This window comes from Phyllobates terribilis, unplaced genomic scaffold, assembly GCF_046119375.1.
Source record: "Phyllobates terribilis strain yellow unplaced genomic scaffold, ASM4611937v1 Scaffold_7__3_contigs__length_470593459, whole genome shotgun sequence".
In the NCBI taxonomy this organism is placed as follows: Eukaryota; Metazoa; Chordata; class Amphibia; order Anura; family Dendrobatidae; genus Phyllobates; species Phyllobates terribilis.
In genome coordinates this window covers 218,720,327-218,792,415 of record NW_027362767.1, presented here as the reverse complement: position 1 = coordinate 218,792,415, position 72,089 = coordinate 218,720,327, and the positions used below count along the sequence as shown (strand labels likewise).

The window sequence follows — 72,089 nt, the reverse complement described above, 5'->3', positions numbered from 1 at the left end:
TGTCAGGGCTCTTTATATCACTGTAAGCAATTGCAGACACCTGTGCTAATTAGTTTGGCAGGTGTGTCCAATGAAAGGCAAGACTACTTGAGAAGGCTGTCCCACATTATTAAGCAGCCTACATTTTCTGCCAAAATGGGAAAGAAAAAGGATGTGTCAGCTGCTGAGAAGCAACAAATTGTGGAGTGTTTAGGTCAAGGCATGACTACAATCAACATTGCCAAGACACTTCATCCTGATCATCGCACAATCAAGAAGTATGTAGCTGATTCACAGTACACATGTGTGCGTGCTGATAAGGGAAAATTGAGGACTCTTTCCTACAGGCAATTACGTCAGAGCAGCGGCAAAAAAGCCTTGTCATAGCAGCAGACAAGTTTTTGAAGCTGCTGGTGCCTCCAACGTCCCCCGAACAACAAGATGCAGGGTCCTTCAGAGGTTTGCAGCTGTGAGTAAGCCATCCTGTCGACCTCCTCTATCCACTGTACACAAGCAGAAACGGCTCCAGTGGGCTAAACAATACATGAAGACTGACTTCAAAACTGTTCTGTTCACCGATGAGTGCCGTGCAAAGCCCGATGGTCCAGATGGATGGAGTGGAGGATGGCTGGTTGATGGACACCCCATGCAAACACGGCTACGGCGCCAACAAGGAGGAGGTGGAGTAATGTTTTGGGCTGGAATTATGGGGAGAGAGATTGTCGGCCCCTTTAGGATCCCTGAAGGGGTAAAGATGAACTCCATAATGTGTGTGGAGTTTCTCAAACAGCACTTCCTGCCATGGTTCAAGAAGAAGAACCGGGATGCGAACGGCGGAAGTGAGCACACAGCGACCGTGCTCTCTGCAGAAGGCCATCTAGTCCGGGATAGTGGGCTAAAAATTGCTGGACAACCAGGTTCAACACGTGAGCCATACAAGGCACGTGTGTGACATTGCCCCGGCGAAGGACCGCACCCAGGTTTGCAGCATTGTCGCACACGGCCTTCCCTGGTTTCAGGTCCAGTGGAGACAACCATTCATGAAACGGGTTCTCCAGAGCTGACCACAACTCCTCAGCTGTGTGACTCACATTTCCCAGACATTTCAAAGTAAAAACCGCCTGATGACGTTGAGCCCTGCTGCCAGCATAGTAAGGAGGTGTGCAGGATCCTTTCTGCGCAGTTAGAAAGCTTGTGGCATGACCAGACAGGCTTTGGGTGCAGGTGGAGGACCGAGAGGAGGTTGAGGAGGCAGAAGCAGTGGAGGAACTTCGAGATAAAGAGGATTGACGCACAACTCGTGGGGACGGCAAGACTTGGACAGCAGCCCCTTGTCCTGCTGTCACCATAGTTACCCAGTGCCCAGTCAGCGACATGTAACGCCCCTGTCCATGCCTACTCGTCCAAGTGTCTGTGGTGAAATGCACCCTGTCACACACAGAGTTTCTCAAAGTAGCGGTGATGTTGTGTGCGACATGCTGGTGGAGCGCAGGCACACCTTTCTTTGAGAAGTAGTGCCGACTGGGCATCTGGTACTGGGGCACTGCAACGGACATAAGGTCTCGAAAATCCTCTGTGTCCACCAAGCGGAAAGGCAGCATTTCTGTAGCCAAGAGCTTGCAGATGATGAAATTCAACCTCTTAGCTTTGTCATGGCTAGGAGGAAATGGTCTTTTACTTGTCCACATCTGAGGGACCGAGGGCTGGCTGCTGTGCTTAGACGGGGTTGAGAAGGGTGTCCCCGGCAAACTGCCGGTCTGTGAGGAAGATGCAGGCGGACATGTTAGTTTGCCTTGATCCAAAGGTGATCCAAAGGTGGTGCTATCAATGTTGGACAGCGCTGAACACCAGCTGGTGTTTCCACCTCCAAAGAAAATGATGACCTGCCAATCACGCTGGCTGTTGCGGGTAAAGAGGTGGCAGGTCTGCGTCGCAAAACAGGTGTGACTGCTGTCCCCCCAGTCACAGAGGATGAAGAGTCCGCGGATGCACAAGATGTGGCAGATGGTGGCTGGCCCGGCCGGCTAGGCCATATTGTAGCACAGTGAGCTTCCCATTGCAACTTATGCTTCATATCCATGTGCGGTTCATGCATGAAGTACTCAAACTATGTATTTTTTGGCCTCTACTTAGCTTTTGCTGACAAATGTTACAGATAACACGAGTTGGGTCATCTTTATCGATCTGAAAAAATGCCCAGGCTATGCAAGGCTTAGCACCCAAGCGACCTGAAGAGCCACCACGACTTGTGGTGAGAGGCAGAGTTGTGTTTGAGGATGTAGTTGTTGACGTGCTTCCAGTACTACGTCTCTGTCCAGGAAGGGGCAACCTGACCTCGTCGTCACTCGCATCCTCCTCCACCTCCTCTGCTGACCTTATCTCTTGGCTGACTGTGGGTTGACAGTAAGTGGGATCTCCAACCTCATCATCATCACCCTGTGTGTTATCACACCCGTCGTCCTCAGAGCCAACCTCTTCCTGCCCTGACAAAAAACTAAAGTTGTCGCTCCAATCAGGTATTTGAGTCTCATCATCGTCTTCCTCATTGTCTCCACCAACAAGAGTTACAGTTTGGGAACGAGGGTCTACATTATGGTCAGAACCTTCTGCGTCTGGTCCTGGATCCGACTCATAAAGATTCTGGGCATCAGTGCAGATCATTTCCTCGTCTGGATTCACAGAAGCTCTGGAGCCGACCTCTGATTCCCAGGCTATAGTATGAGTAAACAGCTCTGCAGACTCAACCATTTGTTCTACCCCATACTCAGACGGGCAGCTGGAGACTTGGGAGCTGTGAGGAAGCAAGTGCGATTGGGGTGACACCTCTGAGGACTGGAGTATTTGTGATGTTGAAGTTGAGGTGGAGGAGAGCCCACTTAAAGGAGCACATGATATTCGTTGAAGCACCTGCTGTTTTTGTGCCTCATCTGGAATTTGTAGAGATTGACGTGGCCGTAAGAAAGGGAACTTATCACATTGTCCGCTAAAAGAAGTAGACATCTTAGTTTGGCTGGAAGATGGTCTTTCTTCTGCAGATGTTACTGTTGCTTTAACACCTACCCCACGGACACAACCTTTTTTCCCCTTCCCAACACGCCTATTCCCCTTTCCACCAGCAGCAGGCCTTTTTCTACTCATTTTGGTGGTTAACTAATTGACAACTCTGGAGTTGTTTGCACAAAAAACAATGGATGGGAACCGAGCAGAGCTGAGTGGCCAAACTGTGGTATTAGCCCAAAAGTATTGGCTGGGTTAGATGCAGAAAAAAATTATATTGAATTTGCAACCTGATGGAGGTTAGTATAGATGGACTAATAGAACAAGTCCCACACACTGCTACAAGCCAAAATATTTTTTCAGAGCTAGATGCAGAAAAAAATTATATTGAATTTGCAACCTGATGGAGGTCAGTATAGATGGACTAATAGAACAAGTCCCACACACTGCTACAAGCCAAAATATTTTTTCAGAGCTAGATGCAGAAAAAAATTATATTCAATTTGCAACCTTATGGAGGTCAGTATAGATGGACTAATAGAATGATGCTATGACCAAAAGGTTTTACTTCACTAGGTGCAGTAAAAAAATTTGTATTCTATACACAGGTGGTGTAGCTTGCAACACAGATAGGCTACTCCACTGACTAATACACTCTGCAATAGGCCAAAAAGGATTTGCTTTGCTAGATTTAGCCAAATGCTGTGAAAAAAACTTGCACAGCACTGGCACAGACCTGCCTGGCAAAAACTGATAGGAACTGATGTAACCTAGTCCTCAAAAGAACTGCAATCACAACTATTCCCTACTCCCAAGCTATCTGTAGATTTGTGCGAAAATTGGCTTGAAATTAACAAAGTATAGGGCACACAGCAACAGCGGTGCCGTCTGACACGCAGCGGCAGCAGTGAGAAAATGGTGGCGACGGGGAAAATGGCTTGGTCTTATAGGGCAAGGACATGTGACATACACTGCCAATGACACATGCCCTTGGTTGTGTGAAAAAAAGCAGTTCGCTCCGTGTGTGCGCTGCTGATAGGCTGACAGATTGCACCTCCCCACTGTAAATGCGGGAAAGAGAAAAAAAAATGGAGATCTTCATTATTTCTGCAGAGATCCATCCCCTGCCCCTCCCCCCGCCCCACTGTACACTCAAACTGCGTATTAACATTAATTTTCAGCATTACTGAGAAAAAATCCAGTTATGATTTTGGTGCACGAACAGTTATCGAACATAACCTCGAACAGCCAAATTTTTTTCAAATTGTTCGTGTTCGTCGAACGGCTCGAACACCGCCCAAAACAGCTCGAATTTGAGATTGGCGAACAGTTTGAGTCGAACAACGCTCATCTCTATTTATGACCCCCACAACAATGCTGGTGTGTCAGTTTGAATTCTTTAAAAAAGTGCCAAAAATGACAAAGGTGGGGGGGCTTATCGATTTTGGCAAAATGAAATTTTTGGGGGAATTCAAACTGACACTCCATCATTGTTGTGGGGGTCATAACTAAGGGGCACAGCAAGTTTGAGGGTGATCTGACCAAAGGAGGCGGAGCTATGCCCCCCCAAAGTGGGCACCCCTGCCCCACTCGTCAATGGGGCGGACTGGCCCACTTTGGCATTTAATAGCTCTGCCCCCTATAAGCCGATTCACCCCAAATTTGGTACACTTGTGGCAAACCACTGTGTCCTTCTACCCCTAATTTTGTGGACAGATTGGACCAGTAGAACCGGAGCAGCTGGTTCTGGCCCGACCCAGCCAGCAGATAACAGCTGTGACGTAACAAAAATTAGCATAGACCCTACCCGTGGTACCCTACCACCCAAGCCCAACTCTGGGGTCAATTGGACCAGGGGTCATGGAGAAAAAAAAAAAAAAATCGCAAAGTCGCCTCATTTCCCCATTCAAGTCAATGGGGAGGGGTGCCCACTTTAGGGGGTCATAGCTCCGCCCCCTTTGGTCAGATCACCCTAAAAGTTGCTGTGCCTCTTAGTTATGACCCCCCCAAACAATGCTGGTGTGTCAGTTCGAATTCTTTAAAAAAGTGCCAAAAATGACATAAGGGGAGGGGGCTTATCGATTTTGGCAAAAATGAAAGACAAGACATTGTGGACAATTGTAGCTTCAGCTTTGTGGAACCAGTTTGAGGAAGACCCTTGACTGTTCCCAGTGCACAAGGTGGGAGAACATGACTGGCCGCACAGAGCCCTGACCTCAACCCCATCCAACTATAAAGGAGATTGCCCCCTCTGAATGATCCCTCTCCTGTTCTTCTCAGGTGATTGGTCAGTGGGGATCACCTGCCTGTGTCCGCCTGTCAGATGAACCCTCATCAGCTGATGAACCCCGGTGACCTCACTTACGGCACCGCTGCTGTGTGAGAACTTTCCAGCAGTGTTCCGGTCTCAGTCACAGGGGCGGAGCCGGCGCAGGTTCGGTCCCAGCTCAGTCTATATAGAGCGGCAGCTGTAACCGCGCCCCCGGCCTTGACTGACAGCCCTAATGCAGAGCCAGTGTCAGTCAGTGCAGAGACGCAGTTATAGCCGGCGCTCTGTATACTCAGAGCAGTGACTGAACCCGCACCAGCACCAACCCCGTGACTAATCCAGCACACTGCGGGGAGAATAAAGTCCCTTCTATCCCCGCAGCATTCGGGTAAGTGGGTGCACCGGGCAGATTAATAACGTCATTAACCTGCAAATTACCAACATATCTGCAGGTTAATGGCATTTTTCGGGTGACAGGTTTCCTTTAAGCTGACTGCAGCATCTAAGCCATTATACACAAGGAGGGAGGTTTTTTTTGTTTGTTTTTTTCGGAATTACTTAATTGAAATTTTATATTTTACAATTCAGAAGAATTTCCCCCAATCTCCAACATTGTTCACAATCAAACAAGGAGCCGCCACATATCCATTGATAATAATTGTATTTTATTGTACTGAACTTCATTTTAGCGTAACAAATAATATTGTATTCAAAAAATGCCCAATTAAAGGGGTATTCCCATCTCCATGATCCAATTCCTGTATATCATAGATGTAATCATAACGATATTACCAAATACCTCCAATTAGAAATGTAGCATAGTTCTTCTGATTTGCTATGTCGCTTGCCCCCTGTGCAGGGCATTGCAGTAGCTTAGGTATTCATAGTGACAGTTAGTAAGCTGTTGGTGGTAGCCCTGCACATGGGGTAAACAACATAACAAATCAGAAGAACTATACTATATTTCTAATTGGAGATATTTATTAATATTATTATTACACCTGCTACATACTGGGATGGAATCTTGGGAATACCTCTTTAAGTCTAAAAGGAGAATAACGTTTATTCTTAGGTGGTCGAGTAAAAGTAATATTTTCAGTGAGCGCTGTGTGTGGCAATATCATTTTTAGGGAGCACAATGTGTGGCAATACTTTTTACAGGGGGGGACACAATGTGTGAGTTTCATTTCTAATGGGCACAGTGTGCAGCAGTATTATTGTCACACAGTGTGTCAAGCTATTATTAATAAGTGGCACAGTTTATAGCAATAGCATTTACAGGGGCACAGTGTAAAGCTGTATACTGCACAGTGTTTGGCAGCATTAATTTCAGAGAGCACATTGTGTGGCACTATTATTTTTAGGGATCACTGTGTGGCGGTATTATTTTCAGAAGGCACTGTGTGTGGCGGTATTATTTTCAGAAGGCACTGTGTTGTGGCGGTATTATTTTCAGAAGGCACTGTGTGTGGCAGTATTATTTTCAGAAGGCACTGTGTGTGGCAATATTATTTTCAGAAGGCACTGTGTGTGGCGGTATTATTTTCAGAAGGCACAGTGTGTGGCGGTATTATTTTCAGAAGGCACAGTGTGTGGCGGTATTATTTTCAGAAGGCACTGTGTGTGGCAGTATTATTTTCAGAAGGCACTGTGTGTGGCAGTATTATTTTCAGAAGGCACTGTGTGTGGCAGTATTATTTTCAGAAGGCACTGTGTGTGGCAGTATTATTTTCAGAAGGCACTGTGTGTGGCAATATTATTTTCAGAAGGCACTGTGTGTGGCAATATTATTTTCAGAAGGCACAGTGTGTGGTGTTATTATTTGTAGTGAGAACAGTAGGTGCAGTATTTTCAAGGGGCGCAGTGTGTGGCAGTATAATGTTCAGTGAGCATAGTGAGTGGCAATATAATTTTCAGGGAGCACAGTTTGTTGCATTATATTTTTAGGGGAACACTGCATGGCAGTATTATTTTTTTTTGAGGGAGGCACAATGTGTGGTAGTGTTATTTTTTTAGGGGGAAAAGTGTGGGGCAGTGTTATAATTGGGTGGCACAATGAAAATTTTGACCGCACATACTGTATAAGATGAGGATCTGCTGCGTAAGAGAAGATCTAAAGATTTCTGGGTGCAAAACATAAGTGAAAGAAGGTCTGGACCAAACCGAGAGAGAAGAAAAGACAATCGGCCATGACGGCACATGGGTCACTGAATGTCTGAGTTTTCTACCTATTCTCAGTTCTCTATTACTTATGAGGTCTGCAGGAATCCAGCCTGGTGAACAACAACTCTCAGCATGCCCTTACCACTGTTTAGGCCGTAATCTCACATGTGTCCTATTTCTATAGCTCACGTTAACCTTACTCGATAATTTTTACATTTGACTATTAGAGTAGAAATAATTTTTTGAAGTCTACTACACCGCAATGTTCTTCTCACTGGGTAGGGAACCTTTTGATAAGAATTTGATAAAATCAGGGTTTTATCAGCAGGAGATTATCACTACAGGACTAGGTGTCTGGTGCCTCCTGGTCCAATCCCACCCCCAGCACAGATTAGCAGCTCTCTGTTAATGGACAGTGTACACAGAAAGCAGCCAATTAGTGGTGTGGGTGGGGTTATACACAGAAAGCAGCCAATTAGTGGTGTGGGCGGGGTTATACACAGAAAGCAGCCAATTAGTGGTGTGGGCGGGGTTATACACAGAAAGCCGCCAATCAGTGGTGTGGGCAGGGTTATACACAGCTCAGCATTCTGAGCTCTGCTATATCTACATCACAGAAAACGGATTGTATCAAAATTACAGCAAGCAGCCAAGCAAGTGACACATCGCCGGAATCAGGGTCTCTGCCCCTACATCATGCTATTCTCAGATTACATAACAAAAACCTGCTGACAGATTCCCATTAAATCCATCCAAAAATGTTGAATATTTGGTGCGTAGCTTTACATGTTCAGATTTAATATCCGCACCTCAAGTCAATTTACGAGAATATATTGCACTTATTTTTTTATTTTTTTAAGCAGCGCACGGATGAGATTTGAGACTGTAAAACGCTGCAGATTTTTTTTTTACCAGCAAAAGAATATCTAGAGTGAAATCCTTGGCAAATCTGCAAGAAAATATGTGTAAGCACAAGCAGAAATGTTTAGTAGAGTCTTTTTACTAAATCTCATCCACACAATGCTCCAAACAAATCAAGTTCATAAATGCTGCAGATTTTCACTATGGATTTAACCATTTGTAATGCAAAATCAATGATAAATCCACATGTAGATTACATGGATTTTTCCAATGATTTGTTTTCTTTGTATTTCTTACTTCTCGTGTACATAACCTAAGGGGAAGCTCGGGAAGCAAGCAATGCTCCCAAAGGATGCCGTCTATAAGGTTTATATCTGGGGGGAGCACAGTAATATAAACTATACGAGAAAGCAGGAGATTGTGAATTATTTGCATAATAATGTCTTTATTATAGAAGAGGCAAATCTACAAATGAATAGACGTTATCCAGTATATACGGCAGATCCTATAAAGCATTGGACCATTGGTGATATCATTGGTTGGTTGTGGGACCAGTTGTAAAAGCTGTCAGATACCTAATCCTACAACCTAGAAGCCAGCTGCCTCCACATCATGGTGTTGTGGGCTCATCCGTTGATATGGATTCTCTAAGCCACAGATCAGGGTGAACAGCACTGACCAAAGGTGATGGCACAGCGGGCAGGACTTGTTGGATGGCACATAAAACAAGGAAAAGGACAGCAGGCAGAAAGGTGGAGCCGGCAACGCCAGAAGACACAGAGATAGGAGTGAGATACATACACAAACTGAAGATGTATAGTCTCTTAATGAGTTGAAGCAGCGTTTGTAGGGTGATCAAGTCCAGAAAACAGTTTGTTATGTGTGGCGCCCCTGCTATGCATTGGTGCCACAGAACCCAGAAGGGTGCATGGATGGACTTCTCCACAAGAGGCCCTCACACATTCACACACCTCCACCCTACCACCTCAGACCAGCAGAGGTAGCCCGTTAGGGATATATATAGGGAGCGTGGAGCCAGGCAGCTCAGTTTTGTTTTCAGTTCAGTGTTCAGAGAGAAAGGAACACGGCTCAGAGTGAGCAGAGAGTGTGCCGACGCTCAGAGAGCGGTGAAGACGCAGCACGCCAGCTGCCAAGTAGTGAGGGCCCCGAGTGTGGTCGACGGTGAGGAGAAAAGGAGAGTGGAGCTAAGGGGGCAGAGGAGCATAGTAAGCTCACCCTGTTATACAAACCGGACACCGGGTCCGAGCCTACAGGGACCCTTTACACACAGTAGGGATAACCGGAATCCCAGGAGGACTACAAGTCCCTGGCAAACCTGAAGCTAGACACCTATGTGGCGCCCCTGAGGGTTCAGTCGCCACAGGGGTACTGCACCTCAGCTTGAGGTGAGGTATCTCCTCTTCCAGGTAAGGATGGAGCGTTTCTCAGGACCCCACTTTACCACTCAACACTACACCACTCCTGTCCTGTAGGGGGCCTAAATGCACCAGGTGCTCCCCCGGCCCGGGATTAAGGAGGTGGGGGGAACCAAAGATAGGGGGAACCATGTAGTGGGTGAGGGTGGAGAACACACTTTTAGGAAGCACTTATTGATTCATATTTAATCTACGGCCATCTTAGGTTCAAGGTCTTTGATTGAGGGTCTTCTGTCAGGGTCCAGCAAGAGGCTGTAGCTGGCTGAAGATTCGCGGTCCTCGTACTCTGGCCTTGAGATGAGGAGCGGGTCAGAGTTAACCACTGTCTCTACCCGGTCAGGGTCCTGTCCTAAGAAGGCCTTGGAGGGGAGCAGAGGAGATAGGCTTCACAGGCAAAAGGATCCCAGGGGGATACGGACGGAGAGGAGTTGCCACGTGTATCTCTCACACTGCGTTTATCCAGTGGGACCCGGCCTTACACCAAGTTCATACCACACACAGTCAGGAGAAGACTCAGTGGGAGAACTTGCAAAGAAGAGGAACACACACCAGCGGGGTCTCGACAGGTGCTCCTGATCTACCTGGGAAGTGCTGAACCCCCTTCCCGGTGGCCGCAGTGTGCCGTGTGTAGCAGAGAGAAGCTTTGCGGCTGAAAGTTCATCTAAAGAGAGTAAAGACCCGGATGACTTCATTCACCGCCTCCGCTTGTTTATTCCTGCGCAGCACTGCACCCACCATCCCTTCTCACACTGTCCTGAGGCCTGCTCCGCCTGTGGGGAGCCGTCCCACCCTAGCTGCCCCTAACACCGGCCTCAGTGGACTGTTGCAGCACTGGTGTCCTTCACCAGAAACCACAGGTGGCGTAGTCGAACAACCACTCATCCAAAAAGCCCATTATTTTCATGTGACCGCCCTGGGCACGGAATGGGTCCAGGCCACGACTGAATCCCCCGCAACACCTACACTGACCCGGCTCCGAGTAACCCCACCGCTCAGGGCGAGGCGTCACACCTACAGGACCAGGAACCACGAAGGCCTCGACGTCCAGGGAAAGTGGTTACCAACCAGAGGTCCTACTTCTGAGCAACAGGTGAAGTAAAAGCAGGACACATAGTCTAGGCTCAGTTGCAGGCTGGCCAGGAACATACACAGAGACAGACACGGATCAGGAGGCCCTATACCCGCTCACTGGGGTGAAGTCCAAAAGTGCACCCTTCACCTGGAGCACCCTGGACCGTACCTAACAACAGCACCAGTGAAGGTAATGAAGCAAATCCCCTGTCTCTGTCCGTTACTTCTGCTGCGCCATCGCTCCCCCTGCACCACAATGCCCAGCGCAACCTGCATCGTTTTCACTGCCCTGAGGCCTGCTCCACCTGTGGGGAGAATTTCCATCTCAAGCTGCCCTAACACCTGCCTCAGAGGACTGTCGCAACGCTGGTGATTCTCACCAGACACCACAGGTGGCGACACAACAAATCCCCTATAAATATCCCCTTTTTGCACTGACCGCCCTGGGTCACGGACCGGGCCAGCCACCGTGATCTTCCCCAAAAGCAGCCATAAGGCCCGGCTGCCGAGTACCCCACGGCCCAGGGGGCGAGTCATATGCTTACAGCACAAAAAGGGGTTAATCAGCAAATAAATGGATAGTCGCTGGCAACGGAGACAAACAGGGACACTTGGTTATATAGAAGATACACTGGAGCGTTAGGAGAGTAAGTTTGTTATACTTACAGCAGGCGAAGGGTGAATTGCAGGAAATAAATGCAGATTGTAGAAACTGGAGCTTGATGAGAAGATTTGGTTTTAACTCTAAAGCACAAGGTAACTGAGCACAAAGCATATTTAATACTAAGACACATGTGTGTCAGTGTCGACCTCAACACCTTCACAACATGTACAGTTACGTCATATGCCATGTCCCTGACTTTGATTTTGGCTCTCACGCTGAGCCTGCATCTTTCCCGGCGGATGATGGCGGCGATTTTCAGCCATCATCTGCCTCCAACAGCCCTGGGTGAATCATATATCCATCCGCGGCTGTTATCCTTTTAAATGCTGCTCTCAGTTACTGACAGTGGAATTTGTCACACGCCGGGAGGGGGAAGCGTCATTCCACGCGCCCATCGGCGCCTCCGTGACGTGATCCTAGGTAGCCGATGGGTTGCTAAGACAGCTAGGGTCTGCTGAAGACCCCTGCGCTTGTCATGGCGATTCTCCTGTAAAAGCCAGATCGTGATTATAGGTATACATAGCAGAGCTGATGCCCTGCTATGTATAGTACAAGCGATCAGATGATCACAGCTTCAAGTCCTGTAAGAGGGCTATTAAATGCAGTAAACAGTGAAAAAAAGTTTTAAAAAAAATAAAGACACAAAAATTCATAATCATCCCCATTTTGCCTCATTAAAAATAAAACAATTAAAAAAATGAAAATTCACATATTTAATATCAGGGCATTTGTAAAAGTCCAATCAAAATATGAAATAAATACATTTGATTGGTAAACAGGGTATTGAGAAAAAAGATCGAAATGCCAGAATTCCTTGTTTTTGGCTGCCTCAACATTGCAATAAAATACAATAAGAGGCGATCAAAACATTGACCCAAAATGGTATGGGTACAAACATCAGCTCAGGGTGCAAAAAATAAGCCCTCACCCAGCCCAATATAGCTACAATTGAAAACGTTATGGATCTTGGAAAATGGCGACACAAGCAAAAATGTATTTATTTATTTTCAAATTTTACATTTTTTTTCACCACTTAAATAATAATAATAAACAAAACTATACATGTTTAATATCTGTGTAATCACACAGACCTGGAGAATCATATTGCCAGGTCAACTTTACCATATAGTGAACATGGTAAAATAAAAAAACAAAACAATTGTGGAATAAAAACTATGGTTCTTGGAAGAAGGGGAGAAAAATCATAATCAGAGAACTCTGCGGCATCATAATCACAGAACTCTGCGGCATCATAATCACAGAACTCTGCGGCATCATAATCACAGAACTCTGCGGCATCATAATCACAGAACACAGAAGGAGCAATGTTCCACCATTTGTCGTTGATTGGTTAGAGACGTCGGACGTGTTCTTGGAGCTGTCCAGCATCTCAGCGATTTCAATAGGATATTTCTTCGTTGAAGATTTCTCAAGCATCTGACAACCTGTTCTCGGCTGAAGCAGATTGTCACCACTATGGAGCAGCAGATCGTTGTAGTGAAGTGGAAGACTGGTCACGAGCGGCTGAGCGCCCGGCAGATGGCCATCGGTATTACGCTCCTGTTCGCTGTAACAACGACCGTTGGATCCTGTTTACCGACTCTTCCTGCCTTCTGGAATCTTGTTGGCTTCATCATGATTGGACAGATTTACTTCACTTACTTTCTAATATGTCTACTTATAGCATACACGAAAGATCCAAAGAAGTATAGAACTATGAACTTCTCTCCGAGAGGATGGCTGTACCACACCTGGGCTCAGAATGCACGACGCAGGGTGGCAGAAGTCAGACATGATGTTTCTGTGTATTTCGCCACTGCAGTTGTGTCAGCCGCAGTCCTGACTGTAGCATCTTATGTGGTTATAGCTGCCATCGACTATAGGTACGCTACGTCCATGAAGAACCTGGTCGGACACTGGTTATGCTACCACCTGTATCTTATGTACCGACTATATGCTGCCTTCCACCGTACAGGGAGGCAGAAAATACATCATAAGCTTCGTTAATAGACTTACTGGATATATTGTTAATAAACTTATATATTGTTAATAAACTTATAATTTCTCATAATCTGCTTTAGTTTATTTGTCTCAAAAATATGATTAATGTAACAAAATAATCTCATTATGGGGAGAATTTATTAAAGAGGCTGTCCAGTCTAAAATGAGTGACTACAGACTTGTGAATCCTCCCAGTGCACACACTGTGCTGTAACCGCGCCCCTGAACCTGACTGACAGCCCCAATGCAGAGGCCGGCCGCCTGTCAGTCAGGGCCGGAGGAGCGGCTACTGAACCGGCGCCATCCTCGTGTCTGAAACCGAGCGATGCTAGGGAGAAAAAAGCTAATTTTCTTCCCGAAGCGTTCAGCAGGTTAATAACGCTATTAGCCTGCAGATTAACCCCATATCTGCAGGTTAATAGCATTTTTTTCTGGTGACAGGTTCCCTTTAAGGGCACGTCAATGCATTAATATGGGTTATAGTTGATCCTGTGTATGGTCCAAGGGGGTGCTGCCGTAAAGCACAGCTCTAAATGCTGTTCTGATCAAATCCCAGCCAATATGGCTACCTCATATTCCTGGAAAGAGAAAAGAAAAACATGGACTGGAAAAAATAAAATATATATCTGGCTTTACTTCATAAGATATCATATGCGATATGTAACTTTTAAAGAAATGATGGTATTGCAGCAGATACCAAGCAAATGTGGGCACAATACCACATGCCAGCCCAACAACATTGGTGCAGTTTATGGGAATTAAAAAGCAGATGATTTTCCTAAAATGTCTTTTCCATGCAGTGGAGACAGTGGCCTCCCACCGATCACTAGTCTGAAGGGAGACCTTGAAAGCAAAAGCACTTTACAGTTAAAATGATTAATTTTCTTTGCAATTCCCTTATAATTTCCATTTGTTAGAATAACTTCCTGGCTAAATGAAAATCTATTATCACTAGTGATGAGCGAGCACTAAAATACTCGGGTGCTCGATGCTCGGGTCGAGCAGATTGGAATACTCGGGTGCTCGGTCCAAGTAATGAGCCCAATGTAAGTCTATGGGAAACTCGAGCATTTATCCCGAGCCCCCTATCCCCCTGCGGTCTGCAGAGGCCTAAAAATTGCCCAAATCGATGGGAACAGTTCTCATATCACATGGGAACAGCATGGTGAAGACCGCTGGAAGCATTTCTGACTCCCAGGTCACTGCTGTCAGCAACGTGGTCAGAGTATTTCGCCACTTTTACGGACTCACAATAAAACATACAAAAACGAAACCAAAATGGATTTTCCCAGGAAATATGTTAAGGAACATCCTTTCCAGGGTAATGACTTGTATATAAGGCAAAATAAATAACCAAAACCAAAACTGCTCCTCCACACCTTGGGCTATGTTCACATGTTGCGTTTTTGATGCGTTTTTGCACTTTTGCATTGCTTTCAACCAAGACAAATGCATTCACTGGGAAATATCATTTTAACATTTTACAACCTTAGTTGGCCATGTGATGTGTGAGACATCATCAGACACATCCTGTTTCATTTATGAAGGAGGGACTCTGAAAGTCACAAACACTAATTTTACAGCCTTACTATTCTTAAAGGGCCAGCAGTCGGCTATTCTTTGTTGTTCCCATTATTAAAGAGTGGGTCTCCTATACTGTTATAGCATATCCAGTGACTGCAAGGGCTGCCAAAAATTTGGACGCACCCCAATACCCCTTTGAAGAGACATAGAGGAGGGTCTCAGTAAAAAAAATGTTACCATTATAAAGGAGCGGGTCTCCTATAGTGGTAATACCCATGCAGTGACTGCAAGGGCTGCCAAAATTTGGGAAAAACCCCAATAACAATTTAAAGACACATAGAGGTGGGCCATAGTAAAGACATGATCCCATTAGAAAGGAGAGGGTCTGCTATACAGTTACAGTGTTCCCATTATTAGGAAGTGTGTCTCCCATACTGTTTGCCTATGACATGAATGCAACGGCTGCCAAAAATTTAGAGGAACTCCAATGTCCCTTGCAAAAGACGTAGATATGGTGATATGGTAGATATGGTGTTGGAGGGTGAGGATGAGGAGAAGGAGGAGGACAAAAGCAAATAGACAAAATCAGGAAGTGTATACCCATATCTGGGTGTGAAGAGAGAGGTGCATGGGAATAGAGTTAGACCTCCCAAAAAAAGACACTGGATTTGAGTTTATGTTACGCTGCTATTATTCGGTGGTGTTGAGAAGTCTGACCCAATCTAGCCCTTGTTCATTTTTATAAGAGTCAGCTTGTCAGCATTTTCTGTTGACAGGCAGATGCACCTGTCGGTTATAATTCCACCAGTGGCAATAAAAACCCACTGTGACAAAACGCTAATGGCAGGACAGGCCAGGACCTCCAAGGCGTAGAGAGCCAGTTCATGCCACGTGTCCAGATGGATATCCAATAATTATAAGACACAGAGGAATCACGGAGGACGTTGGTATGGTCGGCAAGGTAGCTGCCATCAAGTTGAGGCAAGCATTCGCGAAATTTGTGAATTTAGTACTGTGGCCTGTGGGGCGTTGGCTGCATATTTGCGATTGCGTTCCAAGGACTGGGACAGGGACAACTGAACGCTGCGCTGGGACAAGGACGTCAACGTGCTTGCTAATGGTGCTAGTTGAAAGTGTGCAACGACACGTGCTGGGCTGGAAGCATCTTGACATGTGCCATGGTCAGGAGATTGACGTGCGCGCACATCAGCGGAAGAAGCAGTGGTGTCACCCGCAGACACTGTTTCTGGAACCTGGCGTTGCGCCCACTTAGTCGCTTGCTTTGCTGCCATGTGCCTGATCTTGCTGGTGGGCGATCGTCAGGCTGCTAGTTTTGCTACCCGTGCTGATGTTGGCCTGGCAGGTGGTGCAAATGGCCTTTTTGGGGTTATCTGTAGAGTCTTTAAAAGACAACCAGATTCGGGTAGACGTATCCGTTGTACTGGCAACCTCTGATGTGTTGGCATTGCTTCTTCCTGCCTGTCGTGGTTCTACGCCTCCCTTCCCCTGTGTGCCTCTGTCCCCACTCTGTATGTCCCCCTGCCAAGTTGGGCCAGTTACTATATCATCCACCACCTCGTCTTCCACCTCCGCACCCTGGTCCTCCTCCTGACTTTCTGGCAATTGTGTCTCATCATCATCCACCTCTAGTGACAGCAATTGCACTTTCCCACCGTTGCCTTCATATGACCTTGGCTTTTCAAATATTTGGGCATCGCTACAAGAGCTCTCCTCTTGACTCGCTTGAAGCTGGCCGGGCGAGAGGCATGAATCTACAAATGGAAAAGTGAACAGCTCTTCGGAGTGTCCAAGTGTGGGATAAGTTGTCTCCGGACACTCGGCATGGTGGGAGGGAGGATGATCAGGGTGAGGAATATACAAGCCAGACTCACGGCTACTGAGACTTGACCGTGTGGAAGACAGGGAGGTGGTGGTGGTGGTGGCAAAGTGACTGGAAGCATTATCTGTTATCCAAGCAACAACCTTTCGACACTGCTCTGGGTTTAATAGTGTTGTGCTGCGGTCCCCTAGTAATTTGGACAGGAAGGTCGAGCAACAAGATGTGGGTTTTTGTTGTGGCACAATTTCAGCTTGCCCACTGCCACATCCTCTGCCTCTGCATGCACCATCACCATCATCATCACGTCCACTTCCCCGTCCCTTGCCACGCACCTTGCCCATTTTAAATGGAGGACAATATTTTCCACGTTCATGAGAAATGGCTGATTTTGGAATGCAGTTATATGTGATACGTCTGACAGAGAACTATGGTTTTAAATAGCAGGCCTGTAATTTACTAATATTATTCTTCACAGACACCTAGTGTAAATAGCTTGACCGACACACTGCAACGAAATGAAAGGCAAAAATGGCTGATTTTGGAACACTGCTATATGTGATATGTCTGACAGAGAACCACGGTTTTAAATAGCAGGCCTGAAATTTACTAATATTATTCTTCACAGAGACCTAGTGTGTCTTCAGGTTGTGTGTGGTACTACAGACCAGCTTTAGGGCTCATTCACACCTACAATTTTCATCTAGAAGCACCATCTGTGATTGTCACGGATCGCACTCGTACATGTGATCTATGGGGCCATTCCTGGGATTTTTTGCAGACCGATTAGTGGAAAATCACAGAGACTTGTCCGATTTTGATCCAAGGGTCGGATCAGAATCGACAATACAAGTCTTTGGATCCATGAATTTTACTAAAAAAAACATGTAAAACATATTACCCTCCTTGGATCTAATGCCGACTCTTTTCCACAGTCAGTTTGTATGTAACGTCATGTTGACAGTGCTGCAGCCAATCACTGAGCCCACTGACTTGTACCATCTAAATGGGAAGAGCCGCTGAGATCAGTGATAGTGACAACAGCGCTGCAGACAAACAAGAGGTCTAGGCTAAAGACAAAGAGATGGCCCTGGAGGGTAATTTATACTTTTTTTTAACTACTGCTGCTTATGGCATAACGTTTTATTGATGGGGACAATTCATTAAAAGGATTTGTCCCTATATATTTATTTCACTAGTGTGTATGTTAAAAATAAAAATCAGCCAGTACTCAACCTCCACAGCGCTGTGTCTCCACCACTGCTCTGATGATTGTGTACATGTGGCGCCCCTGAGGGTTCAGTCGCCACAGAGGTACTGCACCTCTCCCAGAGGTGTGGTGTCTCCTTCTCTCAGGTAAGGATGGAGTACAGCCCGGGACCCCAACACCTGCACTCAATACTACACTACTCCAGGCTGGCTGGAAGGGCATTATGCACTTCTTCTGCTGCCCCGTCCCTGGCTGGAGTGGGGGGAACCAAAAGTGAGGGGGAACCAAGTAGTGGGTGTGGGTGGAGGACACAGGAGAGGGGAGTACTTAAAGAATATATATATAAAAAGAGAAGCCATCTTAGAAAGGAGTCAGTCAGTGGATTCAGTGAGAGAGAAGAAGAGAGGAGCAGAGTCTCCTAAGGAGCTCTGCTCCAGAGTGGGGCCTATTAAGAGAGGCCCAAGAGTGAGGAGTCACGGAGGAAGGCTCCAGGAACTGAGGGGATCCCAGGGGGTACGGTGAGTGCAGGACGGCACCCGTACGCCCGAATCTGCCAAGTGTCAGAGGGATCAGGCCGCAAGAAGGGAACCGGTCCCTGGACCAGCCGTGTTACTTCAAGTCTCGGCTGGAAAACCGGAGGCTTCTGCACTTTCAGGGTGCAGTCGCCACCTTCGCACCTAAGCCGCTGAAAAGGGCACCAAGTCAGGTCCGGGAACTTCAAGTTGCCCAGAGGGATCTCAAGGTACCCGATCGGGACTTTGTGTGGCAAGGCGCAGGGCAGGAGGGAGAGACCCAGCGCTGGAAGTCGGCTAAGGAAGGAACATACAGAAAGGGGGTCCCGTTAAGTGCTTCTGATATACTTGAGGGAGTGCTGAACCCCTGCCTGGTAAACGCAGTGCGACGTGGGAGATGGTCACCTGTACAGTGCCACCTGAAGAACCTAAAGAACTGTGAGTAAACTCGGATGACTGCACCCCACTGTTTCTGTCAGTTATTTCTACCACGCTGTCGCTCCTGCACTACAACACCCAGCATCACCATCTGCACCTACACTGCCCTGGAGCTGTGCTCTGCCTGTGGAGAGCCACACCATCCCTGCTGCCCTAACATCTGCTCCAGAGGTCTGCAGCAGCGCTGGTACTTATTACTGGGAACCACAGGTGGGCTCACGAGGCAAAACTGTTATTCATCCCTTCAAGTAACAAGCCCCTTTTAAAGAGTGACCCCAGGGTACGGGCCTGGATGTGCAAAAAAAAAAGTAAAATAAAAAAAATGCTTTAAAATATAATTTTTTTTTCTCATTTCCCTTTTTTTAGCAGTTCTGTATTCAGGTACATCACCATACCTTCTTAAGGCTCGGTATAGCAGTCTCCTTCAGCAGACTTTTTTCTCGTCAGCAGCTGTTCTCTTCTGGTTGCTGTGGACATCTGCTAGTGCCTGAAAAATATACATAGGGCAGGTAAGTTCCCCTATACACAGACCAGGACACCGTGCCGCCCTACATGACAACTTCAGACCACTTTAGTTTACTTTTAGAACTTTGATAAACTTGTAAAAATGTCAGCAATTTGTAAACAATCCACATACAAGACACTGAACTTTTACAAGGCCTAATTTGTTTGCAAAACTTAAAGGGGTCTGTGACAACAAAGCTTATAATCTTAATCAGCCAGACGTTTAGATTTGTTAATCCACGAGAAATACACTATTATCTTTGCGTTGACTTGAAAATGTATGTATGGCTTTAACCAAAGAGACAGATTCTACATGATTCCGGCCTAAGGGTATATAGCCTGACTGGAAAGATACGGATCTGCTCCATTGACCATCAGAGAACCCAAGGATACATTTGGGGGGACCAGGTTGGGACAATGAGGTCACCTGGCCCTATGGATATGTTGTTTGGGGTTGCCAGGTGGGACCTTCTGGTCACCTGGAACTCATGGAGACAATCAGAGAAGCCAGATTGGGACCTTCCGGTCAGCTGGGACCCATGGAGACAATCGGAGAAGCCAGATTGGGACCAGCCGGTCAGCCGGGACCCATGGAACCTCTTTGAGAGGTGAGGGAGGCACTCTCGGGTCTCCTGGCCTTGCACCTTGATGGACTGCTAGCTTCCTAAGCTTGCCACTACCTTCTCTCTGTGGGGGCCTGCCAGAAGCAGGGGGTCACTGGAAGTCCCAAAGTTGCAGCTGTTCTATCCCATGCGGGCGGAGAAGGAAGGGTGAGACTGTGTAATGTTGTACCATCTTGGTTATTTGCTGGGACTGTTCTATGTGTTTATTGTCCACTTTATAGTTCACTAAAGTATTGCCACGCTGTTTTACCCTCACCCTGTGTAGTCTGAGCAGTGTTACGCCCATGGAAGACCCCGGGTCTTCACAGGGTCACTGCAATAAAACACTCGCTGCTTATAAAACTCCACCTACACTATGCACATGATCCCAAAGTTAATACCGATATACTTTTTGCTAGGTCGCCAACCTGCACACTTCTAATAGCTTCTATGGTACTACAATTACAAATAGTGCAAAGAAAACAAAGAAAACACACACAAAAAAATAAAACACTGAATCAATAATTTAAAGCTTATTCTAACATTTTATTTCCGAGACACTTATTGATAAAGCATTCAAAAATAATCATCTATCTGAGGTATGGATTTTTTTAAATGCATTAAATTTTGGCTAAATGTCTTGTACGCAATAGGGCTTCATTAAACAATTTGAACAATTTATCTTCCGCAGCCTCCGTTTATCATTGTGCATAGTTTACTGTACATAGTTTACTTTACTTTGCATTTCATCCAAACAGGAAGAGATGTTTTTCCATCGACGAAACGTGAAAGCTGCATGGATCTATAATGTTTCTAGCCAGCCTTGAGGACTCTTTTGGCCTCTTATGTGTATGGGGCCCTATGGATGCTTCAAAAGAGCAGCTGTGCAGAAAGAGACTACAAGGTGAGGGCTACATGGCGACATGTCTCGGGGAAGCAGCTGACAAAAACCTCTCTGCGACTTGCTGTCATGCAACTATTTTAGAGCTGCAAATATAACCGCCAAGCCGCTGACAATTCGTATGCAAATTGCATTGAAGTCTATGGCGAGTGTGCCGATTGTGACTAGTTACAGAAGATCCAACTGACGTAGGTTGCAACACAACGTCATAGGAAATCATCACATCCAGTGTTGCGGCGTGTTGCTGCAATTTCAGTGTTGTCATGTAGCCCTAGCGTAAATCAGCCCTGCTGACCCTTCGATCTCGAGATTTGGGGGGGGGGGGGGGGTCTTAGAAGTTAGACCCTTACCAAGTTTAAAGTTATACCATATGCTTGCAACACAAAATGGAAATACCCCCAAGGCACGAACATAGAGAGCGATGCAAAATTTCTGATGAGGATGTGCAACTGTAGGCATAACCCCACTATAACAGTAGGGGTAAACTGTTTTTCTATTAAGACTGGGGATTCAATCAATGGTATTGGTGTAACTTTGCCTGTGACTCCTGCCAGGGAGGAAGAATTACTTTGGGGGAACGACTACGGTTGGATGCAGAGATGGATTACCCCCATGACATCTGCTGTGATGTGAATGGCCTTCTGCTAGCCTGTCAGGCTAAAACTGCGCTCCTGTGACAAACCCAGGATACACTCCTCAGTCTCCCAGCTAAACGGCCGATCAGATGATCAGGCATCCTCTTCAGAGATCAATTAATGGCCAGTAAGTCCTGAGCTCAGGCCCCTCCACAGGAATTCCGGGTTTCCGGTGGGAGCGTGCATGTCGACTATAGAGAGAGTTTGGCGCCAAACATAGATTCTCAGTTAGAGACATTGTTTTCTAACAGGGCTGTGTGAACCATAGCTAGATACTCCCCCCAGTGGGTGAGCTTGTGTATAGATTGCATAACAGAATTGTAATGTTAGAGAATTGTTACATTTGTGAATCTCTGCGCTGCACCACTTGCACCCATCTGATTACATCACTGCTCTGGGTAACTCCCGGTTACCGCATTAGGCAGAACCACAGGTCAGGCAAATTATAGTACATCCTGGGCCTGTCTGTTGTACAGCGGAGGGGTATTGGGCTAGGTGTGTGTGAAATTTATTTGTTTCTTTCTTGTGTTGCCCGGGGTAACCCAGTTTCTGTTCCTAGTAAAAAGTGGTTCCCGAGCAAATTGTCTGGTAGTATCCTTTGCCCGACGTCACAGCGACAGCATTGCAGCCAATCAGCAAGCTCCAAGAGGTTCATGCAGTCAATTTAGGCAAAGCCGTTGAGCTCATTTATTGGCTACAACGATGTTGACGTGATGTTAGCACTGCTGATAATAACAGACACTGGGAACAGCCGTGGCAATTCGGTGGCAGACCTGGCGAGTGCGAGTAATACACTATGGTTTAAAAAGAAAAAAAATGCAGCCTGATCACTGTGGGTCTGAGCAATCCTGAGAACTCTGCTTTATCCAGCAGTCCTATAGAGAATGAAGTGAGCGGAGGTGCACACTCCACTCTTCAGGGGCCGGCTCTTTACGTTAGGTGGGTCAGAGCCGGTCACATTTCTAGCACCCAAGAACAGGCCTCAATTTCAGTCCTCCCATCTGTTCGGCCACTCCGAAGAAGTTATCGGGGCAGTGGCAGTGCGCGCACACCACAGGAGAGGAATACAGGGCCCACGTTCTAGGACCCTGTGGTCAGAAGCCCTGCGCTCACATTTCTCACCCATTCTGTGATTAATAGGTGTAGTGTAAGGGTGTGACAGGGACTGTCATATACCGCCCCTGAAGACAACAACTGTAGTGTGAATATTAAAGAAGTTGTCCACTACTTTATCCCCGCCCCCCCCCTCCATGTATCCCCCCGGGGCCCCTAAGACTTATTGTAAATACCTTCTGTTGCTGATAACGCCTGTGAGCGGCGCTATCGGTGGCCGCTCACAGGCATCACGTGACCCCGCGCTGACGTCACGACAAGTGAGGCGTGACTCAGCGCTGGGGTCCACGCGATGGCTGCTGGGTTGTGGGCGGGGTTACCCCCCGCATCACACCCAGCATCAACGGCGCGCATTCCCAATGAATGGGGAGAGGCAGAGCGCACGGTAGATGCCGGGTGTGACGTGTGGGGTAACCCCATCCACAGCCTGGCTTCCACTGTGGAACCAGGAAGATCGTGACCCCCGGCTGCTGCCAGCACTTGTCGTGACATCAGCGGATGTCAGAGCCGGCTGCAGCCGGGGGTCACATGATGCCTGTGAGCGGCCAGTGATAGTGCCGCTCACAGGCATGATCAGCAACAGAAGGTATTTACAAGAAGTCTTAGGGGCCCTGGAGGGATACATGGGGGGATATAAAGTAGTGGACAACCCCTTTAACATGCACTTGTATTGTGTTTTTATGGTTAAATGTAAAATGCATAGAGTGATATAGGTACTGAGGTTGCTGTGTGGGTACTGTATTGATAGTGCCTAAGGTAACCTGGTACACTCAGCTCAGGTATAAGGGAAAGTGCAGGGTAAGCACAGGTTCAAATATAGGTTAGGGTTTAGGACCCAGAGTAGAGCAGATTAGACAGTGATAAGAAGTCCAGTGCATACTGTTAGAAGATAGTGACTGTAGTTAAGTAGGTGAAAGGTTATGTTTCCCCAGCAACAGAATGCTGGGGCAGACAGAGTAGGTTAAAACGTTTGGGATCAGCCCAGCATGGGAAGGGATAAGGTCAAGCCAAAGGGGAGGCATTTCCTGGTTTAGTCAGTCTGAGTTAGAGAGAGGTTCATGTGAAGTTGAAGTTCAGGTGGGAGTGGGCTGGAGGCACGTGCAGTACATATCATTCTGGCAGCATGAGGTCGTACCAAATTTCCTGCTGAGATTCCTGTAACATCCGAGATCTACTGCCCGAACTAGGCATTGGGAAGTGTGCCTTATTCCCCTTTATAGAGAGGAAGTTGGATTGGGAAACGCGTGTGGGAAATGTAGCGGATCTCGGGAGTCCTGTGGAGCCAGACGGGTAATCCCTGGGGCTGGCAGGAGGATCAACCATAGGGATAATCCGAGCAGAACGTAAGAAGAGGCTTGAAATGTGCTGTGCCCGATACAATAATCTTTAACTCGCAGTATCTGAACTGTCCAGTAAAGTTGAACTTATTATAATAAACCGGATGTCCCCTGTTGTGTGTGCGTCTGATTCTGGTCCAAAAGACGTGGATGCAGCGGAGGCCTCCGGCCTGAAAGTGAGTGCACTGCATTGTACACAGCACAACATTGATGGACTGGGACACTGTTTATTGGTGGGGTGCCAGGGTGATGTGAGGCGGCCCCTCGACCATGACTACCTCTCTGCGCACCTTACAGTAGCAAGAGAACTCCTTTAAAAAGAATTGTCAATCCCTAGGGACATTTTTTTAACTTAATGCATTTGAAGCTAAAAATCATTTTTCCAATTGGGTATAATTAAAAATATTGCACCATTTGCCTTTTACAGGCTTTCCTTCTTTCGCTGCACATTCAACTTTGATGCGGTCTGTTGTCATAAATCAGCTGAGAGAAAAAAAAAAAGCTAAAAGTTATGTCAGATTAAGCTCACAATAAATATATAACCTGTACCAGAAAGATGGGAGGAAGAAAGTATGGAGAATCCTTTGAGCAGCTCATGATCCAAAGTACAGGACATCCTCTGTAACACATGGTGGAGGCGGTGTGATGGCGCGGGCATGCATGGCTTCCTATGGCACCGAGTCACTAGTGGTTATTTATGCGAGTAAAGCAGCCGGATGAATCCTGTGTGTACAGGGCAATACTTTCTGCTCAGATTCAACCAAATGCAGCAAGGATGATTGGATGGCGCTTCACAGGACAGATGGACAATTACCTAAGACATCCTGCGAAAGCAAAGAAGTGGAATATTCTGCAATGGCCGAGTCATCACCAGATCCCAACCCCATCAAGCAGCATTTCACAGGCTTCAAGGGAATCTGTCAGCATGGTTTTGCTATGTAATCTGAGGACAGCATGAAATAGAGGTTAAAATACAGAATTCAAGGATGTGTCACATGTCATTTAGTATTGCTACTTCCTTTGGGTGGCTCTAGAGTTCTAGTTCTCTTCCTCTCTGAAGAGACAATTTGCATATTCCACAGAGGAGCATTGCGGCTTAAAAGTCTCCTCACCTTCACATGTCACTCTCCGCAAGAGAAACGTTACCCCTTGGATACCAATAAAAATCCTGAGAATTTAATAAAAAAAAACAAAAAAACTTGCAGCTGTAGTAATATAGTATGTCCACAAGATGGCAGCAGAGAAAAGAAATCAGCTGCAAAGTGTGCCAGCACTCATCACTGCCATAATCTAGAGGCATATCCAGGGGTCAGCTCAGGGATAATGCACAACTCATTTAATTTATCTAAGTGGGCCCCTAACCAGGTACCCCTGATTACAACTACGGTGGCGCACAGTAACTGTGGGTAGAAGGGAACCTCAGCAGATGACCGCGCTGTTACTGAAAATTACCCACTATACAAAGACTAACACTGATATTACCGCCATATAGTGGTCGAACGTACAAGTGATTACAGTACAGTTGTATATAGTGACTTACAGCTGATGTTCTTTCTGATAGAGTTTTTCCCTTTCCACATCCTTTCCATCTGGCCCAGACCCACATGACTATTTCTTCCAGCCACAACTCCCCTGCAGAGATCACAACAAAGACACATCTGACTTCTCACCTTTCCAGCGCCGTCCCCATCTATCCCCAACCCACAAACTCCTCATCCTGCTGATACCCCAATACTGAGCTGCTGCTGCTGTATGTGTCCCCATTACTGTACCTGCTGTGTGGTACAACACCACATAATGCCACCACTGTGCTCCTTACATAATAATAATGCGTCATTTGTGCCCTCTAGATGCTAAAAATGCCCCCTAGAAAATATTAATACCCTGTACAAGTGCTCTAGAAAACAGTGTCCACCTATTGCCCCTAGAAAGTAATAATGCCCCATGCACACCTTTGATGGTCATAATACCCTGTGTGCCCCTATAACAATAATACTTAAGTGCCCACTTAACATTTAATAATATCCCCTGAGTCCCCCCATGTACAACTCCCCTATACACAGTATGAATGGCCTATAGCCCCCCTATAACCAGTATGCTAGAGCAACAGCTCCCCTATACACAGTGCGACAGAGCAACAGCTCCCCTATACACAGTGCGACAGAGCAACAGCTCCCCTATACACAGTGCGACAGAGCAACAGCTCCCCTATGCACAGTGCGACAGAGCAACAGCTCCCCTATGCACAGTGCGACAGAGCAACAGCTCCCCTATGCACAGTGCGACAGAGCAACAGCTCCCCTATGCACAGTGCGACAGAGCAACAGCTCCCCTATGCACAGAGCGACAGAGCAACAGCTCCCCTATACACAGTGCGACAGAGCAACAGCTCCCCTATACACAGTGCGACAGAGCAACAGCTCCCCTATACACAGTGCGACAGAGCAACAGCTCCCCTATACACAGTGCGACAGAGCAACAGCTCCCCTATACACAGTGCGACAGAGCAACAGCTCCCCTATACACAGTGCGACAGAGCAACAGCTCCCCTATACACAGTGCGACAGAGCAACAGCTCCCCTATACACAGTGCGACAGAGCAACAGCTCCCCTATACACAGTGCGACAGAGCAACAGCTCCCCTATACACAGTGCGACAGAGCAACAGCTCCCCTATACACAGTGCGACAGAGCAACAGCTCCCCTATACACAGTGCGACAGAGCAACAGCTCCCCTATACACAGTGCGACAGAGCAACAGCTCCCCTGTGCACAGTGCGACAGAGCAACAGCTCCCCTGTGCACAGTGCGACAGAGCAACAGCTCCCCTGTGCACAGTGCGACAGAGCAACAGCTCCCCTGTGCACAGTGCGACAGAGCAACAGCTCCCCTGTGCACAGTGCGACAGAGCAACAGCTCCCCTGTGCACAGTGCGACAGAGCAACAGCTCCCCTGTGCACAGTGCGACAGAGCAACAGCTCCCCTGTGCACAGTGCGACAGAGCAACAGCTCCCCTGTGCACAGTGCGACAGAGCAACAGCTCCCATGTGCACAGTGCGACAGAGCAACAGCTCCCATGTGCACAGTGCGACAGAGCAACAGCTCCCCTATACACAGTGCGACAGAGCAACAGCTCCCCTATACACAGTACAACAGAGCAACAGCTCCCCTATACACAATGAAACAGAGCAACAGCTCCCCTATACACAGTGCGACAGAGCAACAGCTCCCCTATGCACAGTGCGACAGAGCAACAGCTCCCCTATGCACAGTGCGACAGAGCAACAGCTCCCCTATACACAGTGCGACAGAGCAACAGCTCCCCTATACACAGTGCGACAGAGCAAGAACTCCCCTATGCACAGTGCGACAGAGCAATAGCTCCCCTATACACAGTGCGACAGAGCAACAGCTCCCCTATACACAGTGCGACAGAGCAATAGCTCCTCTATGCACAGTGCGACAGAGCAACAGCTCCGCTATACACAGTGCGACAGAGCAACAGCTCCCCTATACACAGTGCGACAGAGCAACAGCTCCCCTATACACAGTGCGACAGAGCAACAACTCCCCTATGCACAGTGCGACAGAGCAATAACTCCTCTATGCACAGTAGGACAGAGCAACAGCTCCCCTATACACAGTACGAAATCCTCACTGCTTCATCAGAACACAGTATAATGGCCCCCACACTGTATAATGGCCCCCACAGTAGCCCCCACACTGTATAATGGCCCCCACAGTAGCCCCCACACTGTATAATGGCGCTTACATTAGCTCCCATGCTGTATGATGACTCCCACAATCCATGAGGAACTCCTACAGTCAATGAGAGGCCCCCATAGTAGTCCCTACAATGTATGAGAGGCCCCGATACTATGTGATGCCCCCACAGTTACACTACAAGGTTTGATTAAAATAAAATACATCATACACTCACCTAATCCATGATCTAGACGATTCCTCCGGTAAAGCGCGGGTAGACCAAAGCGCAGAAATCACAATGCCGGCGTATGCACAGGACGCGAGTCCCGACGTGGAGTGGCTGGAACTGTGACTTCCTGTGCTTCCGCCGGTGCTCTGGGCAGTTCTGTAGGTGGCAGGCTTAACGCAACCTGCAGTCTACAGAACGTAGAGCAGTAGTGCAGGGAGAGCAGGTCTACGCGACCACAGTGTTTAACTAACGGCGTACTGTGCATGCTGATATACACTGCTCAAAAAAATAAAGGGAACACTTAAACAACAGAATACAACTCCAAGTAAATCAAACTTCTGTGAAATCAAACTGTCCACTTAGGAAGCAACACTGATTGACAATCAATTTCACATGCTGTTGTGCAAATGGAATAGACAATAGATGGAAATTATTGGCAATTATCAAGACGCCATCAATAAAGGAGTGGTTCTGCAGGTGGGGACCACAGACCACATCTCAGTACCAATGCTTTCTGGCTGATGCTTTGGTCACTTTTGAATGTTGGTTGTGCTTTCACACTCGTGGTAGCATGAGACGGACTCTACAACCCACAGAAGTTGCTCAGGTAGTGCAGCTCATCCAGGATGGCACATCAATGCAAGCTGTGCAAGAAGGTTTGCTGTGTCTGTCAGGGTAGAGTCTAGAGGCTGGAGGCGCTACCAGGAGACAGGCCAGTACACCAGGAGACGTGGAGGGGGCCGTAGGAGGGCAACAACCCAGCAGCAGGACCGCTACCTCCTCCTTTGTGCAAGGAGGAACAGGAGGAGCACTGCCAGAACCCTGCAAAATGACCTCCAGCAGGCCACAAATGTGCATGTGTCTGCACAAACGGTTAGAAACCGACTCCATGAGGGTGGTATGAGGGTCCGACGTCCACAGATGGGGGTTGTGCTCACAGCCCAACACCGTGCAGGACGCTTGGCATTTTCCACATAACACCAGGATTGACAAAGTCGCCCCTGGCGTCCTGTGCTCTTCACAGATGAAAGCAGGTTCACACTGAGCACATGGGACAGACGTGACAGAGTCTGGAGACGCTGTGGAGAGTGATTTGCTGCCTGCAACATCCTTCAGCATGACCGGTTTGGCAGTGGGTCAGTAATGGTGTGGGGCGGCATTTCATTGGAGGGCCGCACAGCCCTCCATGTGCTCGCCAGAGGTAGCCTGACTGCCATTAGGTACCGAGATGAGATCCTCAGACCCCTTGTGAGACCATATGCTGGTGCGGTTGGCCCTGGGTTCCTCCTAATGCAGGACAATGCCAGACCTCATGTGGCTGGAGTGTGTCAGCAGTTCTTGCAAGATGAAGGCATTGAAGCTATGGACTGGCCCGCCCGTTCCCCAGACCTGAATCCGATTGAGCACATCTGGGACATCATGTCTCGCTCCATCCACCAACGTCACGTTGCACCACAGACTGTCCAGGAGATGGCGGATGCTTTAGTCCAGGTCTGGGAAGAGATCCCACAGACCATCCGCAACCTCATCAGGAGCATGCCCAGGCGTTGTAGGGAGGTCATACAGACACGTGGAGGCCACACACAATAATGAGCCTCATCAGGAGCATGCCCAGGCGTTGTAGGGAGGTCATACAGGCACGTGGAGGCCACACACAATACTGAGCCTCATCTGGAGCATGCCCAGGCGTTGTAGGGAGGTCATACAGGCACGTGGAGGCCACACACAATACTCAGCCTCATTGTGGAGGCCACACACAATACTCAGCCTCATTTTGACTTGTATTAAGGACATTACATCAAAGTTGGATCAGCCTGTAGTGTGTTTTCCCACTTTAATTTTGGGGGTGATTCCAAATCCAGGCCTCCATTGGTTAATAAATGTGATTTCCATTGATGATTTTTGTGTGATTTTGTTGTCAGCACATTCAGCTTTGTACAGAACAAAGTATTCAATGAGAAGATTTCATTCATTCAGATCTAGGATGTGTTATTTCAGTGTTCCCTTTATTTTTTTGAGCAGTGCAGTTCAGAGTAGCGGTGGCTCTGGGTGGAAAGATTTTACTGATTTGAAGTATGGTAGGTCTGAGTGTTTTTTGCATGACACTTTATACATTACATGCCCTACTACTGGACAACTCCTTTTTAAATGAAAGGACTCATTCAGATGTCCGAATTTTAAGTGTACGAGAAAATCAGACCTATTATTTTGATCAGACTTTGATATGAGCGTCAGCTGATATTCTCATATGTGGAGAACTTAGGGAAAAAAAAAAAAAATTGCCATTTCCATTTTGACAGTCCATAAAAATGAGACCCACATTCAGATGTCATCCGAGCGCAGTCCAATTGTTTCACAGACCCATTGACTTGCCATACGGACCCCATAGACTATCACAGGTACGAGCGCTACCCCTGAAAAACACTTTTAGCACTCGTATGTGAAAATCTGACATCTAAACAAGGCCAAACTCTAATGAAAATCACTGATGAAACTCGGTCTGTTTTCTTTGTATGTCAAAAAAAAAATGATGTCTGAATGAAGCTCGAGGCCACATTCATATGTCCGTGTTGTATCCTTTATTTCATGGCTAGCCATTAGGCTATGTGCCCACAATCAGCAGCCGCTGCGGGTTTGAAGATGCGTGTTTATGCAGCGTCAAACCCGCAGCAAACAGATGATACAGCAGTGTCCACTATGCATCTCTGTGCACCTGCGGAAACTGACATGCGGCGCATCTTTCCAGACCGCAGCATGTTAATTTCTCTTGCAGGTCCACATGTGGACTTTCCCCATAGATTATCAATGAGGAAAGTCCGCAGGTGGGGAAAAAAAAAAATTGCCGCCGCTCATTTGCATACGAGGATGGAAGGCGCACAGCTGCTCTGCAGCGTCAGGGCCGCAGGCAGCTCCGGATCGTGGGCATATACCCTTATCGTCTATGGTGCTATTCACATGTGAGAGAAATCCAATAGCTACAGTGGTGTGAAAAGGTGTTTGCCCCCTTCCTGATTTCGTATTCTTGTGCATGTTTATTGCACTTAAATGTTTCAGATCACAAAACAAATGTAAATATTAGACAAAGGTAACACAAGAAAGCACAAAATGCAGTTTTTAAATGGAAAAAAAAAACTAGTGTTGTGCACAAGTGCTCGCTACTTGAGTTTGCATCGGGTGCTCGGGTATGCACGATGTATCGCGGGTGTTCGAGTGACATGCTCGAGTCTCCACCCGCATCCTTCGTGACCCGTGATACACGGTACATACCTGAGTACCTGATGCAAACTCAAGTAGTGAGCACTTGTGCACAACACTAATGACAACCTAATGTTATTAAATTCCGTGTTGTACCTCTGGGTTCAAAATGTTCACTATACCCCTTAATAAAATCCTTGAGGGGTCTAGTTTCCAAAATGGTGTCACTTGTGGGGACTTTCCACTGTTTTGGCACATCAGGGGCTCTCCAAATGCGACATGGCTTCCGCTAATTAGGCCAGCAAATTTTACAAGTCAAACAGTGCTCAGGAGAAATTACACAACATTTCTCGGGGTCCATTTTCTCCTCTTACCCTTGTGAAAATAAAAAATTTGGGGCTAAAAGATAATTTGTGTGGAAAAAAAATTGATTGTTTTATTTTCACGGTTCTACATTATAAACTTCTGTGAAGCACCTGGGTTTCAAGGTGCTCACCACACATCTAGATAAGTTCCCTGAGGGGTCTAGTTTCCAAAATGGTGTCACTTGTGGGGGGGGATTCACTGTTTAGACACTTCAGGGGCTCTCCAAACGCGACATTGCAACCAATTTTGCACTTAAAAAGTCAAAACGGTGTGCTCCTTCACTTCCAAGCACTGCCGTGCGCCCAAAAAATGGTTCCCCCCCACACTTTTGGGGTATCGGCGTACTCAGGAGAAATTGCACATCAAATTTTGTGGTCCATTTTTCTCTTGTTACCCTTGTGAAACTAAAAAAAATTGGGACCTGAAGTAATTTCTGTGGAAAAAATTTTTTCCTTTCATGTTGCTTCAGTTCCTGTGAAGCACATGAAGGGTTAATAACCTTCGTGAATGTGGTTTTCAGCACCTTCCTAACCAAACAAAACATTTTTTTCAAAATTTGTGCTGATGTAAAGTAGACACGTGGGAAATGTTATTTATTAACTCATTTGTGTGACACATCGGTTTGATTTAGGGGCATAAAAATTCAAAGTTTGAAAATTGCAAAATTTTTGAAAAATGTTTTTTTTTTTTTTTTTTTTTTTTAAACAAAGGACAAGTCATATCGAAGAAATTTTACCACCATCACGAAGTCTCAGAATCAGTGGTATATATTGAAGCGTTCCAGAGTTATTACATCATAAAGTGACACTGGTCAGAATTGTAAAATTTGGCCTGGTGATTAAGGACATAATTGGCTTCGTCACTAAGGGTTAAAAACTGCATTTTGTGGTTACTTGTGTTATCTTTGTCTAATATTTACATTTGTTTTGTGATCTGAAACATTTATAGTGTGACAAACATGTAAAAGAATAAGAATCAGGAAGGGGGCAAACACTTTCACACCCCTGTATATGTGAACATATTACATGCAACACAATCTCCACTTTGTTACATTATCTGACCTCTGACACTTATATCATTTATTCTATGTTCTTACTTCTGCTATTTGATATCATTACCTTTTGCTGTAATTCAGCTATGTAGAACAAATAACCGTAGCATTAGGCCATGTGCCCACGGAGCGTTTTTGCGGAGTTTTTACGGCTGCGAAAAACGCTTGTAAAACAGTCTGCCGTGCAAAGCAATGTGAATTGGGATGTGCTGTGCACATGATGTGCTAATTAGCGCGCCGAATTCGCATTGCGTTGCAAAACGCAGCATGACCATTTCTACCGCGATTACGCAGCAAATTCGCGGCCATTGAAACGCAGCAAACCAGCAGGTATATGTGGATTTGCTGCGTTTCAATTAAATTCAATTTGCGGCGTAATCGCGGTGCGTGTGGTACCCGGAATGAAGAGGAGACTACAACTCCTCTTCATCCTGGCTACGACGTGGTGAAAAAAAGAAATTAAAAAAAAAAAAAAAAAAAAAAAACAACTGTATACTAACCTCTCTGGTCTCCTCCCGGAAGCGTCCTCTCTCCTCGGTGTCCTGGCAGGACCTGCGGTGACGTCATTTAATCAGCTGATGGTCACGCGACCGCTGACGTCGGCGGTCAGGTGATGGTCGCGCGACCATCAGCTGACTAAATGACGTCACCGCAGGTCCTGCCAGGACACCGAGGAGAGAGGACGCTTCCGGGAGGAGACCAGAGAGGTGAGTATACAGGGTTTTTATATTTTTAATTTTTTTTTTTTTAAACTATAGATGCAGCATTTAAAGCATCTAAATTGGTCACACAATATAAATCCATGCCGGTTGCACGGATTTATATTGTGTGACCAACTTGTCAAGCACTTTCCAAGTGATGCTCAAAATCGCTTGGAAAAGTGCTTGAAAAAACGCATGCGAAACCACATGTAAAAACGCTGAAAAAACGTATGTAAATCTGCATGTTTTTTTCTGCCAGAGAGGCAAAAACGCTCTGCGTCAAATCTGCTACGTGGGCACATAGCCTTACGCCAGTAGACATGCCATAGGAGAACCAAAACAACCAACTATAGCCAAAATATATTATAGGGAAGTTTCTTCAAATTAATGATAAATCACAACTTTCTAAATAAATTATGTAATTAATCACTAATTATGTATTTTGGTTGTTTATGTACTATAATTGGTTCAGGTTTTATATATATTTTGATTGACTTATATAGCATGTCTTACTGAAAACAAATTGAGATATTTTCTACTATTCTTAGGCCACCGTTCACACGCTCAGTATTTGGTTAGTATTTTACATCAGTATTTGTAGCCAAAACCAGTAGTGGAACAATCAGAGGAAAAGTATAATAGAAACACGTCACTACTTCTGTATTTATCACCCACTCCTGGTTTTTGCTTACAAATACTGATGTGAAATACTGACCGAATACTGACCGTGGGTTACTTTGTTTCTCCGGTTGGCCACTCCCTAACATTAGAGGGAGATCATAAAAAGGTCATTTCTGGATTTTTAGACCTTTTTATTGGGATTTTTCCCCCCATCTTGGGATATATACTGTATATGACATTTTGATCACGTTTTATTCTGTATAACCCCACACTCACCACTGATTGGCAGCTTCCTGTGTACACAGTGCATAGGCAGAAAGCTGCCAATCATTGGTGTGGGCGGGGTTACACACAGATCAGCATTCAGAGCACTGCTAGCTCTACAGCAGAGAAAAACTGAGATTTTATCCAAACTACAGCAAGCAGCCGAGTAAGTGAAACATCACAGGAATCAGGGTCTCTGCCCCTATATCATGCTGCTCTGAAACAGGGTAGCAAAAATCTGGTGACAGATTTCCTTTAAAGTAAAAACCATTGATCTCATTTTGATGGGGACTGAATGTGAGAAACTTACAGGGGTTGTTTATCAGTTAATGACCTGCAGATAACCATTCAATTAAGACAGGATGGAGGATATAGATATATATTAAAAAATATCCCATATTGCTCACTTGTGAGGTCAAAAACAGTATTTTATTAAATCTAGTCATTATTAAAACGGTTTGACAAACACAGCTGTACCCGCCGTAGGTGGATATATCCAAAACCTTTATTGTTTACCTGCAAAACTCAAAATCAGGTCATTTTCACACAGCCGTCACGTGTCAGCCTCCGTGACATGACTCAGAACTGCCTGCGCGCCCACAGAACTGAACAGGTTAAACTTAGTGACCCCCTATGGTGAACTGGCTTGTGGTTCAGTACAGCGGCAGCCGTCCCACGCCGGCAGCTAAACGTGGCCATATTGTACACAATTTACAGTAACCATACTATGTTTCTGTGCTCAGGTCCTTGATCCTGGAGCCATTATACAACTGTAGTGTCATTTATCTATTCTCTGATCATATGGAGAGGTTTTGGTTTTTTTTCAGTTTTCGTGCCTTTAATTTGAAGATTTTGACCAAGTCTCTGGTAACCTTACAGTACAAACATGACAGTATATTCTGCGCTCTCTTGTTGGGAGTGTTTGATGGATCCATTAGGGATATTTAGGCTGTTGCTAAGAGGTGACAGTTGGTGCTCATAAAGTTCTATGGAGAACAGTAATTGCATTCCAGCAGAATGTCTGCATCTCCAGCTCCACCATAAAATTTTAAAAGCACCAACTGCTATTTCCTAGATCAGTAACGTCTTCCATGAATACAGATTTTAGCAATGACTTGAGAGTGAAAGAAGCAGATTTCTCTGATAAGATATATTACAGAGTTGCTTATTTTTACGTGTACTATTGATTCACGGAAAAAAAAAAAAAATTAGAACGACAAAGTGGTACCATCCATTCATGTCTGAAAGAAGCGCTAAAACCAAAGCTTAAGCCGTAGTGGAGGACGCCATGTAGATGTCGTGGTCATAAAATGCACACATACTACCGCCATAAGCTACAGGAATAACATAGGGCTGTAATAAAAAACTAGACAGACCGGCCAGGGACGGCAACAGCTCCTCAATAACTAACTTTCTGGTCATTTTACACCCAGACTTTTCGCATTTTGTAGCGAATTAATACATTGCATAAAACATTCCGCTGCTGAAATTAAATAAAAAAAATAAAAAATGACTTCTCCCTATACTTCCCCCAGGAAACGCTTTTATAGCTGGTGTGTTAACCCCTTCCCGACATAGGACGTACTGGTATGCTATGTGCCGGCTCCCTGACTGATGCAGGTTCGCAAGACGAGCGGCAGATGATGGCTGTTATATACAGGCATCATCTGCCTCCATCAGCTCCGCATGGAGTGGAGATCCGCCTGCAGGCTGTTAACCTGTTAAGAGCCGCTGTCAACCCCTGGCAGCCAAATTTACTGTGCACCGGCAGTGGGGAGCGTCATTCTATGTGCAGATCGGCGGCTGGAGGTCTGCTGAAGACCCCCCTGCCATGACGGTACTCCTGTGTAAACCAACCTGTAGCTGGCATTCATAAGAGAACGTGATTTTTTGCTATAAGCATAAAGACCATGCTTAAAAACAAGATCTAAAACTATACAGGTTTGGTATCTGCATACACACTTGGAGAATCATATTGTCCAGTCAGTTTTACCCTATAGTAAACATGGTGAATAAAAAAACAATTGTGGAATTGCACTTTTTTCACTTGGGAATGGTGTCATTCAAGCGTTCAACTTGTCCCTCAAGAAAACGAGTCCTCATACGGCTATGGGGATGAAACAATAAAAAAAAAAAAAAAAAAGTTATCGCTCTTAGAAGGTGAGGAAAAAAAACAAAAGCGTAAAAATTAAAAGTGGCCCGGTCGGGAAGGGGGTTAAAACTAGGATAAAATTACAAAAATAATAAATATTAACAAAGCTAAATAAACACATTTTTTGTCCCGTACCAGGACCTTTCCAAGGTTTAATAGTCCAATTAGTGACAGAAAATGTGCACATTTAACTTTTTTTTTTTTTTCCCCACTTTTGTAATTTACAACGGGGTTTATCTTGTTTATAACACACCGGCTATAAAAATGGCTTTAATCAGACAGGTCCATTGGACTTCCTACTTTCCTATCTACTACCTTTGTCCTCGGCTCCAGGAGGTGGTCAGCACAGGAGTCTGCATATCTCTATGCTTGGGTGCACCAGGTGAGCTCTTCACTTTTCATACCACGTATGGAAGCGCCCCTGACCCTTTTTCTTTATTAGTACATTCCCCTGACAATGAGCACAGCTCCTGTTCATGGTGACTGGAGTGCGACCGCGGCTAGTAAAAAATCTACACTAAACCGATCAGAATACCAAGATGCCGACTAACAGTTCTGGATGATGTACGACTGCAAAATCCCAGAAAATATGAAAAAGTTGCACATAGTATAGCTGCCTAGTTTCTAATAAGTCACTCTGTTTTCACTTTATAAAATGCCAAAGTCTAAGGATCACAATAGTTTGCAAAAACGTGAACACCACACAGGTGACAGATGTTCGTCTATACTGAATCCAAACCCACCCCTATTCCAGAGGGGTCTACCACTGCGCAGACGTCATTTAGTTGGGCATGGGCACCGGTAAAAGAGTCGAAGTCCAGACTCACGTCCTGGCTGGTCCTCTCATGGGCATTGTCAAAGCTGTTTTTGCCATGCAGCTGCTTTAGGTGCTTCCGTAACACGGGCTTATGTGCAAACACCATATCGCAGTAGTTGCATTTGTGCGGCTTGTCTCCGCTGTGCAGGTTGAGGTGGTCCTGCAAGGAGCACTTCTGAGAGAACGTTTTGCCACATATCTTACACTGGAAAGGTTTGATGCCCGCATGGACCCGCATGTGTCTATGCAAGTTGCCCTTCTGTGTAAAGGTTTTCCCGCATAGTAAACACATAAAGAGCTTGTGCATTTTCAAGTGGTTGGCGTAGTTTTCCAAATGGCGAAATACTCGGGTACATTTAGGACACTGGTGATGCCACTGCAGGGTCTTGTCCAATATCCTATTGTTGGGACCATAAAGTTCTTTAGGTGCCGGTCCCATGTTGTCACTGCTGTTGTCCGACACTGTGTAGTTGTGTGTCGGATTGTTGTCGGTCTCCCCGGCTCGGTTTTCTACAGTGGAGTTTATCAGCGAGTGCTGCGGCTCTGAGGAGTGCAGAGATGTCTGTTCAGAAGACAGGAACTGGCTTTGGCTGACTTTGGCTTTGTCGCTGGACATGTCACCAATGGACTCCACCTTGACGATCTGGATGTCGTCGTTATCCGAGCTATCGTCTGTGTTCGTGGTCGCTGGGGAATCTGGTTGGAGAGTATCCTCCACTTCCTCATCCGGCTCTGCGACCTCCGGTGCTGCGGTGGTTTCCTCCTCTTCATTTTTTGGCTCCGCAGCTTGCCTGGGTTTAATAAACTTCCACAAGGCCTGGGTGCATCGTTCCACGACGTGGCTCATCTGCAGAAAGCTGGCGGCCGTTAGATAGTTGACCAGCTCCATCTCCGGAAATTCCAGGACCCCGGTGTAGCAGGACAGAAGGAGATGCTTCCCAGCCTCGGAGTTCTGGAGGATCGAGATGTGCACTTCTTGGGCATCACTTAAGAGAAACTGGTCCCGTAAATAAGGAGAACCGGCTGCTAACACCACCTTGTGCCCCGGCACCTCCACGTCATCGATGTACACAGCGACGTCACAGAACTTATTCTGTTCTCTCAGTGCGTTCATCCTCCCCAACATGGAGTCCCCATGATTGTCCAACTGGAAGTGGAGCAGTCCGGTTCGGTCACACATCCTTACTCTTCTGCTTGTGGAACCTAAGCAACAATTCTACACGTCATCCTCAGAGCGGGACATCTGAGAAACAGAGAAAAGCAGGTTACGTGTTATCACAGCACCATCTGCATCCCAGATTGTAATTCTGAGCAGATCCCTCAAATATGGAAAAAATATATACGAACATTTAGCTAATGCAATGCCACAAATAGACGTATAATGCGGCCCAGGAGCTACCACCATCCCATGTACGCGCTTACTTGTAACGACCCCGGACAGACACAGACAGGAGAGGCCCCTGTGCAAGAACAATGTACGGGCACTTTGTAGTCCAATAGCTCCTCATAATGCACAATTCCACCTGCTTTGCGGGTGACAGTGGCCCCCTTAACCCTTGGGCCCCTGTGAGGCTGCACCAATGGTATGTCTGTCCCTGTCCATCAACGTTGTTAGCCACAGAGAGGTTGCGGACTCGTTACGAAAGGTTGGTAGATGTGTTTTTGATAAAAAATAAATAAATTCAAAGACAGAACATTCCCGGTACTATAGAAAACAAATGTGAGCTTTTCCTACATGTTTTAGACTGAATCTGAGTGATGGGATGCCAAGAGTCAAGACGGAGATTCAGTCCAAAACATGTAGGAAAAGCTCTCACCTTTATTTTTTTCTATAGAACTGGGAATGTTCTGTTTTTATTAAATTCTACTAATATTTTTTTTTATATTTTTTATCCAGAAAATGTCTGGATACCCCTCCCTATCTTTTCGCATTGCTACCACCAAGCCATTTACTGTGTATGGGTCTGTTGGAAACAGCCGAGAGTGTGTGCTCCTCCGCTCCATTCACTACAGAGGCGATTCCCAGATTTCGGAGCCCCATTTTTGAGTTTGGTGGGAGTCCAAGTGGTCCCCCACCAATCTCTTTACGCTTTTAAAATGTTATTCTCAAAATTTGCAAGTTCTACCCAGTCTATGGGATAAATTCCTGATCGCTGGGACCCCTCATGGATCCTGAGAGCTGGGGATCATGCACGCTGCTGCTCCAGTCATTCTTATGGGAGGGCCGAACACAATCTGAGCACTGGGCCTGGCCGTCTCCCATAAGAATGACTGGAGCAGCAGAGCGAATGATCGACCACCGCTACATTCACAGGGGGTTTTCCAGATCAGTGGGGTGTCACATATTTCTTTGTTGGACTCGTATAATTTCAGATTTTAGGTTATGTCTTGCTGGGGTTTTGTTGGTTGTTAGTTGTTTGTTTGTTGTATAATTGTATCTGTGGTTTGGTTTGTGTGTTTTGTATATGTGTTTTTGTACTTTTATAATAAAAGAGCTCCAGATCAGTGGGGTCCCAGCAGACGGACCCCCAGGATTCAGGGAGTTATCCCCTGTCTAAAAGAATAGGGAGTAATCTCCAACCCCATAAGGCCAGAAAGTAAATGTCCCCCAATGTGCCTTAGGTTTTAGTAATTTAGCAATTGTACAGATAAAGATAAATATGGAATAATAATACATCTCCCCCTCCTGCACTTTAATTTTGTTTCCTAGAATATTTTTCCCAATTTTATGTAATTTATGGAAGGACTGAGACTTTAGCTGAAGTGTAAAAAGGTTCAAAAACCATATCAGGTTCTGTTCACACGGTGCCTTTTTTTTTGCAGTGTTTTAATAAGCAAATTAAAAGGTGCGTTTAACAGAATCGGCCGAAGCGCTGGGATTTGACAATTTGGGGAACTGCAGCGTTTCAATCCCTTTGCCGTTTTTTTCACCAAAGCAAGCAATAAAAACAGGAAAAAACTGCTGCAAAAATGCAACGTGTGAACACAGACTAAAGCGGATAGTAAAAGTGACCCCGGACCACCCAATACATGAGGCCAAGTAACAATTATTGGAGGTTTTCTGGTAACTTTGATCACTTTTTCGTAACAAAAAAGTAATAAAGTTCCATAAAAATCGGGATTATTTAGTAAAAACCATTAATAAGAAACACACAAATACCGCGCTGCCACCACCGGACGGGGAGACGACGCATTTAAGTAAAAAAAAATCATCAGTAACGCATCTCTCAGATTCAGTGAGATGGTAAAAGCCGCACGACGTCGCCGAGCACTACAGCCCCCCAAAAAAATATATAAAGAAACTAAGCCCTGCGGTCCTGGAGGGGTTAATATGGACGGACATAGGTGGGCTCTTGTCCTGAGGACACTGCTGGGGTCCTCGGCAGCGGGCAGGGCTGCGCCCCCCGCACACCGTAGAATGGAGGCTGCGCCTACTCGGTCTCCTGCGAGGATCCCCCTCAGTGACCTCCGCCGTCAGGACACGGAGTGCCCGCAGTACCGGAGCCTCCCGCTCCCCGGAGTGCGGCTCACCCAGCACCGAGCACTCACCCGCCGGCTCCACACTCACAGACAGTCGCGCCCGCCGTGACGTAGAAGCCCCGTACACAACACATCCGAGTGAACTGAAGGACCTGTGATGAGGTCATCAGCACGTGATCGGTCACATGTGTGGGAGGAGTCAGACTGCAGCCACAGAAGTGTGCCCTGTCTGGACTACATCATGTAACTACTACTATGCCCAAAAGTGACAAAAATATTCTAGGAGTGATATAAAGACATCTGCGCCGTGTGCTCTGCACATACAGCTCTGCACCGTGTGCTCTGCACATACAGCTCTGCGCCGTGTGCTCTGCACATACAGCTCTGCACATACAGCTCTGCACCGTGTGCTCTGCACATACAGCTCTGCGCCGTGTGCTCTGCACATACAGCTCTGCACATACAGCTCTGCGCCGTGTGCTCTGCACATACAGCTCTGCACCGTGTGCTCTGCACATACAGCTCTGCACCGTGTGCTCTGCACATACAGCTCTGCGCCGTGTGCTCTGCACATACAGCTCTGCACTGTGTGCTCTGCACATACAGCTCTGCACATACAGCTCTGCACCGTGTGCTCTGCACATACAGCTCTGCACATACAGCTCTGCGCCGTGCGCTCTGCACATACAGCTCTGCGCCGTGCGCTCTGCACATACAGCTCTGCACCGTGCGCTCTGCACATACAGCTCTGCGCCGTGCGCTCTGCACATACAGCTCTGCACATACAGCTCTACACCGTGTGCTCTGCACATACAGCTCTGCACATACAGCTCTGCACATACAGCTCTGCACCGTGTGCTCTGCACATACAGCTCTGCACCGTGTGCTCTGCACATACAGCTCTGCGCCGTGTGCTCTGCACATACAGCTCTGCACCGTGTGCTCTGCACATACAGCTCTGCACATACAGCTCTGCACATACAGCTCTGCGCCGTGCGCTCTGCACATACAGCTCTGCGCCGTGCGCTCTGCACATACAGCTCTGCACCGTGCGCTCTGCACATACAGCTCTGCGCCGTGCGCTCTGCACATACAGCTCTGCGCCGTGCGCTCTGCACATACAGCTCTGCACCGTGTGCTCTGCACATACAGCACTGCGCCGTGCGCTCTGCACATACAGCTCTGCACCGTGTGCTCTGCACATACAGCACTGCGCCGTGCGCTCTGCACATACAGCACTGCGCCGTGCGCTCTGCACATACAGCTCTGCGCCGTGCGCTCTGCACATACAGCTCTGCACCGTGCGCTCTGCACATACAGCTCTGCGCCGTGCGCTCTGCACATACAGCTCTGCACATACAGCTCTACACCGTGTGCTCTGCACATACAGCTCTGCACATACAGCTCTGCACATACAGCTCTGCACCGTGTGCTCTGCACATACAGCTCTGCACCGTGTGCTCTGCACATACAGCTCTGCACATACAGCTCTGCGCCGTGCGCTCTGCACATACAGCTCTGCGCCGTGCGCTCTGCACATACAGCTCTGCACCGTGCGCTCTGCACATACAGCTCTGCGCCGTGCGCTCTGCACATACAGCTCTGCACATACAGCTCTACACCGTGTGCTCTGCACATACAGCTCTGCACATACAGCTCTGCACATACAGCTCTGCACCGTGTGCTCTGCACATACAGCTCTGCACCGTGTGCTCTGCACATACAGCTCTGCGCCGTGTGCTCTGCACATACAGCTCTGCACCGTGTGCTCTGCACATACAGCTCTGCACATACAGCTCTGCACATACAGCTCTGCACATACAGCTCTGCGCCGTGCGCTCTGCACATACAGCTCTGCGCCGTGCGCTCTGCACATACAGCTCTGCACCGTGCGCTCTGCACATACAGCTCTGCGCCGTGCGCTCTGCACATACAGCTCTGCGCCGTGCGCTCTGCACATACAGCTCTGCGCCGTGTGCTCTGCACATACAGCACTGCGCCGTGCGCTCTGCACATACAGCTCTGCACCGTGTGCTCTGCACATACAGCACTGCGCCGTGCGCTCTGCACATACAGCACTGCGCCGTGCGCTCTGCACATACAGCTCTGCGCCGTGCGCTCTGCACATACAGCTCTGCACCGTGTGCTCTGCACATACAGCTCTGCACATACAGCTCTGCACCGTGTGCTCTGCACATACAGCTCTGCACATACAGCTCTGCACATACAGCTCTGCGCCGTGCGCTCTGCACATACAGCTCTGCGCCGTGCGCTCTGCACATACAGCTCTGCGCCGTGCGCTCTGCACATACAGCTCTGCGCCGTGCGCTCTGCACATACAGCTCTGCGCCGTGCGCTCTGCACATACAGCACTGCGCCGTGCGCTCTGCACATACAGCACTGCGCCGTGCGCTCTGCACATACAGCGCTGCGCCGTGCGCTCTGCACATACAGCGCTGCGCCGTGCGCTCTGCACATACAGCTCTGCGCCGTGCGCTCTGCACATACAGCTCTGCGCCGTGCGCTCTGCATATACAGCTCTGCACATACAGCTCTGCACCGTGCGCTCTGCACATACAGCTCTGCGCCGTGCGCTCAGCACATACAGCTCTGCGCCGTGCGCTCTGCACATACAGCTCTGCGCCGTGCGCTCTGCACATACAGCTCTGTGCCGTGCGCTCTGCACATACAGCTCTGTGCCGTGCGCTCTGCACATACAGCTCTGCACCGTGCGCTCTGCACATACAGCTCTGCACCGTGCGCTCTGCACATACAGCTCTGCGCCGTGCGCTCTGCACATACAGCTCTGCGCCGTGCGCTCTGCACATACAGCTCTGCGCCGTGCGCTCTGCACATACAGCTCTGCGCCGTGTGCTCTGCACTGTGTGCTCTGGTAGACTCCATTCTAAATAAGGAAGGAGTCACTGACTGTGGTGGCCCCTCCCCGGGCCGTGGCGATTGGTGACCCCCCTTCGCTGCCCCTTACTGACCAGTGATCCTGAAGTCCCCAGAAGGGTCCAATGAAGAGGCCGTCCCATGGATACATAAACACTTGGACATCCCACATTACTTCCTTTCTTTGTTGGTCCCGGACTCGAACGTCGCTATGGACAATTCAAGATCAGGTCAGATTGCTGAGGCCCTCCGGGCTGGGTTTGCACAGGGGGGCGAGCGCTGGTTACAGGCCCTCATGTCTGGGCTCAGCGCTCATCCCCCTGGCCCCAGCTCTAAATCCCCAGATCACCCTGTCCCAGGCCCTCAACCCCTTATGGGAACGTCATATTCCCCAGACCCAGTCCCCTCACCCCTTGGGCCCACTCACCCACTCCATTGGCATCAAGTTCCGCCAGGAAGGCGGTTTCCCCCACTCAGAGTGCTGCGGTCTGATCCCCTGGGACAGGGGACTGCGCTCCTGCCGCTGCCCAGCCCTGTCCTCCATTCTTGCCCGGCCGCCGCAGCCGCACAGCTGCAGGACTCTCAGCTGGGCACACTCCCTGGCGCAGGGGAGCGGGCAGCTGTCGCGGCTCGGCGGCAGCGTGACGGCGCAGGAGAGCGGGCATTTGAGAGGGGTCGCCGGGCACGCGCCGGCACAGGGGGGGGCGTGGCTGGAGAGCCGGCAGCGCTCAATGCGCATATGTCGGGCGCGTGCCCGCCGCACGTGACACTGTAGGCCGCGCCCCCCAGTCCAGGATGCTGTGGGGCAGAGCAGGAGGCTGCGTCTCATGCGACGGTGGGCCCTGCGCCTCACTCAAAGCTGGCGCAGGGCTCCGCTGCACTAATTAATGAGTGGGGGTTTTCTTCGGTGTTGGCGGCGGGCGCGGAGTGGATTCTGGGCTCCTGCCCGCCTCCGGCGCTGGAGACTACATGGAGCCCGTTGTCCCACACCCGACAGAACACACCCGTCCCGCATCCCGCTTATGGGCGCCCTGGAGAGCGGAGGTTCAGGCGGCACTCCCGCCCTCCAGAGCGCTTTAGGCACAGCACCCCGCAGCCACACATAAGAAGCTGCCGGCCACATATTAATCAGTCCCTGCCCTCTCAACACACAGCAGGGGCTGTGGCAGAGCAGAGCTCCGGACGGGAATCCTCTGCCGGGGGCTGTGCTCTGCCTCCCCCCCCCAAACACCCCCCCGCAGAAAAGCCACTAATAAAAATAATAGAAAAAGTTCCCAAAGCAGAACACAAGACACTACACAACCAGAGGACATGGCGGCCCCTGTAATCACCGCAGCCCACCTAACGCCCAGTCACAGTATCAATACCGCCCTGATGGACACTACATGGAGCTTAAACGCTTCAGCGCCCATCCTCCCCTCCTCCATATACCCCTATGATAGCACAGCGACGCACGCGCTTGACACCGCAATAGCATCGCAGCACCAGATTGTAAATGTATTAGGTAATGTTCCCCTGACGCCCATCAGCTGGCCACAAATAGCACCGACATGTCCCTGCGGGACGCATGTAAACGGCACAGAACCCCCCCATACACCCTCACGGACAGAGAGACACCAGGCGTACTCGCTCCAGGCGAACTCGCCGTAGTTCCTCCTCCGACAGATCTACACCATCACACACAAGTCACCGGCAAAGGAAGCGGTCGTCTCAAACAAAGCGGAGATCAGCATCCCACAGGAGGGGTCACAGGTCAAGGTCCTCAAGGAGGCGCTCACCATCATCAGAGATGTCGAGCCCCAATAGCCGCTTGGACCGATCCCGTCCTCCGGGGGACAGAAATGATACAATGGCACTCTCCAGAGCTTACAGCCTGCACGATGCAACGATTTCACGCAGGTCTACGAGCAGAGGCACGCCGCTCACCCCGATCGAGACTGGTGCCGGAGTTCCTCCACACATCGGAGTCCCTGAAATGGGAAATAATAACACCAACTTAATAGCGGCCCTTAAGGCCCTGGTCGAACAACTATCCACGCCACCAGGCGCGGTACATAATGCTACAAAAACAACTCCACCATTATCCAGCGTACACAAGGACACATTATTTTGCTGGATTAGCCCACTAGGTTCACACATAGACGAGGAAACAAGAATTAAAATATGGAATAATGACTACATCGACATTTGGTCCCTAGTATCCACGGACCAACATACTATAGACAAAGAGAGAAGGATAGCCGACAGACCATTCGACAGAAACAGACAAAAGGTCGCAAAGACAATGAGTAACTGGTTACAGGCATTTTCGGTGCTGGGTTGCATTATGGGCCAAAAGCATCCGGAACGCTGCTCGGAACTATTCATATACCAGGATATGGTGTATAACTCGTACAAAGCTCACGGCGGTTCAGCATGGTGGCGCTACGACGAAGAGTTCCGGAGGCGGTTGGCCCTGCAACCACAACTAGGCTGGGGGGGTTAAAGCTACAGACATATGGTTGTGACTAATGCTGTCACAGAAACACCATCCCTTTCCAACAACGGCTACTGGACAACCGGCAACAGCAGGCCAAAATTCAGTGGTCGTACGTAGACCAGGGGCCTGCTGGCAGTACAATGAGGGACACTGTCGTTTCTATGCCTTATGCAGATACAAGCATGAATGCTCAGCCTGCAGGGCAGCCCACCCCGCAGCAAGATGTTCTCGTCCCGCAAGCAAATTATCAATTAAACTCCTGCAGTCAGAATCCAAGGACCCCAGTGAGCGTAAACGCGATGGGCCCCTGGCTAGACCAATATCCTAAGAAAGATGCAGCGGGGCAGTTACGTTTTGGTTCACATACAGTTTTTTCATCCCTTTCAAACTTAATAAATCGCCTACCTTTGCAAATAACCTTAAATCCGCAAGAGAGCACCCCCAAATACTTAAACAAAAAATACAAAAGGAAGTAGCCCTAAGAAGAATAACGGGCCCTTTCCCAACACCACCATTCAGTAACCTAAGAGTTTCCACTCTGGGAAGAATCCCCAAAAAAAGAGTCAGGTTCATTCCAGCTGATCCATCATTTATCTTACCCAAAAGGAGAGTCTGTGAATGACGGTATTTCGTCTGAAGACGCCTCTGTCTTCTACGCGTCGTTCAAAAGAGCAGTAATGTTAGTACGCGATGCGGGGCCCGGAGCGCTGCGCGCTAAATCCGACATAGAATCCGCCTTTCGCCTACTTCCGGTACACCCAGATTGCTACCACCTGTTGGGATGCCAAGTGGACAATGAATACTTCTACGACACTTGCCTCCCAATGAGTTGTTCAATATCTTATTACTTCGAACTATTCAGTTCCTTCCTAGAATGGGTGCTGAGGTACGAAACCGGCAATAGGTCCGTCACACATTACTTAGATGACTTCCTATTCATTGGACCCAAAGACTCAAAGTAATGCCAATCATTACTCAACGAATTCACAAACATCTGCTGTCGGTTTGGAGTCCCATTATGCCAAACAAAAACCATAGGCCCCACAACAAAGCTATCGTTCTTAGGCATCGAAATAGACACCACGGCAAGGTTGTTCTGCCTCCCAACGGAAAAAATACAAAAAACATTACACCTGATCAAGGGATTTTGCGCAGTACGTAAAGTAATACTACAACAGATGCAAGTGTTACTAGGGCTCCTCGTGTTTGCGAGCCAGGTGATGCCAGTCGGAAGGGTTTTTTCTCGTCGTTTATCCCTCTCAACAAAACGTGCATTAAAACCGAGTCATAGAATCAGAATCACGAGGCAGCTTCGGGCGGACTTAGAGGTGTGGAAAACCTTCTTATAATCATTCAACGGTCACACGATATTTATGTCAGCAGAACAGTCCAACATTGAACTAAGATTATTCACCGGGGCGGCAGAATCGGGCGGATATGCAGCGATACTAGATAATCAGTGGTGCACAGGCTTATGGCCTCCGTATTGGTCTGAATAAGGGCTGGCAAAAAAACAGACACTCCTGGAACTCTTCCCAATAGTGGTAGCAATAGAAATATGGGGCGCGCGCCTGGCGAACAAAAATATATGCTTCATAACAAAAAACACCAGCCTAGCACACTGCATTAATAAGATGGCATTATCGTCTCTCCCAGTGCTAGGCCTACTACGCCGGCTAGCATTCCTGTGCCTACAACACAATGTATGGGTCCGCGCTAGCCACGATGCTGAGGGGTCCAACGCTGCTGCTAACGCTTTATCACTATTCAATTGGCAGGTTTTCAGAGAGCTCCTCCCCAACGCCCACCCGTCGGGTACCAGTTGCCCCCCATCCATCTGGGATATAGTGGCGAACAGCTGATGCCATTAATCAGAGCGTCAGTCGACGTGGCAAGTTTACGGTAAGGCATGGGAAGAGTAGACACGACTAGTAGCAGGCAGACGGGTTGACCAATGTGAACAAGCCAGATTACAAGTCACCATAGAATTTCTCCACCAGCTAATGATGAGGGGCATATCAGGGGCGTCAGCGCAGCGGTGTCTGACCGGAGTAGCATTTCACTTCCAACTACTGAATTGGGGACATGTGACAAAAAGCTTCATCATCAGACAAGCCTTAAAAGGGTGGAAAAGGGGTCAGCCAAGTCAGGAGTGTAGACGTCCCGTCCCGTGTCACTAAAACTGCTTCCCAAATCATATCCCTAACACCAATAACATGACACTCACAATTTGAAGCAACACTACTGTCTACTGCATTTGCGATCACCTTCTTCGGGGCGCTACGCATAAGCGAATTAGTCCCTCGATCCAAAATTACCACCATAGCCAATAATGCTATATGCATAAGCAATCGAAAACGGACCCAGCGGGCAGGGGCACTTGGGTGCTTTTACAACCCACAAACAGTACACTGTGTCCAGTAACAATAGTAAAATATATACAGCCATCAGGCCACAAAGTAATTTCTTCCTATCACACGTTGACGGAACTCCATTATCAAGATACCAGTTCCAAGCTATATTTAATAAATGCCTAACATCGGCAGGGAACCACCCCAAAGATTACGGGACACACTCATTCCGCATAGGCGCGGCCACGGAAGCAGCTAGAGCAGGACTGTCAGAAACGGAAGTTCAGAGGATAGGGAGAGGGCGATCCACGTGTTTGGCGAGATACATAAGACCGGACTTGTTATCCTAACGTGGTTTGTTTCTTTTACAGGTGACACACAGCCAACAGTGTGGGTGATAGGCCACTCGTACATATACTGGGCAGAAAAAAGGGCGAAAGTCCGCCCAGGTGGGAGGAATATGGGGTTTCATAACACATATTTCACCTGGAGAGGTATTAGAGGCCTGCTATGGCCACAGGTACTAATGGAGGTGATCGAGATAGGGAGAGAGGCTAGATGTCCGGTCATCTTAGTTATACAGGCCGGGGGAAACTACCTCGGTCATTACAAGAGCGCAGAACTAATGGCAATAATGAAGCTAGACACTGAGCGCTTCAGAGAACTTTTCACAAAACTAACTATAGTATGGTCAGAGATTGTGCCGATAGCGGTATGGCAAGGTGCGTGAGACATCACGGCCATCGAACGGACAAGGCGGCTAATAAATATTCGGATGGCAAAATTTGTTAATGAAAGAGGCGGTGTAGTGATACGACACCGAGAGCTGGAAGGAGATAAAGCAGGCCTCATACGGCCCGACGGTGTTCACTTAATGGATATTGGACTGGACATATTCCTGTCATGACTCCAGGACGGAGTGGAACAAGCGTTAAGAGTAATGGATGGGGGTCAGAGTCCTGCATATGAGTACGCAGGATCCTCCGTGACCTGGAAATAGAAAGGGCATGTTGGAGAGTTACACTTGTTGGCCAACTTGCCGGTGTGGAGACACAGGGCATGCTGCAACAAGCTGAATTATTTTGGAAATAAAATGCATTTCTAATGGAATGAGTATAAAGAGTTAATAAAGCTGTGACCGATCCTCACCCATCCAGTTGTAAGAGTTACATTATTGTATTAGCAAGGAAAGGGGGGTGGTAGGGGGGCTGAGCGTAGGGGTTTGGTTGGGGGTCCTCACAGTCTGGTAGACTCCATACTAAATAAGGAAGGAGTCACTGACTGTGGTGGCCCCTCCCCGGTCCGTGGCAATTGGTGACCCCCCTTCGCTGCCCCTTACTGACCAGTGATCCTGAAGTCCCTGGAAGGGTCCAATGAAGCGGAAGGGATGGCTGCCACAAGCCATCCCATGGATACATAAACACCGGGACATCCCACATTACTTCCTTTCTCTGCTGGTCCCGGAGTCGAACGTCCCACCCACCCTTCCTAGTGTGAAGACTGCAAAAAGGACAATCATAGACTTTTCAAGTCACAATGGCCTAGAAATAGAAAGGACATGTTGGAGAGTTGTTGGCCAACTTGCCGGTGTGGAGACACAGGGCATGCTGCAACAAGCTGAATTATTTTGGAAATAAAATGCATTTCTAATGGAATGAGTATAAAGAATTAATAAAGATGTGACCGATCCTCACCCATCCAGTTGTAAGAGTTATATTATTGTATTGTCAAGGAAAGGGGGGGGGGGTGGAAGGGGGGCTGAGCATCTGGGTTTTGTTGGGGGTCCCCACAGTCTGCATATTACAGCTCTGCCCCGTGCGCCCTGCGCATACAGCTCTGCCCCGTGCGCCCTGCGCATACAGCTCTGCCCCGTGCGCTCTGCATATTGTAAGGCGGCGGTGTTCACACCGTGCAGTAACTGAGGCAGTGACCCAAGCAAGTCCAACATAAACAGCTTTTATTTCAGCAACTCACAGGTTAACAGAAAGTCCTCCGGTTCGCAGCCGGGTTAACAGAAAGTCCATACACAATGGTTGCCGGGGACAACGGCAACACCGGGCCGCTCAGAGCCTGACAGGTGCAGAGCTTTCCCAGGCGTGGGTTCAGCCACACTCAATCCTGCTGAGCTTTCCTGCTGTGCTCCTAGCAGGTTGCAACACTGAACAACACTAATCCTTAGTGCAGGGACTTTAAAGGACCTGTGGCAAGAGCCACTGGAAAACCCGGGTTGGAGGGAGGAGGCCGCCCCACTGCCTTCCTGTAGCCTCCTCCAAGAGATGAAGGCCCTGCCGGGTTTTACTTAATCTGCCTTAGCCAGGTAGTCTGACCAAGTGATTGCTCACCTTCATTCCTGCATTGCAGCCGTAGCTGTGTCTGTGACTACAATGCACTCCAATGGATTTAATAGGTCTCTGTATACATTCTGGGGGATATATAACGTCCCTCGTATACGATTCCGGTCACTGCCTCACAATATACAGCTCTGCACCGTGCTCTCTGCATATACAGCGCGGCTCCGTGTGCTCTGCATATACAGCTCTGCACCGTGCTCTCTGCATATACAGCGCTGCTCCGTGTGCTCTGCATATACAGCTCTGCACCGTGCTCTCTGCATATACAGCGCTGCTCCGTGTGCTCTGCATATACAGCTCTGCACTGTGTGCTCTGCATATACAGCGCTGCTCCGTGTGCTCTGCATATACAGCGCTGCACCGTGCGCTCTGCATATACAGCTCTGCACCGTGCGCTCTGCATATACAGCTCTGCACTGTGTGCTCTGCACATACAGCTCTGCACCGTGTGCTCTGCATATACAGTACAGACCAAAAGTTTGGACACACCTTCTCACTTAAAGATTTTTCTATATTTTCATGACTATGAAAATTGTACATTCATACTGAAGGCATCAAAACTATGAATTAACACATGTGGAATTATATACTTAACAAAAAAAGTGTGAAACAACTGAAAATATGTCTTACATTCTAGGTTCTTCAAAGTAGCCACCTTTTGCTTTGATGACTGCTTTGCACACTCTTGGCATTCTCTTGATGAGCTTCAAGAGGTAGTCACCAGAAATGGTTTTCTCTTCACAGGTGTGCCCTGTCAGGTTTAATAAGTGGGATTTCTTGCCTTATAAATGGGGTTGGGTCCATCAGCTGTGTTGTGCAGAAGTCTGGTGGATACACAGCTGATAGTCCTACTGAATAGACTGTTAGAATTTGTATTATGGCAAGAAAAAAGCAGCTAAGTAAAGAAAAATGAGTGGCCATTATTACTTTAAGAAATGAAGGTTTGTCAGTTCAAAAAATTGGGAAAACTTTGAATGTGTCCCCAAGTGCAGTTGCAAAAACCATCAAGCGCTACAAAGATACTGGCTCACATGAGGACCGCCCCAGGAAAGGAAGACCAAGAGTCACCTCTGCTTCTGAGCATAAGTTTATCTGAGTCACCAGCCTCAGAAATCGCAGGTTAACAGCAGCTCAGATTAGAGACCAGGTCAATGCCACACAGAGTTCTAGCAGCAGACTCATCTCTTCAACAACTGTTACAAGGAGACTTTGTGCAGCAGGCCTTCATGGTAAAATAGCTGCTAGGAAACCACTGCTAAGGACAGGCAACAAGCAGAAGAGACTTGTTTGGGCTAAAGAACACAAGGAATGGACATTAGACCAGTGGAAATCTGTGCTTTGGCCTGATGAGTCCAAATTTGAGATCTTTGGTTCCAACCACCGTGTCTTTGTGCAACGCAGAAAAGGTGAACGGATGGACTCTACATGCCTGGTTCCCACCGTGAAGCATGGAGGAGGAGGTGTGATGGTGTGGGGGTGCTTTGCTCGTGACACTGTTGGGGATTTATTCAAAATTGAAGGGATACTGAACCAGCATGGCTACCACAGCATCTTGCAGCGGCATGCTATTCCATCCGGTTTGCGTTTAGTTGGACTATCATTTATTTTTCAACAGGACAATGACCCCAAACACACCTCCAGGCTGTGTAAGGGCTATTTGACCAAGAAGGAGAGTGATGGGGTGCTACACCAGATGACCTGGCCTCCACAGTCACCAGACCTGAACCCAATCGAGATGGTTTGGGGTGAGCTGGACCGCAGAGTGAAGACAAAAGGGCCAACAAGTGCTAAGCATCTCTGGGAACTCCTTCAAGATTGTTGGAAGACCATTTCCGGTGACTACCTCTTGAAGTTCATCAAGAGAATGCCAAGAGTGTGCAAAGCAGTCATCAAAGCAAAAGGTGGCTACTTTGAAGAACCTAGAATATAAGACATATTTTCAGTTGTTTCACACTTTTTTTGTTAAGTATATAATTCCACATGTGTTAATTCATAGTTTTGATGCCTTCAGTGTGAATGTACAATTTTCATATTCATGAAAATACAGAAAAATCTTTAAATGAGAAGGTGAGTCCAAACTTTTGGTCTGTACTGTACAGCTCTGCATTTACAGATCTGCACCGTGTGCTTTGCATATACAGCTTTGCACCGTGTGCTCTGCAAATACAGCTCTGCACCGTGTGCTCTGCGTATACAGCTCTGCACCGTGTGCTCTGCGTATACAGCTCTGCACCGTGTGCTCTGCGTTTACAGCTCTGCACCGTGTGCTCTGCGTTTACAGCTCTGCACCGTGTGCTCTGCGTTTACAGCTCTGCACCGTGTGCTCTGCGTAAACAGCGCTGCACCGTGTGCTCTGCGTAAACAGCGCTGCACCGTGTGCTCTGCACATACAGCTCTGCACCGTGTGCTCTGTACATACAGCTCTGCACCGTGTGCTCTGTACATACAGCTCTGCACCGTGAGCCCTGCGTATACAGCTCTGCACCGTGAGCCCTGCGTATACAGCTCTGCACCGTGTGCCCTGCGTATACAGCTCTGCACCGTGTGCCCTGCGTATACAGCTCTGCACCGTGTGCCCTGCGTATACAGCTCTGCACCGTGTGCCCTGCGTATACAGCTCTGCACCGTGTGCCCTGCGTATACAGCTCTGCACCGTGTGCCCTGCGTATACAGCTCTGCACCGTGTGCCCTGCGTATACAGCTCTGCACCGTGTGCCCTGCACATACAGCTCTGCACCGTGAGCTCTGCACATACAGCTCTGCACCGTGAGCTCTGCACATACAGCTCTGCACCGTGTGCCCTGCGTATACAGCTCTGCACCGTGTGCCCTGCGTATACAGCTCTGCACCGTGTGCCCTGCGTATACAGCTCTGCACCGTGTGCCCTGCGTATACAGCTCTGCACCGTGTGCCCTGCGTATATAGCTCTGCACCGTGTGCCCTGCGTATACAGCTCTGCACCGTGTGCCCTGCATTTACAGATGTGTATATAGAAAGTCCTGGGTCACAGGACCTCTTTGCTCAGACTGACTGCAGCTGATTTGAGGCTGTATTTTCGGGTCAGGAGACCGGCGCTCGGTCATTGCTGCCCGTAGAGAGACTGTGATAAATGGCCGTCAGCCACAGCCATGATAACATGGAAAGAGGGCTGACTAGTCTGGGGAACTAACGCCCCGTCAACTAGTCAAAGCCCTCATTAGCATAATGAAAGCGGAGGGTATAAATACTTTTTTAGAGAATTTAACTGAATTATTTTATACAGGGCTGGATAGGAAGAGGGTTTAATCACATATAGCTGAATGCTGATGGATTCGACTGCACGGGGGACCTGACAGGTTCCCTTTAAATGCCACTATCGAACTCTGTCAGCGACATTTAACACACGCGGGGCATGTCATTCCATGTGCCCATCAGCGCACCCATGAAGTGATTGTGGTTGGCTGATGGGTTTTTATGAGATCAGGGGTCTGTTGAAGACCCCCGTGGTATCATTATGGAGCGCCCTTCATATCCTGCCAGTGGCCAGGCTTCAAAAGAGACCGTGATTTTCACAATATGCAGCAATACTGCGGCATCACTGTATGTAGCACAAGTGATCAGACGATCGCAGCTAAGGAGACTATTAAGAACAGTGAAAAGTAAAAAAACAAAAAAAACAAATCAAAAGTTCACATCACCCCACTTTCCCCAATAAAAATAAAAAAAATATCAAAATATAAAAATAATTAACCTGATCGGAAGCCACCGTAAACTAAAAAAAATTACAGAACGACGAAATTACTATTTCACAAAATATGCTGTAACAAGCAATCAAAACGTCACGTCTATCCCAAAAAGGTCACACAGCTCCATCGACCGAAAAAAAGAAAACATTACAATTCTCGGAAAATGGCGACACAACCAAAAATATATAGAGAGATTTTTTTAAAAACTCAGATTTTTTTCACTACTAAAATAATAAAAAAAATTAGACATGTTTGGTATCGCCGTAATCGTACTGATGAGCAGAATCATATTGTGAGACCATTTTTACCACAAAATGTACACTGTAAAAACAGTTCCCAAAAAGCAAGGTCACAATTGGGTTTATTTTCACAATTTCTCCGCACTTGGAATTTTTTCCCATATTCCAGCACACTATGTGGTAAAATGATTGGTTTTATCCGAAAGTACAACTTGTCCTGCAAAAAAACAAGCTCTCATATGTATCTTCCTCTGTAAAGATACTATTTGCATAAAAGGTGTCTTGTCATGCAAGAGCAAAACGCTCTGGTTTCTAACAACCTGTAACGTGTATTTTAGTCGCAGGTCTGTGTGGGGTCCATGGAGCGGGCTCAGGTGCTGTGAATGCCAGCTGTGTTACACAGCCTGCATCTGCTGGTAACAGCAGTGACCAGAGCAAGCTGAGATCGCCGCTGTCACTTCCAGACAGCAGAGGTATTTAAATGCACTGATTGACAGCGCGCTCCCATCGGCCTCCCCACGACTCCATTGTGTGGTGCTGATGTGTTACCATACCAAGTGGGCTACCATCTAGGGCTGGACTTCATAAGGGAAAATGGATTACACTCTACAAGTCTGAGATATAAGGGGTAACGTTTCTCTTTGTGGAGAGTGACAAGCCAGGCCTGGCATGTCAGAGTAAGGAGACTTCTAGGCCATGTAATGCTCCTTTGGGAAATTAAATATGCAAATTGTCTCTTCAGAGAGGAAGAGGACTAGAACTCTAGTGCCACCTGTTGGAAGCAGCGATCCTAAAAGTCAAAATCAACTCTTTAATGAGCCTTGTCACATGACTTAGAATAAAAGCCAAACCAGAATCTCAATTTGCAGACAGTGTTTCGGGGTGCTGCTCCATCATCAGTGCAAAGTGTGAGAACTGATTTGGCTAGGGGAGAGGCCCCTAAGGGGTAACATCTGAACAATCACAATTTCATGTTCTGTAAGGGGACTAAAAAAGTTAAAAAAAAAAGGTTGTTTTTTTTTAAAAAATATATACATTTTTCAATCACCCTTATTTTTCTCAGTCCCCGCATACATATTTGGTACTGTCGTGTCTGTAAAAGTCCAATCTATTAAAATATAAAATTATTTGAACCGTATTTTAAACACAGAAAAGAAAAACAAAGAAGAATCGCTGCGTTTTGGTCACCACATTTCACAGGAAAAAATAAATAAATTGCAATAAAAACATATTTTTACCCCAAAAATAGTGTGATTAAAAGCGACACAAAATATTCCCTCACCCAACTCCTGCGACAGAAAAATAAAAAGTGATGGGCCTCAGAGAGGGGCGACAAATGAAAAGTTCTGTATTTTTTTTTTTAACTAAATATATAGTAAAAATATATCAATAAAAAACAAAGCAGACATGTTTGGTATCGCCGTAATCGCGCTGACCCCGAGTATCGTGCTGCCCGGTCATCTTTACAGCACAATGAACACTGTAAAAACAAAACATAAAAACATTTCCTCAGCTGATATACGGCTGTTATGGCTCTTGGAGGAAAAAACGAAAGCGCAAAAATAGAAAATTGCCGTGGAGCGTAGGGGGTTAACACGTATGCCGCACCCCAGGCAGCTGTGCAGCTACAAAGCAGCTGTATTACTTGTGCTGGGTGATGACGTCGCCCGTGCATGCTGCTGTGTTGCTATGTACACTAATGGCGTTGCTAGGGGCAGGTCACATGACCAGGAAGTGTAGGTTTCCAGCCAGTGACACTGCTGTGGTGATGCTGGAAGCGAGTCAGGAAGTGGTTGATGTGACCGTGCTGTGATTGTGCGACCGCACAGTACCAGGGGGCCAGGATGGCAGAAGGGGGCGCTATGCCAGCCGTGGAGTGGAGCCGGTTTGAAGCTGCTGTCATAAATGGCTTCAGACAGTTGAGAGATCGATATCTGCACAGTGTGAGGGGTCGGGGGAAGCTGGAGGATGGGAGTGATAGTCTGGAGCCGGCGGGTGTGGATAGTCCCCTGGACACGTTACCGGTGAGTATTGCACCATGAACGATCAGTTTTGTTTTAGCGGCGATTTTGTCGACTTTCTCAGTAATTTTTGCCATGTGTGAATTGACCCTAATCGCTATCAGCCGGACTCCGATTATAACAGTTTACCTATCTACGGCGATAACTGATGACCGGCATTAATCGGAATCCTGTGGATTCTCTGGACACCCCCTTTAATCTGCTGATCAGCAGCGCCCCCGCCTGACTACGTGACGTCACCTTTAGGGTCTCACAGCAGCAATTCTCAGAAAAGTCCCAAAATATTGGTGCAACTTGTCTGCGACTATTTTACTGCTGGGATTTTGCTGTAAAAAAAAATAAATGGCCGAGACGCCTACATTACAGTCGCATTGTGATTTATAATAATAATATTTATTTCTATAGCGCCGACATATTCCGCAGCACTTTACATTACAGGAGACTTATACAGAAAATAAAGACAATACAGAATATCACATAATTCACCAGATACAGGAGGAGGGTCCTGATCACAAGCTACAATCTATGAGGAACTAGGGGGGGGACACGGAAGGTAAAGGGTAAAAAGTGCTTGTATTGTACGGTCCGGCCATCAATATAATAAATAGGGTGTTCCCATAATGCTGCATGAACCGGTCACCAGCCAGTATGTGCAGGGTACAGACACAGAGGGCTAGAAAATGCATGGAGGGTGTGAACAGATGCTTTGAGGGTCCTGATTTGGAAAAAAGTTTTGTAAGAGCAAAACAGGGATAGTTATATAAATGAGGTGAGGTGATAGGCCAGTCTAAAGAAGTGCGTTTTCTGGCCACGCTTAAAGCTGTGGGTATTGGAGATTAATCAAATTGTCCTGGGTAGTGCAATCCAGAGAAGTTGCGCAGCTCGCAAGAAGTCTTGGATATGGGAATGGGAGGTTCAGATTATTGAAGATGTTAGTCTTAGGTCATTAGCAGGATGGATAGCAGGGTAGGGTGGTAGACTGAGACGATGGAGAGGGAAGAGATGTAGCATGGTGCGGTACCGTGAAGAGCTTTGTGGGTGAGAGTGATGAGCTTATATTGGACTCTGTAGCAGATGGGCAACCAGTGCAACGACTGGCACAGGGTAGAGGCATCGGTGCAGCGGTTGGAAAGGAATATGATCCTGGCTGCTGCCTTCAGGATGGATTGGAGAGGGGAGAGTTTAGTGAGAGGGAGACCGATCAGTAGAGTGTTTCAATAGTCAAGACGAGAATGAATAAGAGTGACAGTAAGAGTTTTTACAGAGTCAAATGTAAGAAAAGGTTTATTTCTAGAGATGTTTTTGAGGTGTAGATGACATGAGCGGGCGAGTGATCGGATGTGGGGAGTGAAAGAAAAATCTGAAGAAAATATAACCCCAAGACAGCGGGCGTGCTGCTCGGGAGTAAAGGTAGAACACCACATGGAAATGGCAATATCGGGTATAGGTAGGTTAGTGGAGGGAGGAAACACAAGGACTTCAGTGTTGTACAGATTCAGTTTTAGATAGAGGGAGGACATGATGTTATAGACAGTGGCGGAAAGACAATCCCTGGTATTTTGTAGTAATGCAGGGGTGATGTCAGGAGGCGATGTGTATAATTGGTGTCATCAGCATGGAGATTGTACTGAAAACCAAATCTACTGACGGTTTGTCCAATATAGAGAGGTATAGAGAGAAGAGGAGGGGGCCTAAAACCCCAACAGTAAGTGGGAGAGGAGAGGAAGAGGAGCCAACAAGAGATACAGTGAAGGAGCAGTCCGAGAGGTAGGAGGAGAACCAAGAGAGACCAGCATCATTGAGCCTGATAGAGCAGAGCATAGTGAGCAGGAGCTGGTGATCCACAGTGTCGAATGCTGCAGAGAGATCCAGGAGAATCGGCAGGGAGCAGTGACCATGAGATTTAGCTGTTAGTAGATCATTAGAGACTTTAGTGAGGGCAGTTTCAGTAGAATGTAAAGAGCGGAAACCAGATTGTAGAGGGTTGAGAAGAGAGTTATCTGAGAGATAGCGGATTAGACGGGAGTGGACCAAGCGTTCCAGGAGTTTACAGGTCAAAGGAAGATTAGAGGCCGATCTGTAGTAGGCTGCACGGTTCTGGTCCATTGATGGTTTTTTAAGTAATGGCTGTATGCTGGAGTGTTTAAATGAGGAGGGAAAGATACCAGATGAAAGATAGAGGTTAAATATTTTAGTTAGCTGAGTGGTGACAGCCGGGAAAAGGGACTGTAGGAGATGTGAGGGAACAGGGTCACTAGTGCAGGTAGTAGAGCGAGAAGATGCAAGGAGCCTGTTTATTTTTTCTTCCGTGTCTGGTTTAAAGACAGTAAGTGAGCAAGATGCAGTGCAGGAGGGAGGAGAATGCATGCTATTAGGGGATTGGGAAATATGGTAATTTTTTTTCTTTGAAATAGTTGGCCAGATTGACAGCGATGAGGTTGGTGGTCGGGGCCTGAACTCTTGGATTGAGGAAAGAATGAAAAGTGTCAAAGAGTCATTTAGGATTGTTGGATAGTGAGGTGATAAGGGTGTTGAAATAGGTTTGTTTGGAGAGGTGAAGGGCAGAGTTGTATGTTTTAAACATATATTTATAATGGATGAAATCTTCGGCCAGATTGGATTTTCTCCACAGACGTTCGATGCACCGGGAGCACCGCTGGAAAAAACGTGTTTTCAGCGTGTGCCAGGGTTGTTGCCATCTGTGCCGAGTTGTTCTATGTGTAGGAGGTGCAGCTTCATCCTACGCACTTTGCAATGTTTCATTATAATGTTTCAGTGCAGAGTCAGGACATGAGAGGGAGGAGATCGGGGCCAATGATGACTGCAATTTCTTCATAAGTTTCTGGGTATTAATGGCTTGTATATTTCTATAAGTGTGGTAAGTTGGGATGTCCTGGGTGTCAGTTACTGACAGAGAATGAAAGAAGGTTGTGGTCAGAAAGCGGGAGAGGGGAGTTAGTAAAATTATGCACTGAGCAGGGACGGGAGAAGACCAGATTCAGCGTATTCCCGTCTTCATTTGTAGGAGAGATAGTAAGCTGTAAAAGGCTGAGAGAGGAAGTTAGAGATAAAAAGTGAGTGGCTGATGGGTAGAGGGGATCACCAATGGGGAGATTAAAGTCCCCCATGATGAGAGTGGAGATGTCACAGGATAGAAAATGTGGAAGCCAAGTGGCAAAGTGATCCAGGAACTGAGGGAGGGGCTCGGAGGGTAATACACAACTTCCACTCGCAGGGAGAAGTGTCAGTAGAGTCTGACAACGTGGACCTCAAAAGATGGGAAGATTAGTGATGGTACTTGGGGGATAACCTGAAAAATACATTTTCTTGGAAAGAGCAGACCAACCCCTGCACTTAGTCTGTTGGCAGCTCTGGCAGTATGTGGAAAATGTAGGCCACCATATGAGAGAGCAGCAGCGGCAGTGGTGTCCGACTACTGGATCCAGGTTTCAGTAACAGACAGAAGCTTGAGGGAATTTGAAAGTAAAAAGTCATGGATGTAGGAGAGTTTGTAACATGCTGACTGTGAGTTTCAGAGGGCACAGTTAAAAGACAGAAGGCATGCAAGGGACATTAATGAGATTCTCAGGGTTTCTGAGTGTAGCAGGGAAGGAGTTAAACTTACTATTGTTAGGAGAAATCTCTCCTGCAACTAGGAGAAGGAGAATAGAGAGAGTAAGCAGTTGATTACGTGATTTGTGAGAGCGTCTCTTGTGTTGTATGGTGGTAGTGAATGGATCTATGCGATTTGAGCTTGTGAAAAGAGCATGAGAGCCGTACATAGGAGAGTGGAGGAGAGAGGTGCTGATATGAATGGAGTCCACAGAGTGTGTGAAAGGACAGTAGATGTGAGTGATTGAAGCAGCTAGAACACAAATGATACAGATACATATGGTGAGTGCATTTAGCAATGCAGATGACCTGGAAAGAAGTTTCTTTGAATGTCTTGCATCGGTTACCTGTTTACTGCCCTGTCCAACTGCCATGTTTAACTGCCCTGGCACTTTTAAAAATATGGCACTTGAATAAAATCTGCACAAGCGCCTTCCCTTGGCTAGGTCTAAATATATGGGGAAGTTTGTGCTTAGATCTATCACTAATTTAACTCGTTAACAATCAATCACTCAACTAACTTAAGACAGCAGGAGGAAATAAAATGCAGAGACAAACAAGCTTGCAATCCAATATGGATCATAAACTGTAAAAGTAAGCGAGATGACCTTACAGCATCAGGGAACAAAATCACGCAGATGAATTAAATGTATATACCATTGATTGTTAGAGGTTAACAGACATGGGAGTGGGATGCAGGCTTCAAAAGGGTTAAACGCAGCAGATGAATGAAATATATATAGCTGTATATAGAGAAGAGAGATGAGTGTTAGATTCATGCCATGTTTAACTGCCCTGGCACTTGCATTGAAGTCTATAGCAAGTGTGTAGTGTACGGAAAATTTGCACCAAATCATTCGGAAACCGAAGCATGCAAAATAACAAAAAGAAATCACCCTACTCAGTTCACCTGGCTCTTTGGAGGCATTGGTATGACCCGGCCTGATGTGATGATGATGTCATATCTCATATGGCTGCTGCATCCTCTCATTGGCTGCTGCAGTCACATGGGACATGATGTCATCTCAGGAGTCTGGGTTATACTAAGAACTACAGGGGGGGCAAGAAATGTAGCCTCAAAAGTGCTAGAAGAGTTTAGTGATTTCTTTTTTTGCTTTCCACAGTAAAAAGTTTAGAATTTTTTTCATGCAGGTTGGTGGGTAAAATTGGGTTTTGTATGCGAATGAGAGTTATAAAAATCTCATTCAATTTGCTGCTACTGCAATAAGCTGCGGATTAATTGAAAGTACTGAAAATCTGAAACATGTGAACATACCCAACCTAAGTGTGTTCAGATGGAGGACTCTTTATAGGAGTGCCCTCGCCACATGCGGGAGATCTGGAGTCTTATATGTGTGAACAGACTGGTTAAAAAATTAGGGAAACAGTTCCAAACTTTTTCCTAAAGAATCTCTGTTTCTCTGCGTTCTCTTTAGGTTGACATGCAGTTGTACATTATGACATTTCTCTCACCACAAGACTTGTGCAAGCTTGGAATGACGAATCGATACTGGCAGTCGATGGTACAAGACCGTTTACTGTGGAAATACTTTCTTCTGCGCGATCATCCAACTTGGTCCTCCATCGATTGTCACAGCTTGCCCAACTTAGACGTCCTGAACTCCTGCTTATGTGAATCGCCAGATGGGAAGGAATGTAATTATATGTCCATGTGAGTGCAGGGATGACCGACCTACTGGGTGCAAAGTGGCAAAATACTGCACTTATGGGGAGTAAAACATCAACCTCTGTATGAAATTGGTGACACAAGAAGCTATTGAGGAGCTAGAGACTCCTTATACTTCTGGGTACTAAATGACAACCTTCATAAAACCCACAGCTGCGATGCTGCCACTCTCTGGCGCTCACCCTGTCCTTGCTGTTCTCTGCTTCTTGTTCCTATCCTTAAATCCAGCTAAATAGCTAGAGATGTCCTCTCCTTAGAATTGGTGCGACTCTATTTGAAAGACCTTGTCCATCGGCCATGACTGTAATCTGTGTTCACAGGGCAAAAGCCGTGAGAAACGACTCCTACCTCCCGACATCTGCAGCTCTTCTTTTGATTAGCCGACCTGGCACGATGTCATCATTGCGGCTTTACGCACATATGATGTCTCGTCAGGCCGGCTAATCAAAAGAAGAGCCGACAATGCAGTCAAGTAAGAGACGGTTCTCAGGGCTCCCCTCCAATGACCACAGATTACTGATGGGGTTGTTGGACCAGGTCCTGCGAATATATTCACACCACTCTACTGCTCAACAAATCTGTGACCCCCCTTCAGTCTGTGATTGGCTGAGTGGCCATTTCTGGACCAGGGGGTCCAGGTGTCCTCTGGGGTTTTGGTGAGAGTATTGATTCTTTACTTATGTTTTGGTTAGTCTTTGGCATTTCATCATTAACTAATATTTTTGTGCAATCCCTTTACGCTGGTTTGTAACCCTTTTTAAAGCTATTGATCACTGTATCACCAGGTATACTTCCAATCCAATTTTTGGAGACATCATTTTTGGGTGTTTTTTTTATTTATTTTTGAACAGTTTACACTTATATGACTTAGGTTTCTTATGATTGTAGCTACTTGAGGAGCAGCCCAAAAACTAGACGATCCATGCGCACCAGGAATCCGATTTATGGAGCAGTGACCTCATTCCTGCAGTCTCTTGTCATGCAGGGAGAGCCCCGCTTCGCTATGTTTGGTCCTGGTCTTGAACAGCTGGATGATTCTTTGGTCACACGGATGATGACCTCTCCGGATCTTCTACCAGTTGTCAGCATACTGCAGAGGCAAATCAATGGTAAGGCAAAGGGGTCCGGGTCTACATCTACAGGTAAAGCATCCCATACATATTAGACTAATGACTAGACGCATGGTGTGGCCGACAGTTTATTGTTGGGAGAGTAATGTTCAATTTCGGACTTCGGCTCGCTTTATTCTCCCCGAGATAATGTCTGGTGGTGGGTCTCCCATAGAAAACACAGGAGCTCTTAGCTGAGCGAGTGCTGTGTATGGGAGGGATGCCCTCCAGCCGGATGATCAGCCAAAGCATCGTTCATTGAACAGCCATTCAATCTATATGGGAGAGATGGCCAAGATGGCTGCCGGATGATTGACCAAAGCATCGTTCGTCCGACAGCCTTTCAATGTGTATGGGAGAGACTGCCGAGATGTCTGTTAGACGGGTGATCTTCCAAAGCATCGTTCATCTGACAGCCATTCAATATGTATGGGAGAGACGGCCAAGATGGCTGCCAAATGGACGATTGACCTTAGCATCTTTCGTCCAACAGCCATTGAATGTGTATGGGAGAAAGGGCCAAGATGTCTGTTAGATGGATGATCTTCCAAAGCATCGTTCATCTGGCAGCCATTCAATGTGTATGGGAGAGACAGCAGAGATGGCTGCTGGACATATGATCGGCCAAAGTATCGTTCGTCCAACAGCCATTCCAAGTGTATAGGGGCTTTGCTGTCGTACATCTTGTTGGCAGCTCAGAAGCTTCAGTGATGATCCAATAATATTTCATGTCTTCTGCTCTTTCCGCACAGGTGTTGGTTCTGGCGTCACTTTCCAGCTGAATGGCGAACACAAATTTAATATTTTAACTCTGTATTCTACGACGCGGTAAATGCACAACACTTCTTTTATTAGGAAATCTTGATTCTTTCTTTTTTATTCCCTTCTTTCTTAATTCTTTCATGTTAAGGCAGATCGCCAAGTACAGCGTACGATTTATCCTGCAATCCCATTGAGATTGAATGGAACCGGTGGAGTGCCGCAATTTTTACTCTTTAAAGTATAATTGTTGTTTCAAAAAATTCTGACATGTAATAGTGAATTGTCAGAAATTTTGATATGTGGGGTTTCCAGGCACTGAGACCCCCATTGATCACTGAATTGGAGAGACAGAAGTATCCAGCTGAGTGCAGAGCTCATTAGGCCGTAATCCGCTCTCACCTATGTAGGGTTACCATTGTATGGTGGGCCTTTCTGTGAGCCCATACACAGCTGAAAGAACACAATACTAAACTGAACACTTTTTCCTCTTTTTTTCAGTAATTGGAGGGGGTCTCAACGCTCAGACCCTCATCAATCTAATTTCTGACATGTCACTATGGCATGTTTTCTGCAATAACAGTTCTCTTTCAATTACCCAAAATAGGAATTGGTATTTACAGTACTTTTGTAGGGAAAGTAAGTGGTTCTGATGATGTTGGGACAAAGACACAGATTCCAGCAATGTGTCACTTACTGAACTGCTTGCTGCAGTTTTGATAAAATCGCTATTTTATCTGCTGTAGATCTAGCAATTCTCTGAGCTCTGAATAACCACGCCCCCACCACTGATAGGTAGCTTTCTGGCTATGCACAGTGTACACAGAAAACTGCCAATCAGAGGTGTGGGCGGGTTTATATAGAGCCCAGCATTCAGAGAACTGCTAGATCTGCAGCAGAGAAAACAGGGATTTTTTTTTTTCAAAACTACAGCAAGCAGCCCAGTAAGTGACACATCACTGGAATCAGGGTCTCTGGCCCTACATCACGCTGCTCCCGGATGGGATAGCAAAAACCTGGAGACAGATTCCCTTTAGCATCTTGTGTTCTGCTCTCAGGCTGGGACATCCCGGCGTGGGCCTATTGGTTTATATAGATGATTTTCAGTGGACTTCAAGGAATCTATAATCTTCTTTCTAAAGTCTTTAGTGAGCTCATTGGATCTAATTATAACTACTTCCACAATGAATAGCGAGCCAGAGTAAATGTGTGAGATTGAAACCAGGCCCGATGAAGACCCCTGTTTGTTGCAGAAGCACGGAGCCTAAATAAAGTCACCCAGTACCTATTTATGAGCCGTCGTTCATGCCAGTGACTCCACGTATTTCCTCTACATTCCTCTGAGATTGACATAAGACGAGGTCCTTCTTCAAAGTTGTTCAAGTTCCATAAGGAGACTATCAGTAAAGTAAAAAAATAAATAAGTTAAAAAAGAAAAAAATGTATAAAAAATATAAAAGTTTGGATCACACTTTTTTTTTTTTTTCCAATTTAAAATTAAAGAAATGATAAAATTGACATATTTCCTATTGTCACGCCCCAATCTATCAAAATACTAAATTAACAAGACGCTAGAACACATGTACCTTAAAGGATGCAAGAAAAAAAAAGGAAATGGTGTATGTAAACCACAAGCGCTCACACAGCGCCATCGAGGGGACAATAACACAGATGGGGGACCACCGAAATAAAAAAAAAAACACACAAAGCTACAAGTTTGGTATCAAACTAAAACTGGAAACCTAAAAAACAATTACTACTAGGGGAGGAAAAAAACAAAAGCTTAAAAATGAAAATTGGCCATGTTGGCAAGGGTTTAAAGCTGGACATACACGATGATTATCTTGGGTCAGTATTGTCATCATCGACCTTAATATTCTGATGAATAATCTTTTTTTTTTTTTTTTTTTTTTTATCTTGTTCTTAGTTCAGAACGGGACAGAGCTCGCACAGAACAGAGTGCGGCCGTCAATAAGATGTTTGTCTCCGAGGGCTTGGAAAACAGAGAATCGGGAGCTGCGTACAGCCTGATCCCACAAGTAAAGGAAGTCTGCAAAGTTGTGGATGGATTCATCTATGTGGCCAATGCTGAATCGCAAAAAAGTAAGTAACAGCGAATCCTTCCAACATCCCAGATTACCATAAATGATAACGCGACTCAATTTTGGCATTTAAAGGGAATCTATCATGTCCCAAGCTCAATTAACCTGCACAGATCTGCAGGATAATAGCGATAGGAAGCTGTCCGTCCGCTTTACTGAAAGTGTGGCTACCGCCGGCTTTCAGTCATAGAGGTGTGCCCGGAGTGGCTGCTGTCGCCGCTCAGTACACAGTGGGTGGTGACTGTTAGCCCCGGCGTTTTGATTGACAGCTCGCTCCACAGCGCATTTGTGCAGAACAAGCTGTCAATCAAAGTGCGGGCGTGCTTACAGCCGCCACTCACAATGCTGTGAGCGGTGACTGTAGCTGCTCCGTGAGCGCCTCTATGACTGAAAGCCGGCGGCTCCCAGGAGGAATAAAGTTAATTTTCTCCCAGTAGTTGCACTTTCAGTGCTGCAGCCCTCAGTGGCGGAATTAGAGACCGGTGGGCCTCAGTGCAAAATTTAGACCTGGGCACCCCCCTTCATGTTTGTGAAATGTTTAGGCACTTGTAGCATTCTGAATCCTATAAGGACATAAGTGTTTGACCCCCGCATTGTGTAGTAATGTCCCCCATCCTGGGCCCCTTCCAGATATACATGTACCCCATCCTGGGATTATCCTTGTATATATGTCCCTCATTCTGGCCCTATCCTGGTATCTATGTCCCTCATCCTGGCCCTATCCTGGTATCTATGTCCCTCATCCTGGCCCTATCCTGGTATCTATGTCCCTCATCCTGGCCCTATCCTGGTATCTATGTCTCTCATCCTGGCCCTATCCTGGTATCTATGTCCCTCATCCTGGCCCTATCCTGGTATCTATGTCCCTCATCCTGGCCCTATCCTGGTATCTATGTCCCTCATCCTGGCCCTATCCTGGTATATATGTCCCTCATTCTGGCCCTATCCTGGTATCTATGTCCCTCATCCTGGCCCTATTCTGGTATATACATATGTCCCTCATCCTAGCCCCATCCTGGTATCTATGTCGCCCTTCCTGGTATCTATGTCGCCCTTCCTGGTATCTATGTCGCCCTTCCTGGTATCTATGTCGCCCTTCCTGGTATCTATGTCGCCCTTCCTGGTATCTATGTCGCCCGTTCTGCTGCTGTTGTTCTTTAACACATGACAAAAATTAAACCTCTTCTGTAGCCGGCGCAGAAGCTGGCAGCTGACTTCAGCGTGCAAGTGATGGGCAGCGCATAACTTCACTGCCAATGTACCACCAGTAACTTGCACGCCGCTGTCAGTTGCCAGCCTCTGATTGGCTGACAGTGTGTATTATGGCACAGGGACTCAGTGGTCTCTGCACCGCCATGCATTTCTGCTGAATGTGCGTCCTCAGACACATATCCAGCTGAAATAGCTGCTGGCTTTGGTGGGCTGCACTCTACCTCCGGGCCCAGTCATAGTCGCACTCTCTGTGACCATAATCGTTACGCCCCTGGTGGACAGTCAGCTTACTAACGCTATTATCCTGCAAACTAACCCTGTATCTGCAAGTTAAAAGCGACATGACAAGTTCCCTTTAACTAAGGCTAGGTTCACATTTATACTGTGCTCTCCATTGAGCACTACGTCAGGGTTTCTGTATGAATCCCCGAAAAACTGTCGTCCAACAGGAACCCAAACAGTGTCCCGATGGAGCCATTAATGTGAATGAAGTTCATGGAGTCTCCGTCCAGACAGTATTCATTTTTATCAGTTTGGGTCCGCAATGGCTCCATCAGGGTTTCTGTCGAAATAATGTTTTTATGTGGGAATCCAACCGAAACCCTGAACTTAACCCAAACAGTTTATACCATTCACTGCAAAACAAAGCTCCTGAATTCAGAACCACTGCCCCCAGCTATGGAGGTATCATTAATCGAGAGAAGTCCCTTATTCATGCCTCTGATATATTAGCCAGAGGGGAACGTCGCTCACTCACTCTGGAGGACCTGACACAGACACAGAGTGTAATGCTTCATTTGTCCTGTGGTGGCGCTACATGACAGTTAAACACTTGCTGCCATATTTCTCCACAGCTGACTGCTCGGGGTCCTATACGTGGAATCTGCTATGATCGGCCTATTATCTTGGTACCTTTTTTCCTAAGGAGACTAAAAATAAAAAAAGAAAGAAAATGTTGTTTTTTTTTATATTTTACATATATAGAAGAAAATATAAAAGTTTGGATCATTTCTTTTTCCATTTTAAAAGTAAAGAAATAAAAAAAAAAAACTAGACATATTTACTATATGACGTCCGTAAAAGTCCAGTCTATCAAAATACAAAATTAACTACCCAGTATTATGATCAATGCCATAAAAAAGAAAAATAAAGCACAAAACACTAGAAGACGTGTCCTTAAAAAGAAGCGAAATGCCGTATGTAAACCACAAGCCCTCGCCAGCTCCATTGCCCCGTAATAGATCACTTTTCCTTGCTTGTGACCCCCTTATCCATGAGCTGGGGAGAAGATGGCTAAGGTGGACTTTGTGCAACGGTGTATTACATGGCTGCCTGGTCAGTGAATTGTCTTGCAATACTACTTTCTGCCTGTAGTGGCCACTATAGGGAAAATGAGCGGCTGCACACTGCAGGTCAGGTAAGGCGATCACCTGATTGCCGATCTAAAATGATTGTCCAGGTATTGGGGGCCTTACACAATATTGGACTGACATTTATTTTCTTTTATTTTGAATGCAGAGCACAATCGTGAAGATGAAGTTGCTCAGATCCAGGCGATGATGGATCCTCTTCATGGAGCTCAGAGGAGACCTTTGTTGGTGTTAGCTTGTGTGACGAACCCTGGAGACAAGAGGATCCCTTGCGTCTACCTAGCTCATGAGCTGCGTCTCAACAAGCTAAATCGGACGTGGATGGTGAGGGTTGTCTTCTGAATAGATATAGATATTTTTGGGAAAGATGAAAGGGGCAAATCCCTTATAATATAGTTTACAGGTGCACTGACTAATGGTGTCCAAGGGCCTCGTGCACACGACCATTTTTCTCGTACGACTGCTCTCCGTAGTTTTCACAGATGGCACTCGTATCTATGATATTCTATGGGACTGTGCACATTCCCAATTTTTTTCCTTGGACCGAGTGCTCAGCGGAAAAAATCAAGACACATGTCCGATTTTGATCTGGGGGGATCGGATCAAAATTGGCAAGTCTATGATTCCATGAAAAAAAAAAAATCGCACTGCACTCGGATGACCTCTAAATGCAGCCCGATTTTCACGGACTGACAGATGGGAGAAGGTGGAGAAATATTTTTTTACTCTTGTAATAATAATAATAATTTTTATTTTTATAGCGCCAACATATTCCACAGCACTTTACAATTTTAGGGGGGACGTTACAGAATAAGCATAATTCATATCAAAAGGAGTGAGGGCCCTGCTCACAAGCTTACAATCTATAAGATGATCTCATGTATTAGAAAAAAACTGATGCCACTTTGATCGGAATAATCTGTCCATTCTTCACGAATGTGGTGACATCGGTCGTGTGGAGCTACCCTAAGGCTACGTTCCCACAATGAGATGTTCTGCAGCATTTCGGCACCAATTAGATAATTTAGGTTACTTGTGTTTTTACTGCATTTCTGCTTCGGAAATGCACTAAAGACACTTTTTGGGATTTTTTTATCTGCAGATTTTCCTCATCATATTTCAGTTCATGGGGAAAATCTGCAAATAAATCATAAACCTGTAAGACGGTGATTTTTTTGCGCAGCGAAAATGTGCAACATCCAAAATGCACCAAATACTCTAACGAGGAATTCTACTACTCATACAACCCCTTCTCAGTCCCCATGTCCCCCCCCCCCCCCCAGTAGAATAATAACACCTATACTCACCTCCGCTGCTTGCACTGTTTCAGCATTGACTTTCCCAGGGATCACCTGACATAACAAAGTCACGCGATCCCGGGGAGAGTCGCTGGAACAGCACCGGCATCGGAGAGGAGTATAGGTGTTATTATTTTACTGGACGGAAACACAGGGATTGAGAAGGGGTTGTCCTAGTAATGGACAACTCCTTTAAGCTAAAAGCTAGACACAATCCAGGCAGTCTGTACATGCGCCACAATTTCCCACTACCGATCCCACTCTTCTGCATTAGACCATTAAGTTACACAAAAAAGCCACTGCATACCAGTAATATATTTGGCACAAATTAAAAAATACTCTTAGGAACTTCCACATTCGAGGCCCCAAAAAAAAGTGTCGATCATGGAGCACTGTTGGTCATTCTTGGTCACATCTAAATGTAACTAATTTCTCATTTACAGGTGCAAAACACAGAAGCTTCTACGCTGTCCGGGTTGTTAGACGGCATCGCATGGATTCTAGCTGAACTTGGGAAAAAGATCTGAGCACTGTCAAATTTTTCGGCTGCAATTTTTCTTAAAATCTAAGACATGATTTTTCTAAATGTGGATCTGAAGCTAGGGTTACATGACCGCTTTAGTTTGCCTCTGACCCACATTAAAATCCTGCCACTACTACAATGCCTAAAAGTTAAACCGTGGGAAGCTGGTTGGTGGGCGACCTTGGGACCATCTCAAAGTCCGAACCATTAGGGATACATTTTGGTAACGCTAGGATTTTACAATGACCCGTAGGTGGTCAAATGGCAGTCTACTCTAGTCATGTATGTTTTTTTAATTTTTCAGACATTATTTTTGTGTTTATAAGTTGTCTGTTTTATATATATATATGAGAATAAATAAATGTCTAATTTCTTATCAATCTCTTTTGAACTGTAGTTTATATATTTAGAAAAAATGTTATCCCACATTGATAGTAATTGGCTTTTGTGTCGCTGCTTGGCCAAAAACCGCATCTAGGGGTATGTGTACACGTGCGCGAGACCACCGCAAAAGATGAACATAGTGCACAGCAATGTCAAAATTACATTGTTGTTTTTTGGAAAATATTTGTGGTCAATTAAAGGAGCGCTATGGCTAGAGATCACACTGTGATAGATTGGTGGTGAACAAACCTTTTATTAAACCACTACGCATTTCCAAATTAAAAAAATACTCAAAGTGATATGAAATATAAAATATACAGTGTATAAATGTAAAAAATATAAAAAACGATGAAATATAACATTATAATGATTAAATATAAGTCCTAAAGATAATTAAATTTAAAAGTAATTCAACCACCTAATCAAACCACCTACAAATTGTTTTTTGCTAAATATTTATCATACACAATCTAAAAATGCTGAAAAAAAAACAAAAAAAAATTCTACATTTTTTTTTTTAATAAAACAAACAATGAGGACACAAAGGAAATGAACACCCGTCCTCATAGCTCCAGAGAGGATGAAGTAATGCACTTGCTCCAAGCCTTCACAAAGGGTAATGTGAGTATCGCCGGCACCTCCCTCTGGCAGACAGCAGGTATTTATACACCCAGGCCAGGGTGTTAATTAGCCAGAGGAAGATAGCTTCTTGGTCCTAGAGAGACAGCCTCTAAGAAGGTGTCTGTAATGCCAAACGTAGAGATCTCCTGCAACCAGCTGCAGGGCGACTGTCTGTCACTTCTGACACACCTGTGACAGTTACTTTTTTTAACTGCTTCAGGGTTCAGAAATCTTGAAGCGATTAAATATTTTCTTTCATTAGGTGTCTTCCACTAGGAATCCATTTGGCACTGTAGTGTAAAATTAATAAAAAAGCGACCAGCGGCGGGACCACCACAAAAAGAAAAACAACGACAAAGCCACTTCAGGAAAAAGACCACCGGAGTTTAGCTTAGCCTAGAAAAACTCAACCGCTCTGCCACCAAAACAAAACGTCAGGTGAAGATGACGCGCCCCCTGGACCGTGGGGTACTCGGTGCCGGGCCGGTCGTTGCTAGGGGAGATGTCACAGTGGCTGAGACCCGGCCCGTGACCCAGGGTGGTCAATAAAAGGGGATATTTACAGGGGTTTTATAGTTTTTATATAAGTTCATGACTAGTGTTGAGCGATACCTTCCGATATCGGGAAATATCGGATCGGATTGGATCGGACAGATAACCAAAAAATATCGGATATTGCCGATTCCGATACCGGAAACCAATGTAAGTCAATGGGA

The 72,089-nt window shown here is 46.7% G+C and overlaps 2 protein-coding genes and 1 long non-coding RNA gene across 3 annotated transcripts; 2 read left to right on the top strand and 1 right to left on the bottom strand.

Moving 5' to 3' along the window:
* Positions 1-34,669: 34,669 nt before the first annotated feature.
* Positions 34,670-40,827, bottom strand: ZBTB26 (zinc finger and BTB domain containing 26). Its single transcript, XM_073639743.1, has 2 exons — positions 40,705-40,827; positions 34,670-38,398 (listed from the first exon to the last, which is right to left on the bottom strand). The coding sequence occupies exon 2, from the start codon at positions 38,333-38,335 to the stop codon at positions 37,061-37,063; it is 1,275 nt and encodes a 424-aa protein (XP_073495844.1). The 5' UTR covers positions 38,336-38,398; positions 40,705-40,827; the 3' UTR covers positions 34,670-37,060.
* A 2,780-nt stretch (positions 40,828-43,607) lies between these two features.
* On the top strand, positions 43,608-50,057 carry LOC141154195 (uncharacterized). The gene is made up of 3 exons (XR_012247411.1): positions 43,608-43,760; positions 47,788-47,911; positions 48,732-50,057. It is a non-coding gene; the product is annotated as an uncharacterized lncRNA (long non-coding RNA).
* Positions 50,058-56,387: 6,330 nt separating this feature from the next.
* On the top strand, positions 56,388-70,748 carry FBXO4 (F-box protein 4). Its single transcript, XM_073639742.1, has 7 exons — positions 56,388-56,699; positions 61,745-61,980; positions 62,884-63,104; positions 63,857-63,932; positions 65,791-65,966; positions 68,696-68,871; positions 70,289-70,748. The coding sequence occupies exons 1-7, from the start codon at positions 56,520-56,522 to the stop codon at positions 70,370-70,372; spliced, it is 1,149 nt and encodes a 382-aa protein (XP_073495843.1). The 5' UTR covers positions 56,388-56,519; the 3' UTR covers positions 70,373-70,748.
* Positions 70,749-72,089: the final 1,341 nt, after the last annotated feature.

Coding starts and splice junctions, on each gene's coding strand:
- FBXO4 (XM_073639742.1), top strand. CDS start 56,520: ATGGCAGAAGGGGGCGCTATGCCAGCCGTGGAGTGGAGCCGGTTTGAA. Junction 61,981..62,883: donor GAATGTAATTATATGTCCAT/GTGAGTGCAGGG, acceptor TTATGATTGTAG/CTACTTGAGGAGCAGCCCAA. Junction 63,933..65,790: donor ACTCTGTATTCTACGACGCG/GTAAATGCACAA, acceptor TCTTGTTCTTAG/TTCAGAACGGGACAGAGCTC.
- ZBTB26 (XM_073639743.1), bottom strand. CDS start 38,335: ATGTGTGACCGAACCGGACTGCTCCACTTCCAGTTGGACAATCATGGG.